This window comes from Capra hircus, chromosome 18, assembly GCF_001704415.2.
Source record: "Capra hircus breed San Clemente chromosome 18, ASM170441v1, whole genome shotgun sequence".
Classification (NCBI taxonomy): Eukaryota; Metazoa; Chordata; class Mammalia; order Artiodactyla; family Bovidae; genus Capra; species Capra hircus.
In genome coordinates, this window is record NC_030825.1 from 55787035 (window position 1) to 55847123 (window position 60089).

At 44.0% G+C, this 60089-nt stretch overlaps 1 protein-coding gene across 1 annotated transcript; it reads right to left on the minus strand.

Moving 5' to 3' along the window:
- On the minus strand, nucleotides 229-19149 carry LOC108633179 (bile salt sulfotransferase-like). Its single transcript, XM_005692671.3, has 6 exons — nucleotides 18991-19149; nucleotides 15843-16051; nucleotides 14591-14717; nucleotides 11636-11730; nucleotides 1725-1902; nucleotides 229-513 (listed from the first exon to the last, which is right to left on the minus strand). The coding sequence occupies exons 1-6, from the start codon at nucleotides 19124-19126 to the stop codon at nucleotides 401-403; spliced, it is 858 nt and encodes a 285-aa protein (XP_005692728.1). The 5' UTR covers nucleotides 19127-19149; the 3' UTR covers nucleotides 229-400.

Genomic DNA, 60089 nt, shown 5'->3' on the forward strand with positions numbered 1-60089 from the left:
GATGGTTAGATTGCATCACAGACTCAATGGACATGCATTTGAGCCAACTTGCAGATAGTCGGTGACAGAGGACCCTGGCGTGCTGCGGTTCATGGGGTCACAAAGTGTCGGACACAGCTTAGTGACCGAACAACAACAACAATTCTTATGTTATTTCTTGACCACTCTGTATGAATGAAATTAAACACTATAAACAATTTTTGAAAGCTGGGATACCAAGAAGCGAAATAGGGGTACTCTGATAATTTTAATAGTCAGGTCCTCAAAGATGCAGACATTGGATCAATTGAAGCACCAGGATGAAATAACAGGTTTTATGCAATTCCTCCCAGTCCTTCACATATACGAGGACAGGAGAGCAATTATCATTGTCCATATAAGATCCAGAAGTTTTTGATCATTATTTCCACAGGAACAGATCTTGAGGAAGGTCTGCCATCTTCTCCTGGAATAGTTGATCAAAGGTTTCAGCTTGGGCCACCGTGAAGTAATTTTTCCAGTCCCCAGCCACGCCTGACAAACACAAAATAGAGACTCACGTCAGATCTAGGGGTAGGTCTCAAGACTCCAATACATGTCTTCCAGATCTATTTATTTTAATGTATTGCTATTAAGTAGTACACAACACATTCTCACATGGTTTATTTTATATATTTTTAAAAATTTATTTATTTGTGGCTGTGCTGAGTCTTTGCGGCTGTGCATCGGCTTTCCCCAGTTGCAGCGAGCACGGGCCACTCTCTAGTTTGAGCACACAGGCTTCTCTTGTTGCCAAGCATGTGCTCTAGAGCTTGGCCTCAGCAGGTGTGGTGCATGGGCTTAGTAGCCCATAGCCAATGGGCAACTAATCGAACCTGTGTCCCCTGCGTCGTCAGGCAGGTTCTTAACCACTAAACCATCAGGGAAGCCCTCAATCTATTTCCTTCTGTCTGTTTGACATGGAAGTTCCAGTTAATACAGCAGAATGACTAATGGTTTGTTGTTTTCATATGCCTAATGGTCATACTCATTTACACATTGGCCTGCTTGGAACAATTTCTTGCCTTCTCTTCTCTCATCTTGAATGAAATTCATCACCAATAACACTGCTTTATTTTCTATAACAGATCTTCCCTCGTGGCTCAAATGGTAAAGAATCTGCCTGCAATGCAGGAGACCCAGGTTCAGTCCCTGGGTTGGGAAGATCCCCTGGAGGAGGGCATGGCAACCCACTCGATTATTCTTGCCTGGAGAATCTCATGGACAGATGTCCATGGGGTCTATAATAAGCAGTGTCTAGTCACTTTTCACAACTTCTATTTCTACCACCTCCATCCAAGCCAACATCATTTCTCACCTGCATTATTGTATTAGATGTCTAGCTACTCTTCTCTGTCTTTTTTAAAATTGTTTACTATTTATTTGGTCAGGCCATTATTTATTTTGCAGCCAAATAACCAAGACATAAAACAGAAACAATATTGCAACAAGTTCAATAAACACTTCAAAATGGTCCACACCAAAACAAATTAATCTTAAATAACTTTCTCAAGCACCTGCAGCCCACATCAGTACTCTAAAAAGAGATGCCCTGATAAGGGCTCACAAGAGATCATCTCAACTGATGAGCAATTTAAATTGATAAATTCAAACTTTCCCTACTCCCAGTGGTTAGTGCCCTATTATAAGCCAAGAATAATCTCTACATATTCTGATCCATTTTGAAGGCAGAATGTTTTCTTTACCTTTTCTCAAAAGTTGTCCATTCTCCTCAAAATACTGACCCTTCAGGAGGGAATAATTGGACATATTGTTTTCTTTCATGGCCTGGAAAGAACTGTTTTTGAGGACTGAGTTCAGTTCTTCTGGTTCTAGTTTCTTGCCCAGGAATTGGCAGATCTTCTCCACAGTACTCCTTGTGTCCTAGAAGAAGAGAAAATCTGAGAGATTATGTGAAACAGCGAGAAAATAGAAAAAAAGATGAGGGGGAGGAGACAGTAGAAAGAGGAGGGGGAGAGAGGAGAGGAAAAGAGGAAAGAAATGTAGAGACGTGAGTAGGGATAGCGTTGGAGGAGTCCAGAGTGGATGAACTGGGTGATTGACATTGACACATAGACACTATCAATACTAAGGAAAGAATAGGTAATCTATGAGAACCTACTGTATGCACAGAGAACTCTAGTCAAGCTCTGTGGTGACTTAAATGGGAAGGAAATAATAATAATAAAAAAAGAGGGGATGTATTCATAGATATAGCTGATTCACTTTACACCAGAAGCTATATACACTGTAAAGCAACTATATGTCAATAAAACTTTTGAAAAATTTAAAAATGACTTAGAGAAAGGTTGAAAAAAGTAGATTGAAAGACCATCATGGATTTCCCAGTATAGCTGAATTCAGGACACATTGAAACACTAAAGTGCTGGGTTTGTTAAAGAGACTTAAGAAGGGCTTCTGGAGTTATAATCAGGGTTAGGGAAGAGAGTTTCAGGGAGAAATTGACAAAAATTTAAGGAGTTGATTTCAAGCCTTGGTTATGCACCCAAATAATGCTGTTTTTCACAACTAACATTTGAACAAAACAAGAGAGCTTTACCATATCTTCTTATTTATTATCTCAATACTTCACATATGATCTTGGGAGATTACGATAAGAAAAAGGATTTTATAACCAGAACGGCTTTGCTTTAAATCAGACTTTCCTCTTAGAGGTATAATGCTTTAAAGGTTTTCTTTATTCCATGAGCCTTCAGTATGGTCTAACAAGTAATCACACACTTGGGGTAGTCCTAAGATGGTGGAGGAATAGGATGAGGAGACCACCTTCTCCCCCACAAATCCATCAAAAAATCATTTGAATTCTGAGCAGCTTCTACAAAACAACTTCTGAGCTCTGGCAGAATACTCCAGTCACCCAGAAAGGCAGCCCATTCTCTTCAAAAGGAGGTAGGACAAAATATAAAAGACAAAAAGAAAGACAAAATTGTTAGGGACAGAGACCTGTCCCAGGGAGGGAATCATGAAGGAGAAGTTTCCAAACACCAGGAAATCCTCTCACCAGTGGGTCTGTGGGGAGTTTTGGAATCTCAGAGGGCAACATAACCGGGAGGGGGAAAAAAAAGCCCACAGAATATGTGCCTTAAGCACAACTCCCAGCAGAGAAATACCCTAGATGCTCGCGTCTGGCACCAGCAAGTGGGGGAGGCACAGGATGCATGCTTAGGGTAAGGACCAGGCCTGAATGCTCAGAGGACAATCTGAAGGAGCTAGCAACCCAAACTGTGGGATAGCCAGAGAGAGAGGAAAAAAAGAGAGAGAGAGAGAAAACTTTCCCTCAAAAAGCTCTAACCTAAGTCACAGCCTGGTCGGCTCCCAGAACAAAGGATTGAGTGAATACAATAGGAGAGCTAGCTGGCTGCAGACTGGCCCATCTCCATGCCAGAGGCAGAGAGACAGGTGGGCGACAGCCAGAGCTGGAAGGCAGGGGGCAATCTTGGCCCCAGTTGGGGCCTATACCAAACTGTGAGCAGGCTCCCAGTTGCTAACTAAGTCTTCCTGGGATCCTGGATGGTTGACATCTGCCAGGAGGGTTGCAGCCTGAGATCAGCCCCCCAGAGGAGACACAGGGCACACCTGAGATGGCTCTTTTGCGACACACCCAGGAAACTGAGCGGCTGGGACCAGGGAGGTGATAAAATGCACTGCACACCTGGGAGAGTGCGCTCGAAAAGCACCTGGTCGTCTGAGCTCCTCGGACCTGGGAAGGTCACAAAATGCAGGCCCAACCAAGTCTCTGCCTTTGTGGAGTACTCAAGAACCTAAACCTGAGCAGTTTAGACCTGGGAAGTGCACGCAACCCAGGGCCTGCTTTGGACAGTTCCCCTTCAGAGCAGCCTGGAGCCTGAGCAGTGTAGACTGGGAAAGCATAGGGGCCATGAAAGTGAAAGTGAAAATAGCTCAGTTGTGTCTGATTCTTTGCGACCCGATGGATTATACAGTCCATGGAATTCTCCAGGCCAGAATACTAGAGTGGGTAGCCTTTCCCTTTTCCAGGGGATCTTCCCAACCCAGGGACTGAACCCACGTCTCCCATGTTGCAGGCAGATTCTTTACCAGCTGAGCCACAAGGAACACAAGAGCCACAAGGGACTGAGCTGAGGCAAACCCAGTGTGGTCCATACACTGTGAACACTCCCCACACATGCCAGTGAAAATTGTTTGCAGTATTCCTCAAAACCTACAGCACAACTGAACAAGTGAGCTAAATAAGTGACCACCTTCGCCCCCTTGTGTCAGGGTGGAAATTAGACACTGAAGAAACTTGCAAACAGAGGAAGCAAAAATAAGCAAAGAGGGAGTGGCTCTGGAAGTGACAGGTGCAACAAATTAAAACTCTGTAGTTTGCATTGACTAAGCATTGGAATGGAGAAGGCAATGGCACCCCACTCCAGTACTCTTGCCTGGAAAATCCCATGGACAGAGGAGCCTGGTGGGCTGCAGTCCATGGGGTTGCTAAGAGTCGGACACGACTGAGCGACTTCACTTTGACTTTTCACTTTCATGCACTGGAGAAGGAAATGGCAACCCACTCCAGTATTCTTGCCTAGAGAATCCCAGGGATGGGGGAGCCTTGTGGGCTGCCGTCTATGGGGTCGCACAGAGTTGGACACAACTGAAGCGACTTAGCACCAGCAGCAGCAGCAGCAAGCATTGGAAGCGGCCTATAGACCTTGAGAGGAGAAGGCAATGGCATCCCACTCCAGTACTCCTGCCTGGAAAATCCCATGGATGGAGGAGCCTGGTAAGCTGTAGTCCATGCGGTCGCTGGGGGTCGGACACGACTGAGTAACTTCACTTTTGACTTTTCACTTTCATGCATTGGAGAAGGAAATGGCAACCCACTCCAGTGTTCTTGCCTGGAGAATCCCAGGGATGGTGGAGCCTGGTGGGCTGCCGTCTATGGGGTCACACAGAGTCGGACACTACTGAAGTGACTCAACAGCAGCATAGACCTTGAGAAGAAGTATAAGATGGAACAAGGAACTATCTGCAACTGAACTGACCCCACGCTGTCCTCAACAGCTCCAGAGAAATTCCTAGATATAGTTTTGCTATTATCATTATTTAGTTTTTTTAAAATTTTTAATTTCTTTATTACTCTTTTAATTTTCAGTTTTATAACCTACTATTACCTTGCAAAAAAGACCCTATTTTTAAAGCAAATTTCACATATATATTTTTTATAATTTTTGTGATTGATATTGTTTTGTATTTTTGAGAGTTTAACCTTTACTCGAGATTTTTTTCATCTTTGCTTATTGGTATTTGTTATCAATTTTGTACCATTAAGAATCTAATCTTCAGTACTTATTTTTACTTAGGGATGTGATTACTGGCTTGATTGCTCTCTCCCCTTTAGACTCTCCCTTTTCTCCCCCAGGCCACCTATATCTCCTCCCTCCCCCTTCTCTTCTCTACTTAACTCTGTGAATCTCTCTGGGTGTTTCAGGCTGTAGAGAACACTTAGGGAACTGATTACTGGCTAGATTGGTCTCCCTCTTTTTGACTGTCCCTCTTCTCCTCTTGGTTACCTCTATCTCCCTCCTCCCTCTTCTCTTCTTTATGTAACTCTGTGACTTTCTCTGGCTGTCCCTCACTGTAGAGAATCTTTTCACCATTAACCTACATGTTTTATCACCAGTGCTGTATGGATGGAGAAATCTTGAGGCTACTCAAAGAATGAGACTGAAAGCCAGAGTCAGGAGGCTGAAATCCAAAACTTGAGAACACCAGAGAACTCCTAACTCCAGGGAATATTAATCGACAAGAGCTCATCCAAAACCCTCCATACTTACACTGAAACCAAGTTCCACCCAACAGCCAACAAGTTCCAGAGCGAGACATACCATGCTAATTCTCCAGCAATGCAGGAACATAGCCCTGAGCATTAAAGTAGAGACTGCCCAAAGTCACATCAAACCTATCATGCTGCTGCTGCTAAGTCACTTCAGGCGTGTCCAACTCTGTGCGACCCCATAGACGGCCGCCCACCAGGCTTCCCTGTCCCTGGGATTCTCCAGGCAAGAACACCAGAGTGGGTTGCCATTTCCTTCTCCAATGCATGAAAGTGAAAAGTGAAAGTGAAGTTGCTCAGTTGCGTCCGACTCTTAGCGACCCCATGGACTGCAGCCTACCAGGCTCCTCCATCCATGGGATTTTCCAGGCAAGAGTACTGGAGTGGGGTGCCATTGCCTTCTCCAAAACCTATCATAGACACCTCCAAACTCACTACTGGATGCTTCATTGCACTCCAGAGAGAAGAGATCCAGCTCTACCCACCAGAACACTGATGCAAGCTTCCCTAACCAGGAAACCTTGACAAGCCACTAGTCTAACCCCACCCACAGGGAGAAACCTCCACAAGAAAGAGGAACCACAAACTTCCAGAATAGAGAAAGTCCACCCCAAACAAAGCAATCTAAACAAAATGAAAAGGCAGAGCAATATTCAGCAGGTAAAGAACCTGATAAATGCCCACTAAACCAAACAAAAGAGGAGGAGATAGGGAGTCTACCTGAAAAAGAATTCAGAATAATGATAGTAAAGATGATCCAAAATCTTGAAAACAAAATGCAGTTACAGATAAATAGAATAGAGACAAGGATTGAGAAGATGCAAGAAATGTTTAACAAGGACCTAGAAGAAATAAAACAGTCAGTCAATAATGAATAATGCAATAACTGAGATCAAAAGCACTCTGGAGGGAACCAACAGTAGAGTAACTAAGACAGAAGATAGGATAAGTGAAATGGGAGATGGAATGGTGGAAATAAATGAAGCAGAGAGGAAAAAAGAACAAAGAATTAAAGGAAATGAGGACAACCTCAGAGACCTCTGGGACAATGTTAAAAACCCCAACATTCAAATCATAGGAGTCCCATAAGAAGAAGACCAAAAGAAAGGCCATGAGAAAATACTTGAGGAGATAATAGTTGAAAACTTCCCTAAAATGGGGAAGGAAATAGCCACCCAAGTCCAAGAAACCCAGAGGGTCCCAAACAGGATAAAATCAAGGTGAAACACCCCAAGACACATATTAATCAAATTAACAAAGATCAAACACAAAGAGCAAATATTAAAAGCAGCAATGGTAAAGCAACAAATAGCACACAAGGGGATTCCCATAAGGATAACAGCTGATCTTTCAATAGAAACTCTTCAGGCCAGGAGGGACTGGCAGGACATGCTTAAAGGGATGAAAGAGAAAAACCTACAACCCAGATTACTATACCCAGCAAGGATCTCATTCAAATATGAAGGAAAAATCAAAAGCTTTACAGATAAGTAAAAGCTGAGAGAATTCAGCACCACCAAACCAGCTCTTCAATAAATGTTAAAGGGTCTTCTCTAGACAGAAAACACAGAAAAGGTTTATAAACACAAACTTTAAATGATACAATAGACCAGTTAGACCTAACTGAAATCTAGGACATTTCACCCTAAAATAATGAATTTCACCTTTACCTCAAGTGCACATGGAACATTCTCGAGGATAGATCACATCCTGGCCATAAATCTAGCCTTGGTAAAGCCAAAAACATTGAAGTCATTTCAAGCATATTTTCTGATCATGATGCAGTAAGATTAGACATCAACTACAGGAAAAGAAACTACTAAAAATACACACATATGGAGGCTAAACAACACACTTCTGAATAACCAACAAAACACAGAAGAAAGCAAATAAGAAATCAAAATATGCATAGAAACGAATGAAAATGAAAACACAACAACCCAAAACCTATGGGATTCAGTAAAAGCAGTGCTAAGGGGACGGTTCATAGCAATACAAGCTTACTGCAAGAAACAAGAGAAAAATCAAATAAATAACCTAACTTTACACCTAAAGCAACTAGAAAAAGAAGAAATGAAGAACCCCAGGGTTAGTAGAAGGAAAGAAATCATAAAAATTAGAGCGGAAATAAATGAAAAAGAAACCTAGGAGACTATAGCAATAATCAACAAAACTAAAAGCTGATTCTTTGAGAAGATAAATATAATAGACAAACCATTAGCCAGACTCATCAAGAAAAAAAGGGAGAAGAATCAAATCAACAAAATTAGAAATGAAAATGGAGAAATCACAACAGATAACACAGAAATACAAAGGATCATAAGAGAGTATTATCAGCAACTAAATGCCAAAAAAATGGACAATTTGGAAGAAATGGATGAATTCTTAGAAAAGTATAACCTTCTGAAACTGAACCAGGAAGAAGTAGAAAATCTTAACAGACCCAACACAAGCATAGAAATCAAAACTGTAATAAAAAATCTTCCAACAAACAAAGCCCAGGACCAGATGGCTTCACAGGTGAATTCTACCGAAGATTTAGAGAAGAGCTAACACCTATCGTACTCAATTTCATCCAGGAAATTGCAGAGGAAGGTAAGCTGCCAATCTCATTCTATGAGGGGACCATCATCTTAATACCAAAACCAGACAAAGTTGCCACAAAAAAAGAACTACAGGCCAATATCACTGATGAACATAGATGAAAAAATCCTTAACAAAATTCTACCAAACAGAATCCAACAACATATTAAAAAGATCATATATCATGACCAAGTGGGCTTTATCCCAGGGATGCAAGGATTCCTCAATATTGGCAAATCAATGTGATACACCACATTAACGAATTGAAAGATAAAAGCCATATGATTGTCTCAATAGATGAAGAGAAAACCTTTGACAAAATTCAACATCCATTTATGATAAAACCCTCCAGGAAGCAGGCATAGAAGGAACATACCTCAACATAATAAAAGCCATATATGATAAACCCACAGCAAACATTATCCTCAGTGGTGAAAAATTGAAAGCATTTCCCATAAGGCAGGAATAAGACAAGGATGTCCACTCTCACCACTACTATTCAACATAGTTGTGGAAGTTTTAGCCACAGCAATCAGAAAAGAAAGAGAAATAAAAGGAATCCAGATTGGAAAAGTAGAAGTAAAACTCTCACTGTTTGCAGACGACATGATCCTCTACATAGAAAACCCTAAAGACTCCACCAGAAAATTACTAGAGCTAATCAATGAATACAGTAAAGTTGCAGGATAAAAAATTCACACACAGAAATCCCTTGCATTCCTATACACTAACAATGAGAATAAAGAAAGAGAAATTAAGGAAATAATTCCATTCACCATTGTGATGAAAAGGGTAAAATACTTAGAAATAAAGCTACCTAAAGAAACAAAAGACCTATATATAGAAAACTAGAAGACACTGATGAAAGAAATCCAAGATGACACAAATAGATGGAGAAATATACCATGTTCATGGATTGGAAGAATCAATACAGTGAAAATGAGTATACTACCCAAAGCAATCTATAGACTCAATGCAATCCCTATGAAGCTACCAATGGTATGTTTCAGAGAACTAGAACAAGTAATTTCACAATTTGTATGGAAATACAAAAAACCTTGAATAGCCAAAGCAATCTTGAGAAAGAAGAATGGAACTGGAGGAATCAACCTGCCTGACTTCAGACTATACTTACAAAGCTACCATCATCAAGACAGTATGGTACTGGCACAAAGACAGAAATATAGATCAATGGAACAAAATATAAAGCCCAAAGATAAATCCACATACCTATGGACACCTTATCTTTGACAAAGGAAGCAAGAATATACAATTGAGAAAAGACAATCTCTTTAACAACTGATGCTGGGATAACTGGTTAACCACTTGTAAAAGAATGAAACTAGAACTCGTTCTAACACCATACACAAAAATAAACTAAAATGGATCAAAGATTTAGATGGAAGACCAGAAACTATAAAACTGCTAGAGGAAAACATAGGCAAAGCACTTTCTGATATAAATCACAACAGGATCCTCTATGACGCACCTCCCAGAGTAATGGAAATAAAAGCAAAAATAAACAAATGGGACCTAATTAAACTTAAAAGCTTTTGCACAACAAAGGAAACTATAAGCAAGGTGAAAAGACAGCCTTCAGAATGACAGAAACTAATACCAAATGAAGCAACTGCCACAGAATTAATCTCAAAAATAAACAAGCAGCTCATGCAGCTCAATTCCAGAAAAATAAATGACCCAATCAAAAAATGGGCTAAAGAACTAAACAGACATTTTTCCAAAGAAGACATACAGATGGCTAACAAACACCTAAAAAGATGCTCAATATCACTCATTATCAGAGAAATGCAAATTAAAACTACACTGAGGTACCATCTCACGCTGGTCAGAAGGCTGGTATCAAAAAGCCTACAAACAATAAATGCTGGAGAGGGTGTGGAGGAAAGGGAACACTCTTACACTGTTGGTGGGAATGCAAACTAGTACAGCCACTATGGAGATTCCTTAAAACACTGGAAACAGAACTTGCGTATGACCCAGCAATCCCACTGCTGGGCATACACACCAAGGAAACCAGAACTGAAAGAGACACATGTACCCTAATGTTCATTGCAGCACTGTTTACAATTGCTAGGACATGGAAGCAACCTAGACGTTGACTGGCAGGTGAATGGATATGAAAGCTGTGGTACATATACACAATGGAATATTACTCAGCTATTAAAAAGAATGCATTTGAATCAGTTCTAATGAGGTGGATGACACTGGAGCCTATTATACAGAGTGAAATAAGTCAGAAAGGAAAACACCAATACAGTATATTCATGCATATATATGGAATTTAGAAAGATGGTATATGCGAGAGAGCAAAAGAGACACAGATGTAAAGAACAGACTTTTAGACTCTGTGGGAGAAGACCAGGGTGGGATGATTTGAGAGAATAGCATTGAAACATATATATTACCATTTGTGAAAGGTCACCAGTCCAGGTCCAATGCATGAAACAGGATGCTCAGGGCTGGTGCACTGGGATGACCCTGAGGGATGGGATGGGGAAGGAGGTGGGAGGGGGGTTCAGGATGGGGAACACGTGTACACCCATGGCTGATTCATGTCAATGTATGGCAAAAACCACTACAATATTGTAAGATAATTAGCTTCCAATTAAAATAGATTAATTAAATAAAAGAAATCACACACCTGTAAAAATGACAACAACAACAAGAACAACATGGACAGAACAGAACAAAAATCCTAACAAAAAGAAAACAAAGGGGCTCCCCTGGGCTCAGTGTTAAAGATTCTGCTTGTCAGTTTAGGAAACATGGGTTCGATCCCTGCTCTGGGAAGATCCCACCTGCCTCGGAGCAACTCAGCTCATGTGGCATAACTTTTAAGCCTGTGCTCTTAGAATCCGGGCACTGCAACAAGAGTACCCCTGTCTCATCATACCTAGAGAAAGCCTGAGGACAGCCAAGAAGACCCAGCACAGCCAATACATAAATAAAATTCTTTTGTAAAAAAGCCCTTCACCTTATGGTGAAACAAAGAAAAACATGTGAAGAAAGAGGGCATGGAGCTTTGAAGTGTCAACCAGAAACGAGGCAATGAAGACCAGGTTGCTATTCTCACTCCTATTGACTATAGGCCAAACTTTGAGAAAGTGAAAGGGACACCCAGGGGAATGGAGGGAAGGTGGGGGGAGTGCAGATGGTGGTGAGAGAGAGGGTGCTGACTGTAAGAGCAATAGTTACCCATTTCATCTCTTCATAACTCAGTATCAGGAAGTTCTCCTTGTCTCTCATGGACATCCAGCCCCGAATGTGGTCAAACCATGATCCAAATATCACTGCATGGAGGGGAGGCAGAAAGAGTGAGTAGATAACACATGGAATGAAAGCAGGGATTCATACACTAGGTTCACTCTGTGGGCACAATTGCTAGCACAATGCCGGGCACATTTACGCGTGTTATAACCGGTATCCAACACCATGCATCTGCCCTTTAACAAGCCTAATGTCTTTGCAGCAGGGTCTTTTTTTTTTTTCACTTTATTTTGCTTTACAATACTGTATTTAGTTTTGCCATACATTGACATGAATCAGCCATGGGTGTACATGAGTTCCCAACCCTGAACCCCCCTCCCACCTCCCACCCCATACCATCTCTCTGGATCATCCCCGTGCACCAGCCCCAAGCATCCTGTATCCTGTATCGAACATAGACTGGCGATTCGTTTCTTACCTGATAGTATACATGTTTCAATGTCATTCTCCCAAATCATCCCACCCTCTCCCTCTCCCACAGAGTCTAAAAGTCCGTTCTATACATCTGTGTCTCTTTTGCAGCAGGTTTTGTATACAGTTTTCAAGGGTCTGTGAGGAGATCGTGTCCAGTGAACCATGTGGTCTGAGAAGTGGCTTTTCTTTTGGCCTCTTATCTGTTCAGCATTTAGATATTTTTGCTTGTTAGGTACATTCTCACAATACTTGTGTTCTCCCCCTCTCCCTGTCATCTTCCCTTCATTGTTTCTGTTGGAATTATGATTCCTCGGGAGACCAAATCAGGAAGGGAACACTGGCTTCAGTAGTTGCAGTGCACCCACCTAGTTGCCCCACGGCTTGTGGGATTTTCCGAGACCAGGGGTCGAATCCATGTCACCCGCTTTGGCAGGCAGATTCTGAACCACTGGACCACCAGGGAAGTCTTATTGCTCTTTTTCTGAAAGAGTAGCCTGAAGCAAATCAGGAGATACGGCTGAAGAGTTCACTCAGGATCAGCTCAATAAAAACTATGACTTCCAGTGTTTGAAGATTGGACTTCAGTGTTGAGGGCGAAAAAAAAAAAAGGGAGGGAACCTGAACTGTTCAATATAGAAGTGATGATCGCGTCATAGCCTGGAAGGGCTGCTGAGCATGCAGATGAGGACAATAGAGAGTCTGTAGCGTGACTCCCATAGACCAAGGACATCACTAGATTCTCCCATGTCAACAGCAGCACCATCAACTGTCTTGGTGACCAGTGTGTCCCTAGCTGCCCAAGAAGCAGAAAAGATGTCGAGTTATGGCAAAATGTTGGCAGACAGGGAGCGGAGGGAATGTCCACTGAAGGCAGGATGCCCTCTGTGAGCATCAAAGAGTGACATTAATAGATCTCTTAATGACATTACTAAGATCTCTTTGCTTTATTTCATGTTGCATTTGATTATTTATTTGTCATCTCACACTGATGATAATGGGGCTTCCCAGGGGGCAGCAGTGGAAAGAATCTGCCTGCCAATGCAAGAGGGCTAGAGATGTGCGTTCGATCCCTGGGTCAGGAAAATCCCCTGGAGGAGGGAACAGTAACCCACTCCGATATTCTTGGACAATTCGATGGACAGAGGAGCCTGGCGGGCTACAGTCCAGGGAGTTGCAACGAGTCAGAGATAACTGATCGACTGAGCATGCACACACAAGTGGCAAGCACCGCTCTAGGGCCTGGAGTCAACAATGAAAAACTCAAAGACGTTGCATCTTAGTGGAGAGACATGTGGCAGAAACAAATAAATAGAATACATACTCACTGGTGATGAGTACTAAGAGGAGGGGGGGAGATGAAACTATAGAGATGGGAGAGATGCTGTTTTGTATAGTTTATGAAAAGGATCAGACGTGACTGAACGACTAAACAATGGCCCTCTCTAGTGAAGATGTCCATGAGCTGTTAAAGAAACAGTTCTGAAACCAGGAGACGTATCACAGGTGAGGTACTAGACTCATCACACAGTTTTGGGAAAAACAGAAACATTTCAAGTATCTGAGAATGCCTAGAAGCTCTGCATAATTAAAAGTACAGAGAGGTTTCCCTGGTGGTACAGTGGCTAAGACTGTGCTCCAATGCAGGGGGTCAGGGTTCTACCCCTGGTCAGGGAACTAGATCCCCCATGCTGCAATGAAAGAACCCCCAAGCCACAACTAAGATAGGAGAATTCACCTTCCACATCTAAGACCTGATGCAGCCAGATAAATGAATAATTAATTAAAAAAATAGGGTCCTGAGTGAATGTGTGCCAAGTCACTATAGTTGTGTCTGACTCTCTGCGATCCCAGTGACTGGAGCGTTCCAGGCTCCTCTCTATGGGATTTTCCTGGCAAGAATACTGGAGTGGGTTGTCACGCCCTCCTCCAGGAGATCTTCCCGACCCAGGGACAGAACCTGTATCTCCTGCATCTTCTGTATTACAGCCAGATTCTTTACCCACTGAGCAAACTGGGAAGCCCATAAAGGTCCTGGGGTAATGCATACAGTTTTTAGACACAGAGGACAAGAGAATTAAGGGACTTTTTGAAAGATGCACCCACAAATGGTGGAAAGTCAGGATTGTATTGTCCAGGAAGCCAATGAAAGTTGACCTTCAGAAAGTCTCCTGACTTTCACAAATTTAGGAGGGTACAGGAGAAGAATGTGAATGCTTTGTGTTAGTATTAGGTCATGCAGATTCAGAAGACAGCTAGGATAGTTTCTGATGGGGCAAACAAAGGGCTGGTTAAAGTCCTTCCGCTTTACAAGATAATATGTGGATTCAGAAAATTTTGGTTCCAGTGGTGATTGAACCCTATACCCATGCATTGGTTAGATGTAGAGACATCAAGTTGGGTAAAAAAATAAAAAGAGGTCTGATGAAGGACTCTGACAACTCCAAGCTTTCATATTTTATATTCACTCACCATTTCCTTCGACAAACCAGTCAAAGTATTGTTCCAGTGACTGTGGTCTCTTAACAAATTTTGCACTCCTCCAGAAAAAATAACCAGACACAAACACATCTCTGGGATTTCTGATGAGGTAGATCATCTTAAAGAGAAAAATTGGATCATGAAAAATCAATAGTCATTTTCTAACCTTCTTAATCATCAGAAAAATGGAAAAAAAACCAGTTCCTAGAAAGTGCCCTTTAAATATCATGGATTATTTTAATAAACTAGTTATTATATGCACTAATCATATGTGTATTTTAAAATTCCAGTGAACTAGTCACTGGACCAATTCACTTCAGTTCAGTTCATTTGCTCAGTCGTGTCCGAGTCTTTGCGACCCCATGAATTGCAGCACGCCAGGCCTCCCTGTTCATCACCATCTCCTGGAGTTCACTCAGACTCATGTCCATCGAGTCCGTGATGCCATCCAGCCATCTCATCCTCTGTCGTCCCCTTCTCCTCCTGCCCCCAATCCCTCCCAGCATCAGAGTCTTCTCCAATGAGTCAACCCTTCTCATGAGGTGGCAAAAGTACTGGAATTTCAGCTTTAGCATCATTCCTTCCAAAGAAATCCCAGGGTTGATCTCCTTCAGAATGGACTGGTTGGATCTCCTTGCAGTCCAAGGGACTCTTAAGAGTCTTCTCAAAAGCATCAATTCTTTGGTGCTCAGCCTTCTTCACAGTCCAACTCTCACATCCATACATGACCACAGGAAAAACCATAGCCTGGACTAGACAGACCTTAGTCGGCAAAGTAGTGTCTCTGCTTTTGAATATGCTATCTAGGTTGGTCATAACTTTTCTTCCAAGGAGTAAGTGTCTTAATTTCATGGCTGCAATCACCATCTGCAGTGATTTTGGAGCCCCCCAAAATAAAGTCTGACACTGTTTCCACTGTGTCCCCATCTATTTCCCATGAAGTGATGGGACCGGATGCCATGATCTTCGTAAGAGGAAAGCATTGTTCTTTCCCTCTGGGATATCTTCTTGTCAATGCAAGAGATGCCAGAGATGTGGGTTTAATCCCTGGCTTGGGAAGATCCCCTGGAGGAGGGCATGCAACCCACTCCAGTATTCTTGCCTAGAGAATCTCATGGACAGCAGAGCCTGGTGGGTTATGGTCCACGGGGTCACAAAGAGTCGGACATGACTTAAGCGACAGAGCACCACTGGCCCACCAGGGAAGCCCTGATGAAGACTGTCTTGACTGCTGTACACTGACCTTGGCCTTGGATTTGAAGAAAGACTTGGGGAAGAGTTGGATGGGTAGGTGAGAACTGATGAAACGTGGGCCTTCCTTCTCCTTTAGTAATTCATACCCAACCTTAGTCTCTACCCAGGGGGAGCGGTCCCAAATGGGCTCAGATTGGACCCACTTGGGATCCCCCTTGGAGTAAATCAAGCAGACAGTTTCAATCAACCAGTTTGTTCCTAGGTAAAGAAAGGAAAAATATGATCAATCATTTTAATCTGACTTAAAAAAATTCTTATAATGTATACAGATCATAAAATGTACCATCTTAACCATCTTTAAATGTACAGTTGAGTTGTTTAGTCATTCAGTCATGTCCAACTCTTTTTGCAACCCCATGGACTATAGCCCTCCAGGCTCCTCTGTCCTTGGGATTTCCCAGGCATGAATACCAGAGTGGGTTGCCTTTCCTTCTCCAGGGGATCTTTCCAACCCAGGGATTGTACCCACGTCTCCTACATAGGCAGGCGGACTCTTTACCGCTGAGCCACCAGGCAGCCCTGTACAGCTCTTTAGGGTTAAGTATATGTACATGGTTGTGCAAACAATCTGCAGAATTTTTCCATCTTGCACAGCTGAACCTCTGTGCCCATTAAGTAACAAGTTCCCATTTTCTTCTCCTTCTAGTCCCTGGCAACCATTCTATTTTCTGTTTCTGATACCTCATTTGAGTGGAGTCCTACATACCACACAGAGCTTGGTGGCTCAGATGATAAAACATCTGCCTGCAATGCAGAAGACCCAGGTTCGATCCCTGGGTCAGAAGATCCCCTGGAGAAGGAAATGGCTACAGACTCCAGTGTTCTTGCTTGAAGAAACCCATGGACAGGGAAGCCTGGAGGGCTACAGTCTCTGGGATCATGAAGAGTCAGACACAACTGAACAACTAACACTTTCACTTCACTCCATACATACTGTGTCTTCATAGTTTATCCGTGTTGCAGCAAGTGTCAGAACTCCATTCCTTTCTAAGGCTGAATAATATTCTCAATATGTGGATAGTAAATTTTCTTTACCCATTCATCTGTCAATGGACCTTTGGGTTGCTTCTACGCTTCGGCTATTTGCTTAAATCCCTTGAACATGTTCCCGTTGCCCTTGGCCTTTGAACAGAGTCCCATTGCCCTTGGCTCATCATTACCACAGCACTTCCGATGACTTCAGCCTTGCTTCTTGCCCAGTCACGGTCCCTCTATGACCTTGCCACTCTTAGATGTATGATCCGCATCCTTTCAGTTCAGTGGATTTGCCAAGTTCTTTTCCAATTCCTGATCACTATCCATGCTGATATGCTGATACCTTTCCTGGAAAATCTCTCCTTTTTGAAAAGTTATATTTATTTATGCATTTATTTTTGGCTGGGTCTCGCTGCACTTGGGCTTTCTCCAGTTGGGGTGAGCAGGGGGCTACTCTCTAGCTGTGATGCTCGGGCTTCTCATTGCAGTGACTTCTCTTGTTGCAGAGCATGGGCTCGAGAGCCTGCAGGCTACGGTAGTTGTGGCACAGGGGCATAATCGCTCCACAGCATGGAGGATCTTCCTGGACCAGGGATTGAACCCATGTCCCCTGCAAGGCAGGCAGATTGTTAACCACTGGACCATCAGGGAAGTCCTGGAAAGTATCTCTTTCCACAAAATAATTTCACATTCACTCTTTAAAAAAATTTTTTATTTTCCTGCTGCTAATTCTTTCCTTTTTCTAAAAAAATATTTATTTATTTTATCATTAACGCCTGTGCTATGTTTTCATTGTTGCACTCAGACCTTCTCTAGTTGCAGTGAGCAGGGGCTACTGAGAAGCCTTCTCATTGCAGTGGCTTCTTTTCTTGTGAAGCACAGGCTCTAGGCACATGGGCCTCAGCAGCTGCGGCCTGTGTGCCCTGGAGCGCTGGCTCAGTGGTTGCAGTGTACAGGCTTAGTTGCTCCACAGGATGTGGAATCTTCCCTGACCAGGGATCAAACAGGGATGCCCCACTTCACTCTTTTTGATCTCAGTTAGTGCCATTTCTTCTATCTTGCTTCTTAGCTGTGGTAGTTATATTTACACCCTCAGTTCAAAAACAGTGGGGTCAACATGGCAAGACTAAACCGTCCATTGCTCCATTATATGATACAAGTAACTGGATAAGACTTGTTTCTGCTAGCAGGGAGCTTATCATCTCTTTCATATAAAGCAGAAATAGGGCATCCCTAGGGGCTCAGTGGTAAATAATCCACCTGCCAGCGCAGGAGACATGGGTTCAATCTCTGACCCGGGAAGATTCCACAGGCAGTGGGGCAACTAAGCCCGTGAGCTGTAACTACTGAGCCATGAGTCACAACTGCTGAAGCCCTAGAACCCGGGCTCCACAACAAGAGAAGTTACCTCTAGCGAAGCCCTCACACTGCAGCTAGAGAAGGCCCACGCAGCAGAGAAGACCTGACACAGTCCGAAATAAATCAATAGTAATTATAAAAGCAAGAAGCAAAATTCTATTAAAAAAAGAATGTGTGTTTTTAAGGTGTACGAGTTCATTTGTCACGTGTCACATTGTGAAAAGACTACCACTGTCAAGCTAATTAACATAGACATCTCACAGAGTTACCTCCCTCCCCTACTTCTTCTAGTGGCTTCCCTGGGGGCTCAGTGGTAAGAATCCACCTGCCAGTGCGGAGACAGAGAGATTAGGACTCAAGCCCTGGGTCAGGGGGATCCCCTGGAGAAGGAGATGGCAGCCCTCTCCAGTATTCTTACTTGGAGAATCCCATGGACAGAGGAGCCTGGCGGGCTATAGTTTATGGGGTTTCACAAAGAGTCGGACAGTACTGAGTGACTGAACAATAGCGCCCATTTCCTCTACAGACTTCACTCTCCATCTTCTTCCACTCCTCTCTACAAACAGCCGAATCTGCCTTAGGCTTCATTCCCATGGTTTCCTCCGATGCCTTTGACTACATCCTCTGAGCACTCAGCTGACTGTGTAACTGCCTGGCTCGACCCTTTTCTCTGGACACCAGTGGTATCAGTGCACGTTTCTATCCCCCTAATGCATTGCCAGCATACAGAAAGCCCTCCATCTGTCTACTGAAGGATGAGGGCCACAGCCACAGCCTGTCAGTACCTGATCCTGCTTCCTTACCTGATTTGGGGAAAGTCAGCAGTAAGACATCTTCATCTTTAACAAGGAAACTCTCCTGCACCTCTCTCAGGAGTTCAGGTGAGTAATCCAGGCTTGGGAAGGGTATCCCTTCAAACCACAAAGACTTTCCTGTCATGATGACGGGCTCTTTCTACTTCTTCTGAGCCTTTTAGCCATAGTCACTACTGGACTGGGAGATCCGTTTTATAGTCAACGTCGAACAATCATTAATCTCTCCCAGGTTGTTGATGAGTGTGCCTGCCCATAAAAAAGAGAGGGTCACAAGATAGATAATATTGGGCAACCGTGAAGTCATTCAGAGAACATTCTGGTGTGACCTGAGTTTGACCCCACGGGAGGGAACCAGAAGTTTAGTAGCAAGATGGAGGGTGTAGACATGTCATAGATTTAAAATGTATATATTTAAGTTTATTATTTATTGGCTGCGCCAGGGCTTCATTGCTGTATGTGGGCTTTTTCTAGCTGCAGCAAGCAGGGGTTACTCTCTTGTTGCCAAGCTGGGGGGTCTAGGCAGCTGGGCTGAGTATGTGGCACAGGGGCTAAGTTGTGCATTGGCACGTGGAAACTTTCCAGACCAGGTATCGAACCTGAGTCCCTTGCATTGGCAGGCAGAATCCTAACCAGTGGACCACCAGGGAAATCCTAAAAGAATATTTTAAATAAGCTTTGTTATTTTTTCCAACACTTTTAGATGTATAGGAAAATTGTAAAGATAGTGTAAAGACTTCTTAATCAGTTTAGTTCAGTTCAGTTCAGTCGCTCAGTCGTGTCCGACTCTTTGCGACCCCATGAATCGCAGTACGCCAGGCCTCCCTGTCCATCACCATCTCCCGAAGTTCACTCAGACTCACGTCCATCGAGGCAGTGATGCCATCCAGCCATCTCATCCTCTGTCGTCCCCTTCTCCTCCTGCCCCCAATCTATCCCAGCATCAGAGTCTTTTTCAATGAGTCAACACTTTTCATGAGGTGGCCAAAGTACTGGAGCTTCAGCTTTAGCATCATTCCTTCCAAAGAAATCCCAGGGTTGATCTCCTTCAGAATGGACTGGTTGGATCTCCTTGCAGTCCAAGGGACTCTCAAGAGTCTTCTCCAACACCACAGTTCAAAAGTATCAATTCTTCAGCACTCAGCCTTCTTCACAGCCCAATTCTCACATCCATACATGACCACAGGAAAAACCATAGCTTTGAATAGACGGACCTTAGTCGGCAAAGTAATGTCTCTGCTTTTGAATATACTGTCTAGATTGGTCGTAACTTTTCTTCCAAGGAGTAAGTGTCTTTTAATTTCATGGCTGCAGTCACCATCTGCAGTGATTTTGGAGCCCCCAAAAATAAAGTCTTCTCATAGTCCATACATTATTCGGACTTCCTTAGTTTTTATCCAATATCCTTTCTCTGGTCCAAGATCCCATCCCAGACATGACATTACATTGGGTCTTCATGTCTCCATAGGTCTCTCTTGGCTGTGACAGTTTCTCAGACTTTCCTTATCTTTGATGACTTTGACAGTTTTGAGGATTACTGGTCAGGTATTTGCGGGAAGGTCCCTCTCTTGGGGTGTGCCCGATGTTTTTCTCATAATTAGACTGAGTTTCTGGGTTTTGGAGAGAAGATCATGGAGGTAAAATACTAGTACAGTCACAACATTTGAAGGGTATTTACCATCAACCTGACATCTTTGTGACCCCATGGAATTCTCTAGACCAGAATACTAGAGTGGGTAGCTTTCCCCTTCTCCAGGGGATCTTCCCAACCCAGGGACCAAACCCAGGTCTCCTGCATTGCAGGTGGATTCTTTACCAGCTGAGCCACATAGGGCTTTCCCTCATAGCTCAGTTGGTAAAGAATCCACCTGCAATGCAGGAGACCCTGGTTCGATCCCTGGGTCGGGAAGATCCGCTGAAGAAGTGAATGGCTACCCACTACAATATTCTGGCCTGGACAATTCCTAGTCCATGGGGTCGAAAGAGTCAGCCGGGACTGAGTGACTTTCACTTTCACTGACATCTCATTTTTGATGTTGATTCTGATTACCTGGCAGAAGTAATGTTTGTTAACTTTATGATTATACAGTGGAAGTGAGAAATAGATTTAAGGGACTAGATCTGATAGATAGAGTGCCTGATGAACTATGGACAGAGGTTCGTGACATTGTACAGGAGACAGGGATCAAGACCATCCCCATGGAAAAGAAATGCAAAAAAGCAAAATGGCTGTCTGGGGAGGCCTTACAAATAGCTATTTGTCAGTATCTGATTCTGTTTCCTTGAAAAGAAGAGAAAGCAAAAAGCAAAGGAGAAAAGGAAAGATATAAGCATCTGAATGCAGAGTTCCAAAGAATAGCAAGGAGAGACAAGAAAGCCTTCCTCAGCGATCAATGCAAAGAAATAGAGGAAAACAATAAAATGGGAAAGACTAGAGATCTCTTCAAGAAAATCAGAGATACCAAGGGAACATTTCATCCAAAGAAGGGCTCAATAAAGGACAGAAATAGTATGGACCTAACAGAAGCAGAAGATATTAAGCAGAGGTGGCAAGAATACACAGAAGAACTGTACAAAAAAGATCTTCATGACCAAGATAATCACGATGGTGTGATCACTCACCTAGAGCCAGACATCCTGGAATGTGAAGTCAAGTGGGCCTTACAAAGCATCACTATGAACAAAGCTAGTGGAGGTGATGGAATTCCAGTGGAGCTGTTTCAAATCCTGAAAGATGATGCTGTGAAAGTGCTGCACTCACTATGCCAGCAAATTTGGAAAACTCAGCAGTGGCCACAGGCCTGGAAAATGTCAGTTTTCATTCCAGTCCCAAAGAAAGGCAATGCCAAAGAATGCTCAAACTACTGCACAATTGCACTCATCTCACATGCTAGTAAAGTAATGCTCAAAATTCTCCAAGCCAGACTTCAGCAGTATGTGAACCGTAAACTTCCAGATGTTCAAGCTGGTTTTAGAAAAGGCAGAGGAACCAGAGATCAAGTTGCCAACATCCGCTGGATCATGGAAAAAGCACAAGAGTTCCAGAAAAACATCTATTTCTGCTTTATTGACCCTGCCAAAGCCTTTGACTATGTGGATCACAATAAACTGTGGAGAATTCTGAAAGAGATGGAAATACCTGACCTGCCTCTTGAGAAACCTATATGCAGGTCAGGAAGCAACAGTTAGAACTGGACATAGAACAACAGACTGGTTCCAAATAGGAAAAGGAGTATGTCAAGGCTGTATATTGTCACCCTGCTTATTTAACTTATATGCAGAGTACATCATGAGAAACGCTGGGCTGGAAGAAGCACAAGCTGGAATCAAGATTGCCAGGAGGAATATCAATAACCTCAGATATGCAGATGACACCACCCTTATGGCAGAAAATGAAGAGGAACTCAAAAGCCTCTTGAGAAAGTGAAAGAGGAGAGTGAAAAAGTTGGCTTAAAAAGCTCAACATTCAGAAAACTAAGATCTTGGCATCTGGTCCCATCACTTCATGGGAAATAGATGGGGAAACAGTGGAAACAGTGTCAGGCTTTATTTTTTTGGTCTCCAAAATCACTGCAGATGGTGATTGCAGCCATGAAATTAAAAGACACTTACTCCTTGGAAGAAAAGTTATGACCAACCTAGATAGCATATTCAAAAGGAGAGACATTACTTTGCCAACAAAGGTCCGTCTAGTCAAGGCTATGGTTTTTCCAGTAGTTATGTATGGACGTGAGAGTTGGACTGTGAAGAAAGCTGAGTGCCAAAGAATTGATGCTTTTGAACTGTGATGTTGAGGAAGACTCTTGAGAGTCCCTTGGACTGCAAGGAGATCCAACCAGTCCATTCTAAAGGAGATCAGTCCTGGCTATTCTTTGGAAGGAATGATGCTGAAACTCCAGTACTTTGGCCACCTCATGAGAAGAGTTGACTCATTGGAAAAGACTCTGATGCTGGGAGGGATTGGGGGCAGGAGGCAAAGGGGATGACAGAGGATGAGATGGCTGGATGGTATCACCGACTCGATGGACGTGAGTTTGAGTGAACTCTGGGAGTTGGTGATGGACAGGGAGGCCTGGCATGCTGCAATTCATGGGGTCACAAAGAGTCAGACATGACTGAGTGACTGAACTGAACTGAGATTTCCCCATGGTAAATTTACTATCACCTTCTTCCTTTTTTTTTTCAATTTTTTTTGACCATGCCTAATGGTATGTGGGAGCTTAGTTCTCTGATCAGAGATTGAACCCCTTTCTTTGGAAGCTCAGAGTCTTAACCACTGGACTGCCAGGGAGGTCCTTACCTTCCTTCCTTTTATGTGGGCATATTTAAAAGATGAAGTCTAGACCTGAAGGTATTAATGAGAACATCTCCGGTGAACTCTAATTGAGGAATCTTTAAAAAATAATTGTCTGCTGCTGCTGCTGCTGAGTAGTTGCTTCAGCCGTGTCCGCCTCTGTGTGACCCCATAGACGGCAGCCCACCAGGCTCCCCCGTCCCTGGGATCCTCCAGGCAAGAATACTGGAGTGGGTTGCCATTTCCTTCTCCAGTGCATGAAAGTGAAAAGTGAAAGTGAAGTCGCTCAGTCATGTCTGACTCTTAGCGACCTCATGGACTGCAGCCTACCAGGCTCCTCCGTCCATGGGATTTTCCAGGCAAGAGTACTGGAGTGGGGTGCCATTGCCTTCTCCGAATAATTGTCTGGTACCATTCAAATTATCAAATTGTTATTTTAAAACAACATAAGAAAAGAAAAACTATAATATGGTCCAGAGAAATTAGAAGGGAGAATGTAAACTAAATCCTGGATTGACTCCTAAACCACAGAAAATGCTATTATTTTATTATTGGGACAGTTGACCACATTTGAATGCACACTGTGGATTAGATAATAACTGCATCAATACTAACTTCCCTGATTTCTGTCATTTTTGTGTTTATAAAGGAAATATTCTTGATCTTAGAAAATATAAAGTTTTTTAAAAATAATTGTATTTGTTTGTTTTGAACTCTGCTGGGTCTTAGTCACTGCCTAGGCTTTTTCTCTAGTTGTGGTAAGCAGGGCTACTGTCTGACTGGGGTGAGCAGGTTTCTCATTGCTGTGGTTTCTCCTGTGGAGCAGGGCTCTCCGGCAAATGGGCTTCAGTAGTTGTGGCTCCTGGACTCTGGAGCACAGGCTCAATAGTTGTGGCTCATGGGCTTAGTTGCTCTGGGACATGTGGGATCTTCCCAGACTAGGGAGGAACCCCTGTCTCCTGCATTGACAGGTGGACTCAACCACTGAGCCACCAGAGAAGCCTCATACACTGAAGTTTTGAGGGATAAAAGCAAAGGATTTCTGTAACTTACTTTCAAATGGCTGAAAAAGTTTATATTGTATATGAGAGTGAAAGAAATGAGAGCGTAATCTAGCAAATGTTGCAAAAGCTTCAGTTCAGTTCAGTTCAGTCGCTCAGTCGTGTCCGACTCTTTGTGACTCCGTGAATCACAGCACGCCAGGCCTCCCTGTCCATTACCAACTCCTGGAGTTTACCAAAACTCATGTCCATTGAGTCGGTGATACCATCCAGCATCTCATTCTCCCCTGACCTCCCCAGACCACCTGACCTGCCTCCTGAGAAATCTGTATGCAGGTCAAGAAGCAACAGCTAGAACTGGACATGGAACAACAGACTGGTTCCAAATTGGGAAAGGAGTATGTCAAGGCTGTATATTGTCACCTGGCTTACTTAACTTCTATGCAGAGTACATCATGAGAAACGCTGGACTGGAAGAAACACAAGCTGGAATCAAGATTGCCGGGAGAAAGATCAACAACCTCAGATATGCAGATGACACCACCCTTATGGCAGAAAGTGAAGAAGAACTAAGAGCCTCTTGATGAAAGTGAAAGAGGAGAGTGGAAAGTTGGCTTAAAGCTCAATATTCAGAAAACAGAGATCATGGCATCACTTAATGGGAAATAGATGGGGAAACAGTGGAAACAGTGGCTGACTTTATTTTGGGGGCCTCCAAAATCACTGCAGATGGTGACTACAGCCATGAAATTAAAAAACACTTACTCTTTGGATGAAAAGTTATGACCAACCTAGACAGCATATTAAAACCCAGAGACATTACTTAGCCAACAAAGTCCTGCCTAGTCAAGGCTATTATTTTTCCAGTAATCATGTATGGATGTGAGAGTTGGACTCTAAACAAAGCTGAGTTCCAAAGAATTGATGCTTTTGACTGTGGTGTTGGAGAAGACTCTTGAGAGTCCCTTGGGCAACAAGGAGATTCAACCAGTCCATCCTAAAGGAAATCAGTCTTGAATATTCATTGGAAGGGGACTGATGCTGAAGCTGAACTCCAATACTTTGGCCACCACTCAATGGACATGAATTTGAGTAAACTCTGGGAGTTGGTGATGGACAGGGAGGCTTGGCACGCTGCAGTCCATGGGGTCAAAAACAGTCAGACACGACTGAGCGACTGAGCTAAACTGAACTGATGGGACCGGATGCCATGATCTTCCTTTTATGAACGTTGAGTTTTAAGCCAGAATTTTCATTCTCCTCTTTCGCTTTCATCAAGAGCCTCTTTGAGTCCTCTTTGATTTCTGCCATAAGAATGCTGTCATCTGCATATCTGAGTTTATTATTATTTCTCCTGACAATCTTGATTCCAGCTGTTCTTCATCCAGCCTGGCATTTCCCATGATGTACTCTGCATATAAGTTAAAGAAGCCGGGTGACAATATTCAGCCTTGACATACTCCTTTCCCGATCTGGAACCAGTCTGTGGCTCCATGTCCAGTTCTAACCGTTGCTTCTTGACCTGCATACAGATTTCTCAGGAGGCAGGTCAGGTGGTCTGGTATTCCCATCTCTTGAAGAATTTTTCAGTTTGTTGCGATCCGCGCAGTCAAAGGCTTTAGTGTAGTCCATGAAGCAGAAGTAGATGTGTTCCTGGAATCCTCTTGCTTTTTCTATAATCCAACAGATGTTGGTACTTTGATCTCTGGTTTCTCTGCCTTTTCTAAATCCAGCTTGAACACTGGGAAGTTCTTGGTTCACGTACTATTGACCCCTGCCTTGGAGAACTTTGAGCATTACTTTACTATCATGTGAAATGAGTGCAATTGTGCCGTCGGTTGAACATTCTTTCTCAAAGGAGTGTTATGTAGGGTATAATGCAGTTATGAATTCTTGTTAGGCTTTAACATGGGTTTCTAAGGTTTGGACATTATGGTTTCTCTTTGTCTCTGGTTTACATTTGGCTTATAGAACCTCTGGAATGATCTCTACCTTTGTACTTAGTATGGCTGTGCTGTGTACAAGCAGAATCTCAGGACCAGCACATACCTACTGAATACAATTGCATTTCAATCAGATCTTCAACTGGTTGCTAGGGAAGTTAAAGTTTAATGAGTATTGATCAAGCCTATCTTGACTACGTGCACTGACCTTGGCCTTGGACTTGAAGAAAGACCTGGGGAAGAGTTGGACGGGGAGGTGAGAAGTGATGAAACGTGGGCCTTCCTTATCTTTTAGTAGATTATACCCACTGAAAGCCTCTACCCAAGGGGAGCGCTCCCCAGTGGACACAGATTGGATCCACGTGGGATCCCCCTTAGAACGAATCAGGCAGACAGTTTCCATCAACCAGTTTGTTCCGAGATAAAGAAAGGAGAATCATGGTCAGTCATTCTGTGCTTGGTCGCTCAATCATGTCCAGCTCTTTGCGACCCCATGGACTCTACCCCCCAGACACCTCTGTCCATGAGATTCTCCAGGCAAGAATACGGGAGGGGGTCACCATTTCCTTCTCTGGCCAGCCATTCCAATCTGACTTTAAAAAATCCTCATAAAGCGTACAGATCATCCAAGGCACCATCTTAACCATTTTCAGGAGTCCATTTCAGCTGGGCTAAGTATATTTACACTGTTGTGTGACCAACCTCCAGAACTTTCTCATTCTGCAAAACTGAAACTTTGAGTAAAGTTTCATTATGTAACAACTTCCCATTTCCCCCTCTTTCCAGTGCCTGCCAGTCTCCAGCAACCATTCTACTTTTGGATTCTGATGACCTCACTTATGTGAATCGTACACTGTCTCACTTATTTTGCTTAGGGTAACGTCTTCATAGTTTATCCATGCTGTCGCGTGAGTCAGAACTTCATTCCTTTTTAAGGTTGAATAGTGTTCTAGTATATGTAGCTACTACATTTTGTTTCATCTGTCAGTGGACCTTTGGGTTGCTTCCACCGTTTGGTTATTTATTAAATCCTGTGATACGTTATGTTCCCATTGCCCTTGACTTTTCACTACCACGCCACGTCTAAGGTCATCAGCCTTCCTTCTTGCCTAATCACAGTCCCTCAATGACCGCACCCCTCACGGATATACGATTCACATCCTTGTTGTCCTTGGATTTGTCAGGCTTTTTTTCCAATTCCTGACCACAATCCACACTGATACCTTTATCAGAAACTATCCCTTTTCACAAAATAGTTTCACATTCATTCCTTTTAATCTCAATATAGATGTCATTTCTTCCATTTTTTTGTTTTTCGCTGAGATAATTATGTTTTACCCCCCTGCCCTCCTCCCTCGATTATAACTAGCAAATGAAAATGTATGTATTTAACATTGTCAGTTCAAAAGCAGTAGGGTCAACCTGGCAATATTAAACCCTCCATTGCCCCATTATATTATACAAGTAACTTGCTAAGCCTTGTTCTTGCTAGCAGGGAGTTATGGTCTCTTTAATACAAAGCAGAAATGTTAAGAGAAACTGAATGAAGATATACTTTACATGGAAACGTGTACACCTGTGGCAGATTCATGTTGATGTATGGCAAAACCAATACAATATTGTAAAGTAATTAGCCTCCAATTAAAATAAATTTATTTATATTTTAAAAAGAAATGCATATGATATATTTAAAATATATATATATATCAAGGAAAATAAATATAGTTTAAAGTTAATTTTAAAAACAATGTAGTCCTCCCCTGGTGGTTAAGAATCTGCCTGCCAGTGCAGGGGACACCGGTTCCATCCTTGGCCCAGGAAGATTCCACCTGCTAAGGGCAGCTAAGCACGTTACCACAGCGACTGAAACCCACGCTGCACCTGCTGTGCTCCACAACAGGAGAAGCTGCCCACCGCGGCTAGAGAGTAGCCCGCTCAGCCGTGAAGATCCAGCGCAGCCAAAAATGAGTAATAGTAATAATCAAAAGGTAAAAATCAAAATTCTTGAAAAAAAAGAATGTATATCTTTAAGGTATACATGTTCATTTGATATATGTATATATTGTGAGGGATTCTCGATGGCTCAGTGGTAAAGAATCCACCTGCCAATGTAGGAGGTTCGATCCCTGGGTGGGGAAGACCCCCTGGAGAAGGAAACGACAACCCATTCCAGTATTTTCGCCTGGAGAATCCCAAAGACAGAGGAACCTGGCGGGCTGCAGTCTGTGGGGTCCCAAAGGAATTGGATATGACTTATCGACAAAACAACAGTAACACCAGATTGTGAAATGACCACCACAATCACACTAATTAACATATACATCATCTCGCATAATTACCTCCCCCCCCCGCCCCCATTTCTTCTATAGACTTCCCTGGCCAGACTCCTTTCACTCCGCTCTGCAAACACCTGAATCTGCCTTGTGGTTCACTCCACTGGGTTCCCCTGATGCCTTAGATTATCCCTCTGAGCACTCAGCTTATTGTGTAACTGCCTGTCTAGATCCTTTTCTCTGAAAGCCAGTGGCTGTTGCTGTTGTTAGGTCATTCCATCATGTCCGACTCTTTGTGACCCCGTGTACTGCAGCACGCCAGGCTTCCCTGTCCTCAGCTATGCCCCAGAGTTTGCTCAAACTCATGTCCATTGAGTCAGTGATGCCATCCAGCCATCTCATCCTCTGTTGCCCCCTTCTCCTCCTGCCCTCAAGCTTTCCCAACGTCAGGGTCATTTCCAATGAGTCAGCTCTTCAGCGATATCAGTGGACATTTCTATTCCCCCAATGTATTGTCGCATACAGGAAAAGTTCCGCCTGTCTGCTGAATGAATGAGGAAGTCTTTCTCAGCCTCTGGTCCTGCTGCCTTACGTGACTGGGGTAAGTCAGCAGTCAGACATCCTCATCTTTTATAATAAAATTCTCCTGCACCTGTCTCAGGTGTTCAGATGGGAATTCCATGCTCGGGAAGGGTATCCCGTCAAACCACACACACTCTCCTGTCACGACAATGAGATCTTTCTACTTCTCGTGGGTGTTTCAGCTTTAGTACAGTCACTGTTGAACTGGGAGATCCGTTTTATAGTCAACATCAAACAATCATTAATCTTTCCCAGTTCACTGAGGACTGTGCCTACAGGTGAAAAGAGAGGGTCACAAGACTGACAATATTGGGCAATCGTGAAATCATTCAGGGAACATTCTAGATTAACCTGAATTTGACGTCATGAGAGGAAACCAGGAGTTTAATAATAAGATGGAGGGTGCAGACATGTGGTGAATTAAGAAAATATATTTTATTACTTTTTCAATGAATCACTTTGATAAGTGTTGTTTTTTAAAATAGATGTATTTATTGTTTTGGCTGCTCTGAGTCTTCATTGCCGTGTGCAGGCTTTCTCTCATTGTGGCCAGCAGGGGTTACTCTCTAGTTGCGGCACCGGCTCTAGGCAGCTGGGCTGAATATGTGGCCCAGGGGCTCAGCTGCCCCATGGCACGTGGAAACATCCTGTGTCCCTGCATTGGCAGGCAGAATCCTAACCACTGGACCATGAGCATAGCCTGGAAAAATATTTCAAATAAGCCTTATTATTATTTTATACAACATTTTTAGATGGAAGGAAAATGATAAAGCTAGTATAAGGATTTCTGATAGTCTATATTTTATTCAGACTCCCTTAGTTTTTACCTAGTATCCTTTCTCTGGCCCAAGGTCCCATCCCAGACACGACATTACATTGGGTCTTCATGTCTCCTTAGGTTTCTCTTGGCTGTGACAGTTTCTCAGACTTTGCTTGTCTTTGATGACCTTGACAGTTCTGAGGATGACTGCTCAGATATTTTGGAGGAGGTCCCTCTCTTGGGGTGTGCTCCATGTTTTTCTGATAGTTAGACTGGGTTTCTGGGTTTTGGAGACGAGGATCATGGAGGTGAAATACTATTATAGTCCCAGCATTTCAAGGGCTTTCACTATCAACCTGACAACTCACCATTGACCTTGATCACTTGGCCGAGCTAATATTTGTTAGATTTCCCCACAGTAAATTTACTCTCTCCCCTTCTTCCTTTTTTGTTTGTTTTTGGCCATGCCAGGAGGTATGTGGCATCCTAGTTTCCTGATTAGGGATTGGATTCCATGCGCCTTGATTTGGACGCTTGGCATCTCACCCACTGGCCTGCCAGAGACGTCTCTTGCTTGCTCCTTCCTTTGCTGGGGGCATTATTTACAACGTGAAGGCTAGACCTGAAGGCATTAGTGAGAACATACTATGTAAACTCTAATTGAGGAAGCTGTACAAAATAATCGTCTGGTACCATTCAAATTATCAAATTGTTATTTAAAAAATTAAACCCTAAGAAAAGAAAAGCTGAGGATATGGTCCAGGGAAAGGAGAAGGGAGAATGTAAACTAAATCCTAGACTGAGTCCTGGGCCACAGAAGATGCCACATTTTATTACTGAGATAGCTGGCCACCTTTGAATGCACAGTGTCGGTTAGATAGTAACACTGCATCAATACGAAATTCCTCGATTTCAATCATTTTCCTGAGATTATAAAGGAAATATCTGTGGTCTTAGAAAATATCCTCTGAAGTGTGGAGGGATAAAAGGAAATGGTATCAGTACCTTTTTCTCGAGTGGTTAAAAATGTTAATATTATCCATGAGAGTGAAAGAAATGAGAATATAATCTAGCAGATGTTGGAAAACATTACCACTGGTGAATCTGTGTGAATTATATACAAGAATTTTTTGTGTATTTCTGGTAAGATTTCTCTTGTTTTTTCCCCTAAATTTTTTATTTTGTACTGGGGTAGGGCAGATCCCCTGGAGAAGGGAATGGCAACCCACTCCAGTATTCTTGCCTGGAGACATGGACAGAGGCGCCTGGGGGGTTACAGTCCATGGGGTTGCAAAGAGTCAGACAGACTCAACTGAGTGACTACCACCACTGTATAGCTGCCTAAGAAACTATGCTGTGCTAGCTTCAGGTGGACAACGATCTCTCTCTTTCTTTTTTATAGCAATCTAATTAAAAATTTTTAGAAAATCTCTGGCTGTGCTGTGTAGCCCATGGGATATTAATTCCCTGAGCAGGGATCGAATCTATATCTTCTGCTTCGGAAGCTCAGAGTTTTAACCGCTGGACCACCAGGGCAGTCCCTGAAGTCTCTCTCTTTGAACATAGGAGTCAAGAACTTGCTTTAGACTCACAGGCTGTGGGGCTGAATTTATATTAGACCTACGTGGACTACAGGAGGCAGTTCTTGTTTGCCATTTAACCATAAACATTTTCTGTTGTTGCTTAGTCAGTAAGTCGTGTCTGACTCTTTCTGTGACCCCGTGGACTGTAGCCTGCCAGGCTCCTCTGTCTGTGGGGTTCTCCAGGCAAGAATACTGAAGTGGGTTGCCATTTCCTTCTCTAGGACATCTTCCCAACACAGGTATAGAACCTGTCTCCTGCTTTGGAAAGGGGGGATTCTCTACCACTGAGCCCCCAGGAGGTCCAATCATTAACATAATGAGCATGTATTAAGTGATTTCACATTTCAGGGACTGGGCTAAGAGAATTTTCATGTCTGCCGCATTGAAAATTCATAATAGCAATTGTTACCTCATTGTACCTGCCTTCTATCTCTCTGAGGACCAAAGCCTTCACATGTTCACACAATCAACAATAGGGAGAGTGAAAGTTATATTTTCATTCCTTGTAATTGCTAAATAATTGTTAAATAATTCTAGTTAGTGACAAGAATCATAGTGATACTGTGAGTGACCAATAATTATTGGCAGTGAACACGTGTCAGCAACACTCAGATCATTTCACACGTTACTCCCCTTTAGTTTTAACACTGAATATACAGATTATATGAAGAAATTGTGTTCTTCTCCCACTTCATAGGTCATGGAACACTAATAAAACTGTTAATCTTGTTGGAATGTTTAATCTTATTGGTTGATAATAGCTAATTCATGATTGGGGACTTCCCTGATAGCTCAGTTGGTAAAGAATCTGCCTGCAATGCAGGAGACCCTGGTTCAATTCCTGGGTCAGGAAGATAGGCTGGAGAAGGGATAGGCTACCCACTCCAGTATTCTTGGGCTTCCCTGTGGCTCAGCTGGTAAAGAATCTGCCTGCAGTGTGGGAGACCTAGATTTGATCCCTGGGTTGGGAAGATTCCCCTGGAGAAGGGAACGGCTACCCTCTCCGTATTCTGGCCTGGAGAATTCCGTGGACTGTATAGTCCATGGGGCCGCAAAGAGTCGGACCCGACTTTCACTTTCAATCAATTATTGGGTGAGACATATGCAGCCGCTTAGTCTCCAGACTCTATGATCTGTACTGGGTTACAGTCATTCCTAGGTGACACTTGAGTCCACACACTGCACCGATAGTTATCACTGAAGGACGCCCAAAGATACAGAGAGCTGAAATTTACTTACAAAAAATTCAATCGAAAAGATACATGCATCCAAATGTTCATTGCAGCACTATTCATAATAGTCAGGACACAGAAGCAACATAATGTCCATCAACAGAAGAATGGGTAAAGATTGGTGTGTGTATGCATACTGGAGTATTACTGAGCCATAAAAAGAAATGAAACGGCTGAACTATTTGCTTTTCCTCTGTTTCTGCATTCCCTTACTTCCCTAACTAGTAGCTCTTTCAATCAACTCTTTGGAATTTGGGAAGAGCTAGGAGACTTAAAGTCCTTTCTACAAACTAGAAACTGTGATCAAGGAGAGGTTTTGTACTCAGGAGGGTCCCACAGGGAGCAGTGTTAATAGCCCCCTTTTCTGGATACTTCAGTCCTGAGGAGGACAGGGGTGGGATAAGAAAGGGAATACAATTTTGGATAGAGAGATTAATCATAAACTCAATAGGGGGACTTGGTTTCAAAAAGGACCCTCTCTTGGTACCTCAACATTGAAGTGAAGTGAAGTTGCTCAGTCGTGTCCGACTCTTTGCGACCCCATGGACTATATCCTACCAGGCTCTTCTGTTCATTGGATTTTCCAGGCAATAGTCCTGGAGTGGATTGCCATTTCCTTCTCCAGGGGATCTTCCCAACCCAGGGATCAAACCCGGGTCTCCCGCATTGTAGACAGACGCTTTACTGTCTGAGCCACCAGGCCCCAAACATGTCTGTTCTATTTATAACCAGTTAAAAAAAATTTTTTTTAAGCTGAAAGAAAATTATACTGGGATACCAGCCCAGCAATTGTTTTCGGGCAATTGTTCAATCAGTTAATCAAGTTCAAGATTGACAAAAGGTTCTGATTCCCTTTGCTTGACTCCCCCACTGGGGACCTCAAAGCCTTCCACCCCAAAATGAATAAAATGGCTGAGGGACTGAAAAGGAAAGTTTCTTGCGACTTCCGTGGTGATCCAGTGGTTAAAACTTCACCTTCCAATGCTGGGGGTGCAGGTTCAAGTCCTGGTTCGGGTGCTGAGACCCACATGCCTCGAGGCCAAAAAAATAAAACAGAAAACAGAAACAGTATTGTAACAAATTCAATAAAGACCTTTAAAATGGTCCATATTAAAAAAAAAATCTTTTTTCTTTTTAAAGGAAACTTTCTGGGACTCCTTGTAAGACCAAGACTTGTTGATTGGCTAAAGGTAAGGGTATAAGTGTTAATAGGACTGAGAAAAATATTTATAACGATTGGTGTATTTGAAAGGGCATTATCTGAGATTGTTACATTGCTAATGTAAAATGGATACTTTTTACCTGGATCTCTAATTATATTGTGGGATAGACATTATGTGGGGGAATGCTCCCCTGCCTGATGTTATAAAACAGGGCTTATAAGTCTGCCCCTCGGGCAATATTAGTTAAAAATACTAAAGGAATGTTCAGTGCGGGCTTCCAAGGTGGCTCAGTGGTAAAGAATTTGCCTGCCAATGCAGGAGACGCAAGAGACACTGGTTCGATCTCTGGGTCTAGAAGATCCCCTGGAGGAGGAAATGGCAACCCACTCCAGTATTCTTGCCCAGGAAATCCCATGGAGAGAGAAGCCTGGTTACAGTCCATGGGGTCTCAAAGAGTCGGACAGAACTGAGCACGTATAAGGAAACCGACAGGGTTAGCTAAGTCCACACAATAAAAAGTAAAAACTGGAGACTTATATTCAGGTACTAATAAAAGCAAATTGAAGAAAATATGGTTGGGTAATTCCATTTTTTAGTATCGTTTAGGCAGCGGATCAATGTTTTCAGTCATTTATAGTTATTGTTTTACTCTGAGGTTTTTACCAAATGAAGATCTTCAAGAATGTTCATAAAAAGACTTTCGGACACACGTTTCTGATGACTTTCAGATCATACTGTTGAATGAGATAAACAATTATGAAACTCTAATGGAAAACTTGCTGGCTTCATCTAAATCAACAGGAATTAATTATATGCATGGGACTGAATGGGCCTCCCTGGTGGCTCAGACAGGAGAGAATCTGTTTGCAATGTGGGAGACCTGGGTTCGATCCCTAGGTTGGGAAGATCCCCTGGAGGAGCACATGGCAACCCACTCCAGTATTCTTGTCTGGAGAATCCTCATGGGCAGAGGAGCCTGGTGGTCTGCAGTCCATGGGGTTGCAAACAGTCGGACACGACTGAGTGACTAAGCACATGGGACTGAATGAAATGGGAAATATGTCTCATAACTGTATCCCTGACTGTCTGAAATATTGCTGGCTTTTCATCTTTGTTTTCCAGAAAGCCTTTCCTTTTATGCTAATTACATACTATAGCAAGATGGCAGACTATACCTTTGCAAACAGAGATGAAATATTTATCTTTTTCTCTCTACCTGATCCCTCCAGATTTTGGCTTCTCCAGCTGAGTCCTCTCTGGACTCGATGGCTTACTGCAATTCAGATTTGTGCTCAGTTTTGTCCAACTCTTTGTGACCCCATGGAGTGTAGCCTGCCAAACTCTTCTGTCCATGGGATTCTCCAGACAAGAATAGTGGAGTGGGTTGCCATTTCTGTCTCCAGGGGATCTTCCCGATTGGCATTGGCAGGCGGATTCTTTACCGCTGCACCACCCAGGACTGGTTATAACAATCAGTGTTTTAATTTGTTCTCTTGGTGGTTTTCAAATTATTTATGCTTGGTGCCTTTCTCTAGTATGCTGCTAAGTCGCTTCAGTCGTGTCCGACTCTGTGCGACCCCATAGACCGCAGCCCACCAGGCTCCCCCGTCCCTGGGATTCTCCAGGCAAGAACACTGGAGTGGGTTGCCATTTCCTTCTCCAATGCATGAAAGTGAAAAGTGAAAGTGAAGTCGCCCAGTCGTGTCCGACTCTTAGCGACTCCATGGACTGCAGCCCCAAGGCTCCTCCATCCATGGGATTTTCCAGGCAAGAGTACTGGAGTGGGGTGCTATTGCCTTCTCCATTTCTCTAGTATACTGTGACCTTATTAACATCTCTAACTTTATGACTTATATCCTGTCTACTTTATAAGATTGTTGTTTCTTGTTTTACCCAACATGTAGGCCTCCGACAAAATGAATGATGGCTAAATGTCTTAAGGCAATTAATCACATATATAATTATATAGAATAATTGTAATGGTGCAACTCTAGTATGGGTAGAAACAAGGGCAAACATTACTGGACTCATAACAGACTATTAAGACAGACAATCCAGAGAATTTCAGGCTATCAACAGGGCTTAATTTAAAAATAGCATATAGAGTGTCCTATGACCAAAATCTCGTCTGACCTAGGAAAGATATTTCTTAGAGTTGTAGGACTAACTGGTCCCTAGATTGAAGTCCAAAAGTGAAGTCACTCAATCGTGTCCGACTCTTTCGACCCCATGGACTGTAGCCTACCGGGCTCCTCCGTCCATGGGATTTTCCAGGCAAGAATACTGGAGTGGGTTGCCATTTCCTTCTTCAGGGGAACTTCCCAACCCAGGGATCAAACCAGGGTCTCCCACATTGTAGGCAGACGCTTTACCGTCTGAGCCACAAGGGCAGCCCCAATCTCTCCCAAACGTTAGTCCATTTATGACCAACAGGGGGCGCTGTAAACAAAGAATGCTGCCCACCATCCCAGTTCTACAAGGATCAAGTCTTCAGCCGTGAGGACTGTGCACCGATAGTGCACCTCCAGGGGAATTCAGGGTGGAGAAAAGCAGGAAGAATTCTCTGCTTTGGACACTGACCCTCAGTAGTTAAGACTGCACATCTGAGGAATAATTTCAGTGAATCCAGATTCTTGCATCTTCTCATACATGAAAAAGCCCTAAACTTAATAACTTGTGAAATCTGCTCTTTCTAATTCACAGCACTCTCTTGATGTTCAACTACATTTTTTTCCTTCCAACAAAAACAAGTAAACAAACAAAATAAAAACACCCTGCTGCATATCCTGGTTCCTCCCTTACCTCTTTAGAGCAGTTCCTCAAAGCTATCTGAAATGCTGTCTCCCAGGCTATAGTCCTCAGTAAGCTCCCCAAACAAAACAACACACACCCTTGCAGGCGTTTTTCTTCGGTCGAGAGTTTCCGTGGATAGAGCTGAGAGTATGTGATATGCAAGCAAAAGCCAATTTTTTCTTTTATTCTATAAAGGAAATTGGGCAAGTCAATGTCACACATGTGCTTTCAGGGATATGAAATAGATATGAAATATGTTCCTGTTCTCCCTCAACTTCTAGGGGCGAAAGGATAATGTAGGCAGTTTCAAGTAGCAGATCAGAACATCGAAGGGCCTGAGGAAGTCCCCAGGGGGCTCCGTTACCCAAGCCTTGAGAGGGAGATGCTAGAGCTAGACTGTCTTAGACCTCAGTCTGGGCATGGTGGACATCCCCTTGGACTGCAAGGAGATCAAACCAGTCCATCCTAAAGGAAATCAGCCCTGAATATTCACTGGAAGGACTGAAACTGAAGCTGAAGCTCCAATACTTTGGCCACCTGATGTGAAGAACTGACTCATTGGGAAAGACCCTGATGCTGGGAAAGATTGAGGGCAGGAGGAGAAGGGGACGACAGAGGATGAGATGGTTGGATGGCATCACCGACTCAATGGACATGAGTTTGAGCAAGCTCTGGGAGCTGGTGACGGACAGGGAAGCCTGATGTGCTGTGGTCCATGGGGTCCCAAAGAGTCGGACACGACTGAGCGACTGAGCTGAACTGGGCCCGGATGCTTAGCAGCATCCCTGGCCTCTACCCACTAGATGGCGGTAGCGCCCCTTGCTTCAGTTGTGACAACCAACATGTTCCTGGTTGAAAATCAAGTTTCTTTGCTGTTCACTAAGTCGTGACTCTTTTACCACCCCATGGACTACAGCCTGCCAGGGTCCTCTGTTCACGGGATTTCCCAAGAAAGAATACTGGAGCAGGTTGCCATTTCCTTCTCCGGAGGAATATTCAGGACCCAGGGATCGAACCCGCGTCTCCTGCATTGGCAGGGCATTTTTTACCCCTGAGCCACCAGGGAAGCCTTCAGTTTCTTAGAGGAAAGGGTGTGAAAGCTGATATTCTCAAGAAAGAGGACAAGTTATTGCAGGCTAAGAGGGTAAGCGCCAGTGTGCCGGAGGCAGAGAGAAAGGACTAGACTATCATTTGGAAGTATATTTATAATATATGCCACCTTCCAAAAGGACACTATTTCCACCTTTCACATTCATTCTAGTGTGAAAGGTGCTGCCCTGAAAATAGGGGTTGCCTATGTCTTGAATTATGATTTTGTCCAGATCTAAGCCAAGGAGTGGAATTGCTGGATCATAACTGAGCAACTTCACTTTCACTTTTCATTTTCATGCATTGGAGAAAGAAATGGCAACCCACTCTAGTGTTCTTGCCTGGAGAATCCCGGGGACGGGGGAGCCTGGTGGGCTGCCGTCTCTGGGGTCGCACGGAATCGGACACGACTGAAGCAACTTAGCAGCAGCAGCATGGTAGCTCCATTCTCATTTTTTAAAGCAACTTAGAGAGTTCCAGAAAAATATCTATTTCTGTTTTACTGACTATGCCAAAGCCTTTGACTGGGTGGATCACAATAAACTGTGGAAAATTCTGAAAGAGATGGGAATACCAGACCACCTGACCTGCCTCTTGAGAAACCTGTATGCAGGTCAGGAAGCAACAGTTAGAACCAGACTTGGAACAACAGACTGGTTCCAAATAGGAAAAGGAGTACATCAAGGCTGTATATTGTCACCCTGCTTATTTAATTTATATGCAGAGTACATCATGAGAGACACTGGGCTGGAAGAAGCACAAGCTGGAATCAAGATTGCTGGGAGAAATATCAATAACCTCAGATATGCAGATAACACCACCCTTATGGCAGAAAGTGAAGAGGAACTCAAAAGCCTCTTGATGAAAGTGAAAGAGGAGAGTAAAAATGTTGGCTTAAAGCTCAACATTCAGAAAACGAAGATCATGGCATCTGGTCCCATCACTTCATGGGAAATAGATGGGGAAACACTGGAAAGAGTGTCAGACTTTATTTTTTGAGGCTCCAAAATCACTGCAGATGGTGATTGCAGCCATGAAATTAAAAGACACTTACTCCTTGGAAGAAAAGTTATAACCAACCTAGATAGCATATTCAAAAGCAGAGACTAAGGTCCGTCTAGTCAAGGCTATGGTTTTTCCTGTGGTCATGTATGGATGTGAGAGTTGGACTGTGAAGAAAGCTGAGCGCCAAAGAATTGATGCTTTTGAACTGTGGTGTTGGAGAAGACTCTTGAGAGTCACTTGGACTGCAAGGAGATCCAACCAGTCCATCCTAAAGGAGATCAGTCCTGGGTGTTCTTTGGAAGGAATGATTCTAAAGCTGAAACTCCAGTACTTTGGCCACCGCATGTGAAGAGTTGACTCATTGGAAAAGACTCTGATGCTGGGATGGATTGGGGGCAGGAGAAGAAGGGGACGACAGAGGATGAGATGTCTGGATGGCATCATGGACTCGATGGATGTGAGTTTGAGTGAACTCTGGGAGTTGGTGATGGACAGGGATGCCTGGTGTGCTGTGATTCATGGGGTCACAAAGAGTCGGACACGACTGAACTGAACTGATACTCTTCACCATAGTGACAGTACCAGTTTTCATTCCCACCAACAGTGTAGGAGGATTCCCTTTTCTCCACACCCTTTCCAGCATTTGGAAATGGCAACCCACTCCAGTATTCTTGCACGGAGAATCCCATGGAGAGAGGAGCTTGGTGGGCTGCAATCCATTGGGTCGCAAAGAGTTGGATATGACTGAAGTGACTTAGCTTGCATCCCAGCATTCATTGTTTGTAGATTTTTTTGATAATGGGCATTCTGGCCAGTGTGAGATGATACCTCATTGTAGTTTTGGTTTGCGTTTCTGTAATAGTGATATTGAGCATCTTTTCACGTGGCTTTTCACCATCTGCGTGTCTTCTTTGGAGAAACATTTAGATCTTCCACCCAGTTTTTTGATTGGGTTGTTTTTTGATATTGAGCTGTTTGTATACTCTTGAGATTAATCCCTTGATGGTTGCTTCCTTTGAAAATATCATCTCCCATTCTGAGGGCTGTCTTCTCGTTTTGTTTATGGTTTCCTTTGCTGTGCAAAAGATTTAAGTTTTGTTAGGTTCCATTTGTTTATTTGTGTTTTTATTTTCATTACTCGAGGATGTGGATCAGAAAAGTTCTTGCTGCAATTTATGCCAGAGAGTGTTCTGCCTGTTTTTTAAGTTTTATAGTATCTGGCCTTATGTTTAGATCTAATACAGAGCTCTTTGATTCCATGCTACACCGTTCTTCCTGGGCTATGTGACTCTTCCCTATAAGGTGGTGCCTATCAATTTCATTGTGCAAAGCTGAGACTGTCTCAGAATCTTACCCATCTCGGATGTTCTCAAAACAGAATTTAGAACTTCTCTCCTATTCTGTACAGGCTTCTCAGGTGAATCAGCAATAATGAAGCCACCTGCAATGCAGAAAATGCAGGAGCTATGGGTTCAATCCCTGGGTCTGGAAGATCCCCTGGGGAGGAATTGGCAACCCACTCCCGTATTCTTGCCTGGGAAATTCCACGGACAGAGGAGCCTGGCGGGCTACAGTCAGTGGGGTCGCAAAAGAGCCAGACATGACTGAGCAACTGAACACTGCCTATTTTATTCTGTACAATCAGTTAGCCACACAAAAGGGAACACACGATACACTGCATGTGAAAGAAATCCAGAGATTTTGGTATAGCTTTGTGCGGCAGTCGCTTTGCCTGGAAGTTTGCAGAATATGCAGCTAGCCCTACCAGAGAATTCTAGGTGAGAGCAAACTTTTGAGCAGTAAGTGGGTGGAATGGAGAGATGGCCCTAGGCCATCCTTTGCCCCCAGAGCACCTGTGATGGCCATGTAATGGTACTTTCAGAAGGAGTCCCATCTCTGCTTTGAACAGAATGTTCTAGGGGGCATCTGAGAGAACAAAGTATTAAGCTCCCCTCCTCTCCGCTTCATTAACCTTAACGACATTCATACAGCCCTCATCAGACACAGAGTGGTATTGATTTCTGAGAACCAAAAGGCCATCGTGTTACTATTTTACTAGGTTTGCAGAGATGGTCAGCAGCGCTGGGCAACAGCCACGTGGTGAATCGTCTAGTGATCAGGGACACCTGCTTTCTCTCAAGGCTTTCCCGCAATCCTCTCTGCTGCCTGCACAGCCATATCCTGTGTCCCATCCCATCCCTGCCCCTTTTCGAAGTGCTTCCTGGAAGCACCATATAATGATTTGTTCTTTTCAAATAATTCTCTTTTTTTTAAAAAATTGGGGGTATTTAACTTATTTTCCTTGACTGTTATCACTAACACATTTGATCTTGCAGTCTTTCAACAGTTTTCTGTTTCCTTAGTCCTGTGTTGTTTCTTTGAGTCTTTGTTTATTGAGGTTATTTTCCATTGTTTCTTCCCCATTTAAAAATTTTTTATTTGGTTGTGCTGGGTCTTAGCTGCCACATGTGGGATCTAGTTCCTTGACCAGGGATGGAAACCCGGTCCCCAGCAGTGGAAGTGCAGAGTCTTCACCACTGAATTAAGAGGGAAGTCCCCTCTTTTTTTAAATTTTTTAACAAACTGAAGATTTATGGCAACCCTGCTTCAACTGGCAAGTCTATTGGTGCCATTTGGGTGGGTAGTGCCTGGAAAAGGGAATGAAGCAGGGCTAGAAATGATGTTTTGTTTTGTTTTTTAATACAGTTGTCAGTTACATGGAGTGTTTAGTGGAAATTCACCTAGCTCTATACGTATGACGCATGTGCTTTATAAAATCTACATGAGATGGTTAGAAGCATCACCGACTCAATGGACATGAGTTTGGGCAAACTCTGGGACAGTGAAGGACAGGGAAGCCCAGCGTGCTCAGTCCGTGGGGGTCACAGAGAGTCAGACACGACCTGATGGATGGAACAACAGCAACCATGGATACATAAAACACGGTATATCCAGACAGTGGACTAGTTCTCAACCATGGAAAGAAGTGAAATATATTGACACACATGACAATGTGGGGTGAGCCTCAACAACCTCATGCCAAGTGAAAGAAGCCGCTGATAGTCGCATCACACTGACAGTCGCGTGTTACCTGAAATATCCAGGAGAGGGTTAGGGGTTAACGGTTCCCAGGGGCTGGAGGGATGAGAGATTGGAGAATGGCTGCTCGTGGGTACAAGGTTTCCTCTCGGGATAGCGAAAACGCTTTGGAACTAGACAGAGATGATGATTGCGTAGCACTGTCACGGTACGAAATGCCACCGAATTGTTCACTTGAACATGGTTAATTGTATATCATAAATTTTATCTCAAAAAGCTAAAAGTGTGTACCATGATTTTAAACTTGTGTTAAGGGGAAGTGGGTTTCTCTAAGAATTTAGTTAACTTGCCAAAGATTATGCTGGGAGCAATTCATCAGGATTTTTATCTGAACACAAGTTCTTCTCCATAAATATACCACTGGTCTCCCACCCCAGCCCCAGCCCCAGCCAGCAGTGCACTGACCACCGCTGAGCTTTGGTTGTATCTTTTTTGGTGAAAAAGAGCCATTCACACGGAAGACAGAGGAAATCTTTATTGGTCAGAATGACCAGGGAAAGGATGCATTTTGAGAGGCAGCTGAAGAATCCTGTAACTTCTGCCTCTTTGAGAACACCAAGACTTATTGACTGTGGGTGAAAAGAGAGATTACCATCAGTATCTCAGCCTGTCACCTTCAAGATAGGATAATCCTTGCTTCTCCCTGATGGGAGATCTGGTCTAGCTCTAAGATCTACGGAGCATGAATAAGTAGAACAGCATGACTCAGCGGTAAAGAATCCGCCTAGCAATACAGGCGATGTGGGTTCAATCCCTGGGTCAGGAAGGTCCCCTGTCTGGAAAATCCCATGACAGAGGAGCCTGGTGGGCTACAGTCCTCGGGGTCGAAAAAGAGGACCAACTCAGCAACTAAACAACAGCAAAGGGAAGGTGTATTTCTCTCTCACTCTCAAATCCAATATGCCACTATTGGTCATTCTAAGTTGCTGACTTGCATAGATTGTGTTTACTGGTGGTTTAGCAGTAAAGAACCCGCCTGCAATGCAGGAGACCCAGGTTCGATCCCTAGGTCAGGAAGATCCCCTAGAGAAGGGAATGACCACCCACTCCAGTGTTCTTGCCTTGGAAATCCCATGGACAGAGAAGCCTGGCGGGTTACGGTCCATAGGGTGGCGGAGCGTTGGCCACAATGGAAGTGACTGAGCGTATGGACATGTAATCCATTATCTGAACACATTTCCTAAATTGATCATTTTCAATGTTAAGGAAGTTGTTGAAATGATGAAATTGGAGAGCTATAGCCAAGCACCACTGATACCCTTTTATAAGGTAATGAAGAGCTCTCAGATGAGGTAACATCCAATTGAAGGCCAAGTTTAGAAACCACGGAAGCTTCCTGGCATCTGACCAAGCAGCAAGTCTGCAGATCAACCCAGGAATTAACGGCTATTGACAGAGCTCCAGGGAAGGTTCAAGGGTCAATCCAAATCAGCTGGGGGAGGAAGTGGAGCCCTTTGCACATGCAAAACAGTATCTTTTCTATGCCTGGGTGCCAGCGGGGCTTCGACTTTTCCGGAAGCCCGACGAGAAAGTTCAGCCCCATCCTTTACTAGAATTTCAATGTGGATAGGGAATGCCCGGGCTCTTTGTCTTCCTGTTACTGGTATTGTTGACAATGACCCCAAAGGCATTTCCAAATTAGTGGCTCTTTGGTGTGGTACGTGTGTGCTCAGTCGTGTCCGACTCTTTGTGACCCCATGGACTGTAGCCCACCAGGCTCCTCTGTCCATGTGGTTGTCCAGGCAAGAATACTGGAGTGTATTGACATTCCCCCAACCGAGGGATCAAACCCGTGTCTCCTGCGTCTCCAGCACTGCAGGCAGATTCTTTACCGTGGAGCCACCTGGAAAGCCCAGAAATGGGTAAGCTCTCCTGTCTGTTGACCACACTTCTCCTATCTTCTTTTCAACGGAAACTTGAAAAGTTTCAATTCTTCGTTTGAATGAGATCACAGACAAATCATCCTAGCCAGGGGCAGCAAACTAGAGCCTGCAGGCCAAAGCCAACCCACCATCTGTTTCTGGATGGCTTGTGAACTAGCAGTTTTCTCATTTTTGAATGGTTGACAACAATGGTTGTACTTCCAATGAAGGAAAAGGCAATATAATAGAGAACCAGAGATAATATATATTTTTTTAAAAGGTTGAAAGGAAAACAAAAATCACAAGGTAACTGCTATTTTGTGACTCCTGAAAATTATATGAGATTCATTTATGTATTTATTTTTTGGCCATGCCTTGGGGCATGCGGGATCTCATTTCCCTGACCAGGGATCGAACCCACACACCCTGGAGTGGAATCTCAGAGTCTTAACCGCTGGACTGTCAGCAAAGTCCCTTCTTGTTTATAGTTTATTTTTAATTTTGTTGAGACTCAAATTTACAGCCTATAAATAAAATCTTATGGAAACACACCCATATTTGTTGTTATTTTTATTACCTGTGGCTGTTTTTGTGCTCCACGGCAGAACTGAGTATGGCTTGTACAGCCTAAATTACTGACTGAGTAGGTTCTTGACAGGGAATGTTTGCTGACCCCTGATCTAAGCCATCACAAGAAAATCTCGACCTCAAGCTTCCCTTTCCATTAACCCAGAGGATCCCCTTTAAGATATCTATAAGATCCCCCACTGCATCGTTCCGCAACCAACTTACTGGGAAGGGGAGCACTGTTTCCATTTTCCGTCTTTGTTATAATCTCTTGTCAATGAACACCAACTCCGACTCAAAACATAGCCTTCCTTGGTGCACTTATAAAAATATTTATTTCTGAACAAGAAAGGGAAGGTACAGCTTGGGGGATCTGCAAAGAAAGGGTGAAGCAGAAGGAGAAACATGAGCATAAAAAGTCTTAGCCTTAACCCTCGCTGCGCTCACAACACACGCTTTCTCTACCACACAGAACTGTTTTCAAGGCGGTTAAACCTCATCAAGGGCTTCTGGGCTGGCTCAGTGATGAAGAGCCCGCCTGTCAATGCGGAGGATACAGGAGACACAGGTTCAGTCCCTAGGCTGGGAAGATCCCCTGGAGACAGAAGCGGCGACCCACTCGAGTCTTCTTGCCTGGGGAAATCCCACGGACAGAGGAACCTGGTGGGCTACAGTCCACGGGGTCACAAAGAATCAGACACGACTGAGCAGCTAAACAACCACCACCACCCTGTAAAGAGTCAGGATTTGGACGCAGGTTTGTCTGACAGCAAAAAGCATGCAGCCAGCTGCTTCCTGGATCCTAGTCATCTAAACGCACCCTAGGGATGCTCACCTTCCGCGGTGCAGTACCGCCATCTACCTTGGAATATCTTGTCGATAGAGCACCAGGCGTAGTCACTGCGGACGGAGATGCAGTTGTAGTAGATGATGTCATCGTACATGAATGGAAAGATACAGGAATAGTTATGAAACACTGGGAAAGAGAAAACAAACACGCTGACAAAAGGGAACTGACTTTCTGACTCAGTCTGTCACACTTGATGGCACCCACCTCCCTCACATTCACACGTGGCTCGTCTCTCTCCCTGCCTCCTCGGCGTCTGGCACAAAAATAGCCAAGGGAGTACCAGAGGAAGCCTGTTTCATCCCGGGCCTGGAAGCAGACTGGAGTCCCTGGCTTCCTTTTCATGGAAGTCGTCTACCCACTGTGCACCAGGCCCAAGATGCAATTCTAGAGTCTTTCTTAGCATCGTTTTTTTCTCTCTCTTTCTCGTAGGAAAAGAAACCCCTTAGCCTGTCACAGTTTGTCCCTAGGTATCTCTCAAAGCTGACCACTTGTCTTGACTACTCAATGACTTATTTCTGGATGCTTCTAACTGATTTGGCCCAGCTCTTCTTCACACTGCAGCAAATATCTTCATTCTTGAATACCAACCTGACTCTGCCACAGCTCTGTTCATATTCCATTACTCTTTTTTTAAAAAAAATTATTTATTTATTTGGCTGCACTGGGTCTTCGTTGCAGCATGTGAGCTCTTAGGCACAGTATGTGGGATGTAGTTCCCCGACTAGGGATCGAACCTGGGCCCCCTGCATTGGGAGCATGGAGTCTTAGCCGTGAAGTCGCTCCATTACTGTTAGGATAAGAAACAGCATGGAAGTGGCTTATGACCTCCTACTTGACCTGGTTCCCAACTGTACCTCCAGCCTCACCTTGGACCACCCTTCCTTGGGCTCTCTCTGCTCAAGCTTTGTAAGGTCTCCCAAGTGTACCGCCGTCTTTCTTGTCTTGGGGATTTACAGATGTGATCTCTGATTGGCAAGAACATCACACACCCTCTGCTTGTTTACCCTCCCCTGACGTTCATCCTAAATGTAAATCTCCAAGGAACTCCCTTGAACATCCAGTCTGTGCCGGATCCACTTGCACAGAACTTCCTTACACGCTCCCTTATACTTCTTATAAGGTCTCGTATTTATTTAACATGGAGTGGCTCGTTCAGTGTCTCTCTCATTTATCAGATGTGACCACATATATATTGTTCAACGATAGACCCATGGTACCAACTGACAGGTCAGGACTGGTCCAGAGAAGAAACTTAACCTACAAATGATAAAATCCACAAATGCTGATGTTAATTTCAGTGGAGAAGAGAGTGCTTTTCCAGAGGAGCATGGGAGAGGATCTTGGAGGGCTGACTTAACTGGGTCTTGAAATATATGGTTTGGCTACCATGATCAGGGAGGGCCTTTTATGCCAGAAAAACAGTGACTGAGAAATTTCCCTGGGTTTCCAGTGGTTAAGACTCAGTGCTTCCACGGCAGGGGGCATGGGTTCAATCCCCCTACAGGGAACTAAGGTCCTTCTGCCGTGGGCAGTGTAGCCCCAAAATAATTAACTAAAGAAAGAAAGAATGAAAAAAGAAGAATAGTGAATGAGAGTACAACAGCAGGGAAGTAAGTGCCAGGAACTTTCGAAACGTAACATTGTTTCATGGGTGGGGTGAGATGGGGCCTGCATTTGAGATGCTAACAACAACCAAAAAAAGATGTCTCCGTACCTGGGAATGGAGGAGAGATACGGACAATCAAGTCTGAAAGAGAAAAAAAAAAAGGCAAAATTTAGACCACCTCCTAAAATACTCTATTCCCAGACAAATGGCAATTACAGGTACCTTGAAGTTGATGGAGCCAACTGCTCTCCTGTTACAGAAAATCTGTCACATTTTGGATGACTTATGGTTACTTCTAATTTGGACGAGGGGTTTATGTTCACCCAAGTTCAGTTCAGTTCAGTTCAGTCGCTCAGTCGTGTCCGACTCTTTGTGACCCCATGAATCGCAGCACGCCAGGCCTCCTTGTCCATCACCAACTCCCGGAGTTCACTCAGACTCACGTCCATTGAGTTAGTGATGCCATCCAGCCATCTCATCCTCTGTCGTCCCCTTCTCCTCCTGCCCCCAATCCCTCCCAGCATCAGAGTCTTTTCCAATGAGTCAACTCTTCCCATGAGGTGGCCAAAGTACTGGAGTTTCAGCTTTAGCATCATTTCCTCCAAAGAAACCCCAGGGCTGATCTCCTTCAGAATGGACTGGTTAGATCTCCTTGCAGTCCAAGGGACTCTCAAGAGTCTCCTCCAAAACCACAGTTCAAAAGCATCAATTCTTTGGCGTTCAGCTTTCTTCACAGTCCAACTCTGACATCCATACATGACCACTGGAAAAACCATAACCTTGACTAGATGGACCTTTGTTGACAAAGTAATGTCTCTGCTTTTGAATATACTATCTAGGTTGGTCATAACTTTTCTTCCAAGGAGTAAGTGTCTTTTAATTTCATGGCTGCGATCACCATCTGCAGTGATTTTGGAGCCTCAAAAAATTAAGTCTGACACTGTTTCCACTGTTTCCCCATCTATTTCCCATGAAGTGATGGGACCAGATGCCATGATCTTCGTTTTCTGAATGTTGAGCTTTAAGCCAACTTTTTTCACTCTCCTCTTTCACTTTCATCAAGAGGCTTTTGAGTTCCTCTTCATTTTCTGCCATAAGGGTGGTGTCATCTGCATATCTGAGGTTATTGATATTTTTCCCAGCAATCTTGATTCCAGCTTGTGCTTCTTCCAGCCCAGCATTCTCATGATGTACTCTGCATATAAGTTAAATAAGCAGGGTGACAATATACAGCCTTGACGTACTCCTTTTCCTATTTGGAACCAGTCTGTTGTTCCATGTCTGGTTCTAACTGTTGCTTCCTGACCCGCATACAGGTTTCTCAAGAGGCAGGTCAGGTGGTCTGGTATTCCCATCTCTTTCAGAATTTTCCACAGTTTATTGTGATCCACCCAGTCAAAGGCTTTGGCAGGGTCAATAAAGCAGAAATAGATGTTTTTCTGGAACTCTCTTTTTTTTTGATGATCCAGAAGATGTTGGCAATTTGATCTCTGGTTCCTCTGCCTTTTCTAAAACCAGCTTGAACATCAGGGAGTTCACGGTTCACATGTTGCCGAAGCCTGGCTTGGAGAATTTTGAGCATTACTTTACTAGTATGCGAGATGAGTGCAATTGTGCGGTAGTTTGAGTATTCTTTGGCATTGCCTTTCTTTGGGATTGGAATGAAAACTGACCTTTTCCAGTCCTGTGGCCACTGCTGAGTTTTCCAAATTTGCTGGCATAGTGAGTGCAGCACTTTCACAGCATCATCTTTCAGGATTTGAAATAGCTCAATTGGAATTCCATCACCTCCACTAGCTTTGTTCGTAGTGATGCTTTCTAAGGCCCACTTGACTTCACATTCCAGGATGGACAGTCCATTAATTCAGGGATGAGCACTCACTGTTCATCAGGTCTTCCTTTGTGTAAGTCAGGATAAATCCACCCCATCCAAGGTCACTCAACTTTGACCCATTGGTTGAAATTCCACAGGTCTGAAAGCTGGATGGAACATCTAGCTTTTGCCCACATGCCAACATTGCAGGAAAACAACCTGTTTGTCTGTTCAGTGCTAGAGGCTGAATATTTATAGCAGCCTTGGTGATTTTGTTTGATTTCGTTTCGTTTCGTTTCTCACGTCATTTTGCTCTTTTATCATCCCTGAGCCTGTTTCAGGAAGTGTCTCAGCGGCATTTCCATTGTCATAAAAGTCAGGTTGAAAGTGAAAGTCACTCAGTCTTGCTCGACTCTTTGCAACCCCAAGGAATTCTCCAGGCCAGAATACTGGAGTGGGTAGCTGTTCCCTTCTCCAGGGGATCTTCCCAACCCAGGGATCGAACCCAGACCTCCTGCATTGCAGGCGGATTCTTTACCAGCTGAGCCACCAGGGAAGCCCAAGAATACTGGAGTGGGTAGCCTATCCCTTCTCCAGGGGATCTTCCCAACCCAGGAGCTGGACCGGGGTCTCCCACATTGCAGATGGATTCTTTACCAGCTGAGCTAGCAGGGAAGCCCTAAAGTCAGATTGGACCCAATTAAAGACTAGAAAGGAGATACACAGATGTGTTAACCAACAACATTAGCTTATATTTGATTGGCCATTCCTATGTTCCAGCCATTGTCCTCAGTTGCTCTTCACAACAACTCTATGAAGGAGAGATTATAATTGAGAACACTCTTCTCCTCCCCGCCTCACCAAAGTTTTACGGAGGGGAAAACATAGGCAATGGGAAACTACTGGAAGTTATATGACCACTGACTGGTGGGAACAAGGTTCCAACCCAGGAAGTCCTGCTATGGAGACTGCGTTCTGGACACAATATTGATATTATCTTGGAATTGTCACCTACCTGTGCAAGTGACTTAACTAATATACTTCACTCTCCTGATCTTTGATATGGTGATGCTAACTCATCGGTCTGTGCGAGACTCTATACCTCAGGAGCTACGGCACGGTGAATACGTCATCTGTGTTAGCCAGTAGCAGCCCTGCTTTTCAGAAAGTAGCTGAGAAGTTGTCTACATTTTCAAAGTCGTGATTAGATAAATGATTGTTCTGGGTGGTTTCCTGTGCTTAATGCCTTCTGCTAATTATCTCACCGAAATCATGCTTACAACACTACTGTAAGATTGGTATTATTATGTGTTATTGTGGAGCCCTGTACTAGGGTCACAGGTGTGGAGCCTTATACCAAGGTCACAGGACAAAACTTTCCAGAATTAACCAAGCCCCCTAGCAACTGTTGCCATGAGCCTACTCACCTAAACTGACCAGCTCCTTGACCCCATATTAGGTAAAGTACCTACCTTATAGCATCCTAACCACTCACTTAATGCCACCCCTCCTGTTGGAATTTTCTGTCTTGAGGCTATAAAAATTGGCCACTAGCCCACCAGCATCTCCCACTAGAATAAACTCTATTCTCCTCTCACTGTGCCTCGGGTCTGGACATTCTTTTCCAACCCTCGCACATGCCAGGGCAGTAATATTTATAGATTGCAGAGTATTAATGACGATCTCTGCAGTGGAGGCTTAGAGAGGGGGGAAAATCACTGTTCAAAAGCCAGAGAACTTGTGTGTTGGCAGCTGGGTGAGTTTTCTGCTTTGTTCAGCCACGGCAGTTAACCTTTACACCCTCTTATCTCTACAGTTTTTAATCTTCATGGCCTTCTCCTCATTTTACAGATGAAAGAGCAGAAAGAGACTTTCACTTAAACCTTTCCCACACAGTCAAAAAAAAAAAAAAAATGCAATGCAGCCTGAACTCTTGCCCAGCTCTGTCTGATTTCAGGAAATAAGTTATTTGTTTTACAAACCTGGAAACGATCCTTTGACGTTTCATCTGCTAATACTGATGAACAAAACTAAATCCTTACGGATCTTCTGTGGCTAGAGGGAATACACTGAGTTCAAACTTCCAATGGATTATGAAAGGGAAATCATGTCAGTCTGTTCAGCCACCCCCAACTCTAGCCTCCCCACAGATAACCATGTTGTAATTCCTATGAAACCTACAGAGATAGGTCATGAATATTCGATGTATGTATCAATAACATTTTACTCCCTTTTTTAGACAAAGGAGAACTTGGCTTACATCCTGTTTATTTGAAGCTTACTCTCTTAACAACAGATCTTGGTAAACTTTCTAAAGCAATACATAATAAGCTTCATTCTCTCTTTCCTCCTTCCTTCCTCTTTCTCTCCCCTTCCTTCCTTCTTTCTCTCCTTCCTTCTCTCCCTTTCATTGGAGTAAGAACCCTTCACATGAGATCTACCTTCTTTACAAACTTTTGAGTGCACAAACCAATAACTGCTAGCTATAGACATCATGTTTTCCAGCAGACCTCTGGAACTTATTCATCTTGCGTTATGGAAATCTTTCACCCATTAAGCAAACTCCCCATTGCCCCTTCTCCCCAGCCCTTGGCTCCCACCAATTCTATTAGTGTGACTATTTTAGCTACTTCATCTAAGTAGAAACATGCTGTATTTGTCCTTTCGTGACTAGCTTATTCCACTTGGCGTTACGTCCCCCAGGTTCATCCGTGCCATTCCATTTGACAGGACGTCCAGGCTTCCTCCTTCCTGAAGTATGATAACCATTATACAGATGAGAAGCTTGAGGCTTAAAGAGAAGCAAAGTGATCTACTGATGATCACCCAGCCAGCAAGAGGAAGAGCCAGGATTTGAACCCAGGATACTTGAAATCTTTGATTCGGCACTAACCATTAGGCTCTATTTAAAAGATACCATGAAAATTGGCTAGAATCTGTTTCCTGCCCATCTCACTCCAGACCCCCACCTCCTAGGTCTCACCTTCCTCATCTATCCTCCCCTCCCTGATGCCTCTGGTGCCCTCACCTGATTTCAGCCCATGCAGGCAGAGGGCCAGGGACAGCCACCTCACCGGGTTTCCCATCACTCCCAGTGAACCGCAGGTGGCCTGCCCAGTAGCGCGCGTCGCTTCTGGCTTTATGCCCTCCAGTTTCTGCTCCTCCTACCCCTGCTCTTCCGACTATTCACAGACTCACTCCCCAGCCTTTTCTCCCATGCCCCGAATCCCAGGCTGCCTACAAAAACCAGGAACAACCATCTCAGAAAGCTCTCTAGCAGCAGTCTGGAAGTGTGGTCCCTGGACCAGCTCCACCATCTTCACCTGCAAACTTGTTAGAAATGCAGGTCCTTTGGCCCCTGCAGCAGACCTGCCAAAACACCGAGGCTGAGACCAGTTGCCTGTGTTGCAACAACTCACCTCCTGATGAGTCCAGTGTTCGAAAAAGTTTGAGAACCACTGCTTTAAAGCTTGCTTCACACTTCCTTATCCATTTCATATCATCTACTCCCTTGATTATAAAAAACAAAAAAGTCTAACACAACAGTGTCAAGCAACGATACCCCAATAAGAAATATCATTAAGAATTTCCAAAAGAAAAATGTATTTGTTTTCTATCCCTGATTTAATAGAAAATCTTGCAATAATTTAACCAAAGTTTATCAGCCTGGACTTTGGGGAAAAATAGAGACACAGAGAGAGAAAGTCCAGTAAGAAAGGGAAAGTCATCTTCAGCTTCCTGAATGAGTAAGGCTCAGAAAGGCTAGGCATCGTGCCTTGTGCTCAGCCAGTATGTGCAAAGGATGGATCTTGGTCCACTTTAGGATTCCTCTCCCACCTGCCATGTCTGGAGGGATCTGGGAAGAGTGCTTTATAAGAGAGAAGAGACTAGAAGAGTGACTTCCCCGAAGGAGGCGGGTGTCTTGCTGGACTCCCCGAGGCAATCCAAGATGAGGAAGAAACTGTCCTGGAGGCCAAGTATCATGACAGCGTCAGGAAGGGAGGCACTTAACGCTCATCCTGCAGGTCTTGTCTGTGCCGAGACCTTTTCAGACGTCATTCCCCTTCTGCCCCATTTGCAAAACATACGGAGATGGGGGACTGCTTAGACATAGGTGCCCTTTCCAAAAAGAGATGAGAAAACAGAATACAAGAGAAGTGGGGGAGCTGATAAAGGCATGGAGAAGCCTGAGTCTCTCTTGTCGGATGCATTGATGCTGTTGTGTAAGTTGGGTCCAACTCTTGCAGCCCCATGGACTATAGCCAGCCAGGCTCCTCTGTCCATGGGATTTCCCAGGCAAGAATACTGGAGTGGGTTGCCATTTCCTTCTCCAGGGGATCTTCCCCACCTAGGGATCAAAACCGAGTCTCCTGCATTTGCAGGCAGATTATTTATCACTGAGCCACCAGGGAACTCCTGTGTGATGCATAGGTTTTTGCTTTTTCTATTTCTCTGTTTTGCTGAACTGACAGATGCCTGGCCTCTCTGCAGTTAATGAGGTCACCTGTCAATCAAGAGTAAGCAACATGGCTGGTATCAGCGCTTCACCAGAACGAGCTGAGAGAAGTCTCATGCAACTGTGTGGCAAGGGAATTGGATCCTTGGTTTGACATCTAGGGAAATGGAGGCTCCAAGAGGCAACATCGTTTGTCAGAGTTACGTGGCTGGTGCAGGTGTGGAAGGACACAGATTCAATGCAGGCGCCCAGAGGAGGGCATGGCAACCCACTCCAGTATTCTTGCTTGGAGAATCCCAAGGACAGAGGAGCCTGGCAGACTACAGTCCATGGGGTTGTGAAGGGCTGACTGTGACCGGACCAACTGAGAACACACGCACTCACCTTGATGTCAGGCCATCTTGCTCTTTCACACCCCATTGTTCACACTGACCTTTCAGGTCCCTTCATTGGAAGCCTGGTCTCTCCAGAGTCACAGGTGCAACTCTTACTCTCTACCCATGAACTTACTTCATCTCAGACGCTTGCTAGTTGAGAGACTCTGCAAAATTCCTTTTGCTTTCTGAGCTCGCACACCAGATCTCTAAAACATCTGGGGTACCTGCATCTGATTTGAGAGCCCAGTGCATGCTTTTTTCTTCCTTTGAGTAATTCCATCACACTGTGTAGTCTATTACCCTTACTGTTCAGATACCTACCAAGAAAATCAGTGGAATGTGAGGTCAGTTTTCTATATCGATTATAATTATTATTTTCTATTGTTATTGTTTATCAGTCACTAAGTTGAATCCAACTTTTTTGCCTCCCCATGGACTGTAGCACGCCAGGCCTTGCTGTCCATCACCAACTCCCAGAGTTCACTCAAACTCAAGGCCATCGAGCCAGTGATGCCATCCAATCATCTCATCCTCTGTCATCCCCTTCTCCTCCTGCCCCTAATCCCTCCCAGCATCAGAGTCTTTTCAAATGAGCCAGCTCTTCACATCAGGTGGCCAAAGTATTGGAGCTTCAACTTCAGCATCAGTTCTTCCAATGAATATTCAGGACTGATTTCCTTTAGGATGGACTGATTTGATCTCCTTGGTGTCCAAGGGACTCTCAAGAGTCTTCTCCAACACCACAGTTTGCAAGCATCAGTTCTTCAGCAATTATTTTCTATACCTATTATAATTGTTATTTCCTCTGGAAAATCCCATGGATGGAGGAGCCTGGTAGGCTGCAGTCGATGGGGTCGCTAAGAGTCGGACATGACTGAGCGACTTCACTTTCAATTTTCACTCTCATGCATTGGAGAAGGAAATGGCAGCCCACTCCAGTGTTCTTGCCTGGAGAGTCCCAGGGACAGGGGAGCCTGGTGGGCTGCCGTCTCTGGGGTCGCACAAAGTCGGACACGACTGAAGCGACTCAGCAGCATACCTATTATTTAATAGGTTCATATTTCTGGCAGATAATATCTGTCATTGACTAGGGAAGATAGCTTGTGGATCTTTGACACTGTCTCTCTCTTTTTTGGGTGAATTTTTAAAAACACTCTTAATTCTAACTTCTCCCCAAGATAATGGGAGGTTATGCTCCTGAATATTTATGAGGCTTCGGAGGCAGCAATGAAGGTGTGCTCAGTTGGTGAGGCACGTTCTAGGGATCCATCCCACCCCACACCCTAAAGTCATGGACGGGACGCTATGAGCAGGGCCGAGAACATCCTACGCTCTGGACGGGCCGAAGTGGACATTAAAGAGAACCCATTATTCCTCTCCTGCTCAACCAAAGAGTCATTATGCCCCGAGGCACTCAACCAACTGTGATAAACTATTTTTCAAAACCAAAGTGGGTGTCTAGCCAGCAGTACTGGGAGGGATGGGGTGAGGATGGAAGGAAAACTTGACCAAAGTCATGAGCGTACCAAGAGGCCGCACAGGGGGATCTTCCCTGGTGGGCCAGTGGTTGAGGATCCGCCTGCCAGTTCGGGGGCCACAGGTTTGATCCCTGGCCTGGGAAGATTCCGCATGCCACAGAGCAACTAGGCCCGTGAGCCACAGCTACTGAAGCCCTTATGCCTAAACCCGTGCTCTCTGCAACAAGAGAAGCCGCCCCAGTGAGAAGCCCGCCCACTGCAACTCGAGAGAAGTGGGGCCAGCAGCGAAGACTCAGCACCGCCAGAAAGAAAAAAATAACTCTAAAAAAATAAAGGAGGCAGCGCTGGACTTGAAATCCTAGAGATTCTACATGGATACCTCTAACCACAGGGAAACAGAAATTGCCGATGATTCTAGCAGCAAGGCGGTGATGTGAGGCTCAGCTTTATCTTCTGCCAAAATGGAAAGATACGTGGCACTGGATTTAGATTCTTGCAATACCAACTCTAGAATTAGCAGAAAATACATGAGCACTCATGTCAGAGGGACACTAACTTTTGAATCCTGAATTTCCCACTGACTTGTTGGGGACGCTGATTTGTTAGCTAAGTAACGACTATTTTTTATAAGGGTTGTTTAAGATCTGTATTTCATAGATGCACAGCACGTGAGGAAGAACAGGTGTTCAGCCTTCACTGGTGTCTGCTGTTTTTTAAGAGTTGAGTCATTGTAAATAAGATATGTGAATCCTGAAACCTGGTGTATACTTCTGCTGGGGCAGCCATAACAAAACACCATGGACAGGGTGGCTTAAACATCATGCCTTTATTTGCTCGTGGTTCTGAGGACTAGAAGTCCATGACCAAGGTGCTGGTGAATTATATTTCTGGAGAAGGCAGTTTTCCTGGCTTGTGGAGGCTATCTTCTTGCTGAATTTAAGGTCTTTGCCTTGTGCTCATATGACGGGGCAGGGTGGGCGGGCAGAGAGAGAGAAGGCAAAGAAGAGAGATCTCTGGTGTCTCTTTGGGGACACATGTGCATTTAGGGGGAGACACCATCCAGTCCTTAATACCCTGATTTATCTCTGCAAAGTGAGATTGTTGGTCTCAGCCTCACTTATACCGTGGGAGAATCTGAGGTTATGGCCATGAATTGTCAGTCAACGTAAGAGAGCAAAGATGTCTTGATTCCTGGAAAAGTTGACCCATACCCTCATGTAGACAACTGGAACTTAATGTTAACCTGCAGCTCTCATGCAGTTGATAATTTCAAGAGAGAACTAGGGGAAATTCCCTGGTGGTCCAATGGTTCAGTCCCTGGCCAGGGAACTGAGATCCCATGAGCCATGAGCCCAGAACCAAGCAAAACAAAAAGAGAGAGAGAGAACTAGAGATGTGAGAATTCACTGATTGAAGAGATACTGGGTGAGCATTTGGTTCAGGGCCAGAAATGTCTGGACTTGAAGGTAATATCTACCTCTTTCTCACAGGGACACTCTGAGCAAATTGGATTCACCTGTTCTAATCTGGTTTTTCTCATCTATAAAATTGGGGTTATCAGGGGCTTCCCTAGTGGTCCAGTGGTGAAGACTCTGGGCTCCCAATGCAGGGGAGGGGTGCGGCCCGGAGTTCTATCCCTGGTCAGGGAACTAGATCCCACATGGCTCAAATTAAAGATCTCACATAGCCAAACAAATAAATAAATCTTTTTAAAAAATTGGGGTCATGAAAGTATTTTTCATTTTTCCCACCAAATATCTCAGTACATTATACAACCGTTCCCCGGGACTCATGGGTCCCACTGGAGCCACCCTAGCGTCCTCTCTTCCACTCTCTATAGCCAATCTTCCAGCCAGTCCTGCAGATGCTACCCCTGGAATCTATCCCAAGTCCAGCCACCTCCCACTTCTGCCAATGCTGTGTCTCTAATCCAGCCACAATCGTTATCCCTCTGAATCACGACAGCCACCTAACCAGTTTCCCTGATTTTTACCTCTGTCTCCCGTAATTTTTTTTAGTATTTATTTCACTTTGCCAGGTCTTAGTTACTGCATTCAAACTCTTAGTTGTAGCATTTGGGATCTAGTTCCCCAACCAAGGATCGAACCCTGGCCCCTGCATTGGGAATGTGGCATCTTACCCACTGGATCACCAGGGAAGTCCTGAGATCCTGTTCCTTCTAGGATGATAACCTTCCACGACTTCAGAAAGAACACCAAAGCCCCTGCTTGATCTGACCTCCCAAACCCTCTCTCAAAGCAAGCTCCCCCCTGCTACTCCTCAAACGTCCTAAACACACCATCTTTTATATCTGCCGGTCGGTCTTCCAGAGACTCTGTTTCTCCAATGCTTCGGGCAAGACTTCAGTCCCTTTCTTCAGATCTCCATGATTTAAGGCCAGCTGCTCAGAAAAGCCTTCTTATTTCTAAAACAGAAATAGACCCACAGACCCAGAAAACAGACTTATTGTTACCAAACGGGAAAGGGGAGGGAGAGATATGTTCAGAGTTTGGGCCTAGCAGAAACACACTGCCATATATAATATATAAGTTCATAAACAACATGGTCTGACTGTATAGCATGGGGAATTATACTCAATGTCTTGTAATAACCTGTGATGGAAAAGAATCTGAAGGAAAAAATATCTTATATATTACATGTATATAAAAGAATACATATACACAGATATATAAAGTCGTATCACTAGGCTATACAACTGAAATGACCACAACAGGGTAAATCAACTATACTCCAATTAAAAAAAATCTTTTTAAACAAAGGAAAGAAATGGATAAACAAGATCCCTACTGTAGAGCACAAGGAACTATATCCAACCTCTTGGGATAAACCATAATGGAAAAAATGTTTTGAAAAATAATGTAAAGAAAAAAAGAAATATAATGTATATATGTGTCAAACTGAGTCACTTTGCGGCACAGCTGAGACAGGTTGCTGCTACTGCTGCTGCTAAGTCGCTTCAGTCATGTCCGACTCTGTGTGACCCATAGACGGCAGCCCACCGGGCTCCCCTGTCCCTGGGATTCTCCAGGCAAGAATACTGGAGTGGGTTGCCATTTCCTTCTCCAATGCATGAAAGTGAAAAGTGAAAGAGAAGTCGTTCAGTCGTGTCCAACTCTTCGAGACCCCATGGACTGCAGCCTACCAGGCTCCTCCGTCCGTGGGATTTTCCAGGCAAGAGTACTGGAGAGGGGTGCCATTGCCTTCTCCAGCAGAGACTGGTACAACACTGTAAATCAACTATACTTCCTTATTTTTTTTTTAAGCCTCCTTAGTCTTTCTGTCTAAAGTTCAGGATCCCAGAGCTCCATCTCTCCTTCTCTCTTAGCCTGAGTTAGTGATTTGCACAGGGCTTATCTCCACCTGGCCTGATTCTCTACATTCATGCCCAGATACCCTTATATAGGACCCCGTGTGCTTAATGCTTGCTATCTCTCTCCTCCACCAGAGTGTGGACTCAGGAGGCAGTCTTTCTCCTGATCAATACTTTATCTCCAGTAGAATGAAACAGCCTGAGATAAATAATAATACGTGCTCAGCAGCCATTGTTTCAGACTTTGGGTTTTTCTTCTTGTCTGTTTTTGGGCTTGTGGGATCTTAATTCCCTGATCAGGAATCAAACCTGTCCCCCTGTGCAGTGGCCGTACAATGTCCTAACCACTGGATCATCAGGGGATTCGCTAAATGAATGGGTGGGCCCCCCTCAAAGGCTTGGTGGGAGGGATTTATAAGCTAACGTGCAACAAGCAGACCAACGCGCGCCCCTGAGCAAAATCATCATTGTTAAGTCCTCAATGTTCATTAAAAGGACTGATGCTGATGCTGAAGCTCTGATACTTTGGCGCCCTGATGGGAAGAACTGACTCTTTGGAAAAGACCCTGATGCTGGGAAAGATTGAAGGCAGCAGGAAAAGGAGACGACAGAGGATGAGATGGTTGGATGGAATCACTGACTCAATGGACATGAGTCTGAGTAAACTCTGGGAGTTGGTGATGGGCGGAGTCCTGTCATGCTGCAGTCCATGGGGTCGCAAAGAGTGAAACACGACTGAGCAACTGAACTGAAGTAATGATTGAGATTGAGAACTCTGTTCCTGTTGTCAGATTGCCTGGATTCAGCTCCTGGCTCCTCCATTTGAACCTAGACTGCTTCATGCCTCCCTTTGCTGACATATAAGATGGAATAACAACAGCACCTAAGGACTTCCCTAGGGGCTCAGTGGCTAAGACTCTGCGCTCTCAGTGCAGCGGCCTGGGTGCAGCCCCTGGTCAGGGAGTTACACCCACATGCTGCATCGAAGGTTCTATGTTCTGCAACTAAGACCAGGCACAGCCGAAAAAATAAATGAAATAAAATAAATATTAAAAAAACAATATAGCACCTAATTTATAAGATTGCTGTATTATAAGGGTTCTTCTGTGTAATGCAATTAAAACAATTCCCTGGCACAGAGTAAGTGCTCAATAATTGCTTTCTTTAATCTTTGCTACTGCTAGGAAAATCTACAGGAGATGTGGGTTCGATCCCTGGGCCAGGAAGATCCTCTGGAAAAGGGAATGGCAACCCATTCCAGTATTCTTGCCTGGAGAATCCCATGGAAAGAGGAGCCTGATGGGTTACAGTCCATGGGGTTGCAAAGAGTTGGACACGACTGAGTAACTAACACATGTACACTATTAGAAAAACCGTTATGACAGCTAATAATAAAATCAGTATGTAAAAATCATCACCATATCATATAATCCAATCAAAGTCTCTGTAAGGTAAGCAACAGTATGAACCCAATTTGTGGATGGAGAAATCAAGGTTGAAAACACACAGTTTGTCTGAAGCGTAACCACTGGAAAAATGTGGGTTGGGAATTCCAGTCTCACGTTGTCTGATTCCATACTACATGACCTTCTTGGAAAGGGCCTCCCAAGTTCACAAAATCGTGCTTTACTCCAACAGTGAAGTAGAAGTTTTCTCTTTTACATGGAGCTGGAACAGTGATGGGCTCAAGCCTGACCCCTAGTGGATTTCTTGAGGAGAACATGGGAGGGTTCCCTTTCCTCCCCACTCTGGCCAATACTTAACCTTTGACATTTTGATGATAACCTTCCCACCCGTGAGAGATGATACCTAACTGTGGTATTGATTTGAATTTCCCTGATGATGAGTGATGTTGAATACCTTTTCACATATTTGTTGTCCATTTGTAAGTCTTTGAAAAAATGTCTATTTCAGACATTGTGGAGAAGAGTTT

Bases quoted from the DNA above. Each gene is read 5' to 3' on its own strand.
- LOC108633179 (XM_005692671.3), bottom strand. From the start codon at position 19,126: ATGACAGGAAAGTCTTTGTGGTTTGAAGGGATACCCTTCCCAAGCCTG. The intron at 14,718-15,842 runs GTCAGTGTACAG...TTTCTCTTTAAG, and splicing joins TCTTCAAATCCAAGGCCAAG to ATGATCTACCTCATCAGAAA. The intron at 11,731-14,590 runs GTGAGTGAATAT...CCCTCCATGCAG, and splicing joins CTGGTTTGTCGAAGGAAATG to TGATATTTGGATCATGGTTT.